Genomic DNA, 70022 nt, shown 5'->3' on the forward strand with positions numbered 1-70022 from the left:
GGACCCGTTTATGAGACTGGAAGGTTAGCATGCACCTGACTTCACTGTTTGCAGCAACATCCTGATAGTCATCCACATCCACTTCAAGGAAGGGCACTCTGGAATATTTATCAGAGAGGAGATGGAAGGAGGCTGATCTTTCTGCAAGGTCCACAGTACATGTTTGGGAAGTCCAACATCTCAGGCTTACTTCCTGCAGCATCCAGGGCCTCCTGAAAAGCTTCCATGCTCTTGATCAGCCTCATTATTTTGGCCATTGTGGGAAGGCACCTGATGAACTACTGAAGAAACAGGCCTGAGGCACCAGAGCATGCACTAAATTTAATATAATTTATTATTGTTGTGTGTGCACATGTCTGGATGTGTATGTGCATGTCCTTAGCACTTAGGTGTACAAGATGTCCTTGACTGTCAGTCAGCTGCTTCTCCCACACTCTAGGGTTCCATCAATAAGTGGAAGTAGCTTTGACAGCCAGAATGTAGCCTACCCACGACAGCATGGACTTCTATTATGGCGATGCCACTGCTGTGTGTCTAAGCGGCCGGCAGCAGAGGTCGCTGCTGAGCAACAATTCTTGTAGTGGGGAGGGTATCGGCCAGCTACCTGGAGACTGATTCTGTCAGATCTCTCCCTCAGATGATCGCTTTCCATACAAGAGTTAGGAGCCGAACTGCCCATGTGTCTGTTTCCCTCACCTCCAGTGTTTTTGCTGAAGCCAGGATCACAGTCACACAGACCACCCCATCTTTTACCAGTGTCCAATGACACCCCTGACTGGAGGAGGCATTTTACCGCAGGGCACAGAAGCAGGGGGCTCGCTGGGGGCTTCACCTCATCTGTCACCCAGCATCTGATGGGAGAGAGAAAGAGAGTGCTGGGGACGGTGACAGGGTCAGTTGGGGACAGTATTGTACAAGACTGGGTGTGATCTAGTGGCCAAATGTGCCATCCCATAATCAGAGCAATGGGGCAGGAGTCAAGGAGTGGAGATGGGGCGGTGGGGGGGTCTCTCACTTTCTTGGCACAGACTCTCTACAGGGGTCACTGTTCATTTGTTGTCCATTTCTGTTATCTTGGACTTGGGGTTCTGGAGCACCTCGATCTTTAGCAGTGGTTCCCCACCTTCCTGATGCTGAGACCCTTTAATACAGTTCCTCATGTTGTGGTGATCCCCAACCGTAAAATCATTTTCATTGATACTTCATAATTGTAATTTTGCTCCTGTTATGACTAATGTAAATATCGGTGTTTTCCGATGGTCTTAGGTTACCCCTATGGAAAGGTAGTTTGACTTCAAGGGGTTTGTGACCCACAGGTTGAGAACCACTGCTCTAGAGGGTGCAGAGGTTCTTCTGATGAAGTGGGTTAGACCTATCCCTGGCCATATGGACTCCTCAGGACCCGGGATCAATCTAAGAAGGGAACTACTACATAAGCCTGCGTGACAGATCCCAATTTTCATAGGGGAATTTTGTTAATGCTCCATAGGGGGCAAGAAGGGCTATGGTAAGAATACAGTATGTTAGTCCCAAGAATTGCCTTGCCCTACAATCCTGAATAATGGCCACCTTGTAAGGACTAGACTCAGATCCTTCAGGAGGGAAGCTTTGTTTCATCCACCTGGAAGTTTCCACAGCCCCTGACAATATCTAATTGTTCCTTCTGTTAAAAACTGTCCCATCCCCAATGATGGTCAGTGGTTTCTAGTGTCTGACTGAAAGTCACCCTGTTGGACCACAAGTCATCTTCATTCCAAGCAGCCATGTAAGAGCAGAACTGTTGTAGGTCACTGTCAGTCCTGCAGCGAGAATGGACTCCACAGGGACCTCCCTAATAGATGGACTCAGGTAAAGAACACATCCCACCTGAAGCATGGAGTAGGAAGGAGAAAGAGGGAACCAGGGCAGTAGGGAAGCAGCTATGTGGTCCCCCAGCAGAACTGCGGGTGGTGATGAAGTGAGACCCAGCCCCTCTTCGGTTCCTGATCCTGCTCCCTGAAGAAAATGGCGTATCTTTGAAGGTCTTGGAGCTGTCCATTTCTTCCACTCTCACAAGCATGCAGTGAACAGACTGTGACAATGCATCATGACGCCAGCCTCACGTGATCCCCACTCCCCGTGGGTGAGGGGCACTTGTCACTGGCTTCCAAACAAAGAACATGGCAGAGATGGTATTATTAGATCAATTACACTCTGTTAGGTTGGCTGGCCGGCCGACTCTCTATGTTGCTGGCTTTGAAGAAGCAAGTAGACCCCACAGTTCATGACCAAGGGAGCTAAGAAACAGATCTTTCCCTGATTGTGTCTCCAGATGAGACCCAGGCCTGGCTCCTTGATTTCAGCCAGTCAGACACTAAGTAGAAGTCTCTGCTTAACCTGTGTTCAGACTTAGGGCCTATGGAGCCTGTGGGATAATACTGACTGTGGAAATACATGATGTGACATAGAAAAATGTAATTCAGGGCTGGGTGACTGTAGTGCACGCCTTTAATCCCAGCACTAGAGAGTCAGAGGCAGGTGGATCTCTGAGTTCAAGGCCAGCCTGGCCGGGGGGGGGGGGGGGGAGGGAGAAAGAGAGAGAGAGAGAGAGAGAGAGAGAGAGAGAGAGAGAGAGAGGAAAAAGAAAAGAAAAATACAATTCAGGATTTTTTAAAGTGCTGTGTAAGAAAAAAAACTAAACTGTTGGTGCTGAGGAATGTATGGTAAAATTCATATCACTACATTATTTGTTGACATTATAACTTTAAATTATGAAAACTTTCAAATACACACAGAAATAGAAAGAAGAGTGTAATGAGTTCAAAACACATCTGAAGAATGGGGGGGTGGATTTCCCAGTGTCTCCCTCTCTGTCCTCTGGTTGTCTGTGAGCTTCTCCTCTTGACTGAAACTAGCCAGAGGCCGTGACAAAGGATGCCGGGAGTTTCTGGGTTAGGCCCTGCAGTGAATGTGCAGTCCCAGCTTCCCACCCTTGCTCCTCCCCCTGAGCTTCGCCAGCCTGCTGAGGGGTGAGAGAATGGGAAGGAGAGCCAAGGGGCCCATGTCTGCCATACCAACAGGGGCTCTGAAGCCCTCCCAGAGTACGATTGGGGCTACATAAAAAAAAACACAGCCCAAATGAGCTTACGATATATCTTCTCTTTCTTGACTGTTAAAATCACGCTAAAGACTGCATTGTAACAGAAAACTTTGGTGCTGAGTTGCATATATGGTAGTTGATGTTCTTTGACTCATTCTACAACACCTGTCACTTTTCAGCAGCAAAATGACATCTGCCTACTTCATTATCTGCTGACTCTTGTGCCCCTCCCCATCCCTGACAGAAAAAGTCTGTGAAGAGTGGAAACCTTTGTTCTTTCCATATGATGATGGGGGCTCAGTTACCTAGGGTGATACCTATGAGACATATGAGTTTGGGGAAAACGGCAGGAACTGGGGGGTTAATTGGGGGTGGGGGAGTGACTTTGACTCACTCCATGGCAGAACCGAGAACTGAGTGCTTCGTAAGTTCCAGTTGAATGGGTAAGGTGACAAAGGAAACAAACATCTTTCCACTTGACAAGGTTGCCTAAGGGGTGAGGTGGGGCATGACGCCAGCCCTTAGCAGACACGGGGCCCTCAAGAAAAGCTGGCTGCCCAGGTAAGAGGGAGCGGGTGGAGGAGGGCGGTGGGTAAGCCCACTGGACTGAGGTCTTATCCACACCAAAAGGAGGGTAGAAAAGCCGTCTCATTCATGACCAACCAGCATGGTGTGATAAGCAGGAGCCTGAAGCTGCAACCAGTCGGCCATGCTGCTTACTGGTTCTGCAGCCTATCAAATGACCAAACTCTCTGGGCCGGACTTAAAATGAAAGTAATAACAGTGCCTCTGTGAGTAGAATGAATTGTGCACTTGTGGATGCTTGGTGATGCTGGGTTCTGGGACTTCTCCAGACTCCCTGTCCTGGGTGCCCGAGCGTGACCGGAGCTGTCCACAGTGCTGAAGAACTCTCTTGCCTTCTCTCCCTCCCTCCTATTCTCAACTCTCCCTTCCTTTCTGAGGTGGCTCCCCAGAGCCCCGGGGTCTGAACAGATTTAATTTTCCAAATGGTTTCTCTGGGCTCCTAAGGGGGACAGAGAGGGAATGAGCCATATCTGAGGCACTGCCCAGGCAGGAGTCTCAGGAAACCATCAGACAACAAGAGCGGCAGCCAGGGCACCACACTGAAAACCGGAGGCCCCAGGTCCGAGAGTGTGGCCTCTGAGGACCCGGTGTGAGAAACTCAGTACTGACAATGATGCAGTGTCCACCCTAAAGGCCCACCATGGCAGGTGAGTATGCTGGGAGCATGCCCTGAAGAGAAGGCCGGGGGCGGGGGGGGGGGGGGCGGGGGCGGGGTGGTGGTGACCCTGGGCTGATAGGAATTCTCTGTCCATGTCCTGTAGGCTGCTGTCACTCTTTCTGGTTTGGTATCTTTATGTAGACAAAGGCTTCTCCATATCTGAGTTCCAGGGCTCTGATGGGAGCCTTTAACTCTGTGTGCTCGGCCTCATAAACCAAGCAGTGGTTAACCCTAAGGCCATCTCCAGTTCTAAAAAATGCAAATCCCATCCCCACTTCAGGTAGCCCTTGCAACTATTGTGGCCACTGCAGAGGGACCAAGGGAGCTTACACCCATGGGGGGAATATTTGGAGGAGAACACGGCTAAGTTCAGAGACAGAGATCCCCGTCTCTAGGTGTTCTACTAGCGCATGGAACATCATTGCTGATAGACGTTTAGAGACTTAAGATGCACACTGAGCTGCCTTTGCACAGTTGAGGAAACCAGGGTGCAGAAAGGTCTGGACTGTGTGCTGCAAGTCAGGGCCAGAGCTGTAGTGAAAAGCTGCCCTGCCATGTCCTACAACTGTGCTGCTAATGTCGTGAGCCCTGTGTGTCTTTTCAGGCCGTTGACTGCAGGATTCTGGAGGCACTGAGTATGACCAGCAGGATCTCAGGTCAGGGGTCCTACCAGTGTTTTTCAGGACCAATGTGCAGCCTCTTTTCTGAGCTTCAGTGTCCTTATCTGGACATAGAGGGGTCGAGTTAGGTATCTACATCCTTAAGGTGCTGATGCTCCATATGAGGTAGATAGATAGATGATAGATGAATAGCTAGATAGGTTAGATAGATGGAGAGGGATAGGGATAGGGAGAGAGAGAGAGAGAGAGAGAGAGAGAGAGAGAGAGAGAGAGAGAGAGAGAGAGAGAGAGAGATTGAGAGCAAATTCGAGCATGAGGATTTGGTTGGTATTGATTCTTTGACTGCGAAGTTGAAAGCTGAGTTCTGGTTCTGATTTGGTCCCACCTTTTGTGAGACCTTGGACAAGTCACTATCTATCTAGAATAAATGTCCTCCTCTAAAAATGAGAGTTAAGAGTCTCCTTGGAGGTCCCAGCAAACTCTGAGTCAGGGACGATTTGGGAAACAGACTGTGAGGGAAGTGACTGCCACTTTGACCAATGAAGGCACATGTTTTGGTTCTCATCTAAAGACAGGCAAAGACATTATATGGCCAGAGCTTATCCCATAGCCCCAAGGGTGAGTGGACCTCAGCTGGATGCTAAGAGGTCACTTTGAGCATCACAACAGGAGGCAGCTGGGCCCACAGGGCTCAAGGCAAACAGGAGAACAGCTTTCATCCTCCAGCCCTGAGCTGGAGGAGCAGAGTCATTGTAGGCTTCAATGGGCAGGGCAGAGTGTTGCCCCTACACCCTGGAAACTCCACAGATGGAGTGGCTGAGGCCTTACAGGAGCCTGAGACTCAGCCTCCTACCTCCTTCGAGCTCAGCTCTCTTTGCATCTTCTGCCTCCCTGCAAAGATCTGAAGATGGTGGGGTGGTAATGAGGAAGAGGAGAGGTGGCTCCATTAGCAAGTACAGAGCGCTCATCCCCACCATACACAGGACACAGTCTAGTTTCCACAGTCCACCAGGTAACGCTTTGCACCTTCATTTTGCAGGCTGGGAAACTGAGGCTCAAAGAACCCCAGTGTCTAGCCCAAGGTTAGGAGCTAGTAAGTGAGTCTTCTACATGGTTCCAAGGCTCTTCACTCTCAGCATCAAACATGATTTCTAAAGAGCTGCCCTATCCAGACCCTTTTTGATGTCATTCAAAGAAAATCTTCCCTTCTCTTGAGCTACGTCTCCAAGGGTAGGGTTAAAGTGAGCTCTGTCTGCTCTAGGAAGCCCTCACTGCCCCCTGCTCATCCACACTCATCCTCTGTCTATGGTCCAAACTCATAGCTAACTCTTCCCTTGGCTGAGATCTGCCTCCCTACTCACGTGGCTGTTTCCTGGGGGCCAGAACAGATCTTACTCCTTCCTGGGGTTCTCAATGTGACTATGTAAATGGTGTGGACAGGAAGATAGCTGGGCCCTGTGGATGGAGGAGAGGCTATATCAGGTTTCAGCAGAAGCCAAGAAGGGTTTCAGGGTGGTACCCAGAGCCTCTAACAGCAGATAGAGGGGAATGGCAAGGAATGTGAATCAGACACAGAGCTCGGGTGAAAGCCAGCCCTTCCCTTATTCTGAAGCTGACCTATTAGGCTCTGCAGCTCTCTGTGAGTTCCTGCAGGCCACTGGCTACAGAATTCTTGAGACACTGAGTCTGGCCAACAGGGCTTTATGTCGAGAAATCTTACTGATGCTTTCTAGGATAAGACAAGTGTACTTGGAGGGAAGTGCAAACATTCTGTTTGAGAAAGCCATGTTTGAGGTGGAAGAGGAGCTGAATGGACTTGGGTTACACCCCATATTTCCACTAACTCCATGCTAGTTCCTCCAGTTTCTTCCTCTATGCAGTAGGGTAGAGAAGCCATTTGGTCCAGGCAGGTCTGTGAAAAATGCCGGGAATGGAACACACATGTCTAGCGGGAACACTGTAGCCCCAGTTCTCTTGGACACATCCAGCACGTGAACTACAGCACTTGGCCCATGTGCTTTGCTCCCGGGGCCTTGGACCCAGCAGCCAGGACCTTTGGGTGGAGCTAGGCTTGTAGAGAACAGTGGCAGGGTGGGGAGAGCTTGATCCTCCTAAAGACGAGTGAAAGAAGAAACAGCCATCCCAGGGTAGAAGAGTAGGACACGGAGTCCCTGAGCACTGGCATTATGCCAAATGCTGTCCATGGTGCCATTTTGTCACCACAGTAAGACTTCTGAGCAGTTTTGCAGTTCATATTTTCAGAGGAGGAAGATGAGGCTCAGACAGCCTCGGAGGCTAGTCTGCAGGGGGAGGCAAGGAGTTGGGTCTCAATGCTATTTCTGTAGGCAATGTCCTGTTTGAGCTCCAGCCTGGGACTCAGCTTGGACATCACAGCTCTGGGCCAGTCCTAGGGAGTCCTTCAGATCATGGCTCCAAGTATCTTATGTACCAATATGAGAAATGGCAGAAAGGCTAGACAGGAAGGCTTATCCAAACTCCTCCCCAGGACTGCAGCAAGCCCTGCACCTTGAATGCCAGGACTGGACAGCACCACCCAGGAAGACCTGCCTGCCCTGCCAGAGCCCATGGGGCCTCAACGTCAGTCATCTGAGGACAGCCTCTTCCATATCCGCTCTCTCTGTGGTATTTTGGGGTGTCCTTCTGTGGGCTGACTCCCTTTCTCTGCCAGCATGGGCAAGAGAGACCTTCACCCTTGGGGTGCTGGGTCCCTGGGACTGTGACCCCATCTTTGCCCAGGCACTCCCCAGCATGGCTACTCAGTTAGCTGTAGATGGAGTCAACCAGGATGCCTCACTGCTGCTGGGCTCACAGCTGGATTTCAAGGTCCTCCCCACAGGCTGTGATACCCCTCATGCCCTGGCCACATTCGTGGCCCACAGGAACACAGTGGCTGCTTTTGTGGGTCCTGTCAATCCTGGATACTGCCCAGCAGCAGCCCTGCTGGCCCAAGGCTGGGGCAAGTCCCTCTTCTCCTGGGCCTGTGAGGCTCCAGAGGGAGGAGGTGAGTTGGTGCCCACGTTGCCTTCTGCTGCCCATGTGCTACTGTCTGTCATGAGGCACTTTGGCTGGGCTCGCGTGGCCATCGTGTCCTCTCACCAGGACATCTGGGTAGCCACAGCTCAGCAGCTGACCACAGCTTTCAGGGCCCATGGGCTGTCCATTGGACTGGTGACCTCTTTGGGACCCGGAGAGAAGGAGGCCATGGAGGTTTGCAAGCAGATCCACAGTGTGCATGATCTGAAAAGTAAGTATGTCTGGATCCCTCCCTGCTGTAGGCAGCTTGAACTTCACATGGCCACAAGGAAGCCCTGTCAATATCAACTGGGCTGAGCACTTGTCAAGTATCTGGATAACAACCCTGTAAGTTATCCTTGATGAAGGCTTCCTTTGGCAGCCCAGAGAGAGCAAGGAACTTGCTACACAGTAGTCAGTCAGATCCACAGGATCATAAGCTCTGCTTCAAATGCCCAGGGCATTCTTGGCGGTTTCCTTTGAAATGAAAGTTCCAGGAGTATAGCAAAGATTTAATCATGACTAGCATTATAAAACAAACAAACAAACAAACAAATAAATAAATAAATAAGTAGGGGAGAATAAAAAGGATAGAATTGAGAATGAAATAAAATAGAACAGCGTGTGTGCATGTGTGCACACAGGTATGTGTGTATATATGTAGCTCTTAGAGCTACTTTCATTATATCCCACAGGCTCTGATCTGTTGTATTTTCATTTTCACTTGATTCTAGAAATTTAAAAATTCACCCTCCAAGTTCTTTGATGATCCATTCATTGTTCAGTACTGTGTTGTCCAATCTCCATTTTTGTGCAGTTTCTTTTGCTACTGATTTATAGTTTTATTATATTGTTATCAGATAGTATAGGTTTATTTCAGGGTTTTTTTTTAATTTGTTAAGAGTTGCTTTGTGTCCCAAAATGCAGCAAATTAGTCATCCACTGTTACTGTGTTAAGATCAACCAGCGCCTTTACATCCAGTATGGTTTGTTTCATGAAACTGGGCGCACCAATGTTCGGTGCCTATTTGTTCATATTTGCAGTATCCATCTAATGGATCACCCTTTAACCAAATATACTGACTTTCTTTATCTTTTATGACTTTTTATAATTTGAAGTCTATTTAGCTAGGTGTTAGAATTGCTAACTTGCATGCTTTCCAGTTCTATTGACTTGGAATATCTTTTATTATCCTTTCACCAAAAGGCTGTCTTTGTCAGTGAGGGGTGTTTTTTTCTAGACAACACATAAGTGGGTCCCGTTTTTGTTCTTTTGTTGTTGTTGTTGTTGTTTTAAAATCTAATCGGTTACTCTATGTCTTTCAATTGAGGAATTGAAACTGTTAACATTCAGGATTTTTACTGAAATGTAGGCATTCAATTCTGTTACTTTGTTATTTTTGTAATATTTGGTGCTTTCCCAATCCTAAACTGTTTATGTATCTGTCTAGTGTAGTTTATTCTTTCTTGTGTTCTCATGGATGTGTTTATCTTTCTCATTTGTGTGTCATGCTAGCTAAGTGGTCATGAATGTCTTTACTTTTGTTTTACATAGAAGGATAATATGATAGCTTTGCTGGGTATAGTCATCTGTGTTCTCAGTTAATTTTCTTTCAGGGATTAAACTACTGTCCATAGCCTCTTAGCTTTTAGATTCTCTGTTGATAAATCTGCTATTATTACCATAGACCTGTTCTAGATGTGACTTGGTGCTTCTCTATTTCAGCTCTCAACATGCACTCTTTGCTCTGTATACTCAGTGTTTTAACTGTAATAGGATATGGGGATGTCTTGTCTGTCTGGCTAAATGTATCTGGATAGCCCACTAGATTTGGGAAATTTTCTGTTGTTCTTATTAAATGTATTTTCCATTCATTTAACTTGAAAGTCTCCTTTATGTCCATGACTCTCAGATCTGGTCCTTTGGTGGCACTGAATTGATATCACGTATCCTGTTCACACTTTTTTTTATTATTTTTACCACTGTCTGAATATTTGAATTCATGTACTTGGACTTCAAGACCTGATACTCTCTGTCTTAACTTGATTCATTCTGTTCTGAGGAGTTCCACTAAGTTTTTATTTGAGATATTGAACTATTCAGTTCCAATAGTTGAACTTGACCTTTTCAGTATTTCTTTTTAAATTAATAGTGGTGATGATGATGTGTATGATGTGACTATGTGGATGGTGGATGTCCATGTCATGGTACACATGTGTGTTCTGGGGACTGAGCACAGGCTGTCGGATCTGCATCATTGGGTGGCAAGCATATTTACCTGCTAAGTCACCTTACGCGCTATCCTTTCTCCAGTATTTCTTTGTATTGATCCCCTTTCATATCATGCGCTGACTTATTCCATTTGCTCTTTGCTTGTGTCCTCTTTTAGCTCATCCAGTAATTTCTTTGTAGCCTCTTTGATTCTTTTGAACATTCTTACAATCATGCTTTTGAACTCTTCATTTGGAATTTCATCTACTCTGTTCTCTTTGTGGGCCCTTCCTGTACTGATTTTCAAACAGTCACTTTGCCTTGGTTTTTCATGTTTCTTGTGTTTCAATGTTGGGACTTATGCATCAGATATTAGGTTGTTGGTTGGATTTTTTTCTACACCTATTATTTCAGTGGAAGCATCGGCAATGTTTAAGTGAGCCTGGATTGTAGCAGAACTGAGGTGCCGTTCCCTCTGTGTTTCAGTATTTGGACCTTCAGCCCATGTGCTCAGAGCACTGGCCCTGGTCCCCATATTTTTTCAACGTAGCTGATTCTGACAGCAGGTACATGAATTGTTACTAATAACCCAACAACTAAGATGCGTCTTCACTCTCCTCAGAAATCTCAAATCTGTCACGGTTAGTCTTTATGAGTGGTACCAAACATTCCACCTCTCCTTGCTGGAGATGCTTGACTTGACATTGGAATACTCAGTTTTGTGAAATGTGCCCTCTGGCTGAGCTCTGGGGACCTGGAAGCAACAGGCTAGGTCTCAGAGGCTAGAGCCTGAACAGAATCCAAAGGAGATGACCTGTTTGGATGTGAAGAGTGTTTCCCAGGGGATGTGACATTAGGGTGGGACCCAACAATGAATGGGAAGTCAACTGAAGAATAAACATGAGGGAGGAGCATCCTAGATAGAAGTGTCAGCTAGCGCAAGGAGTGCAGGGAACACACCTCATGGCCAAGGGAGATGAGGGACAGTTTGACTCCTCATGGCTGGAGCAGTGTGGGAGAAGCTAAGGAGCCCATGACACCATGCCTCAGCCCCTGTGGCAGGGAATTGAGTTCCAGCCATGATGCTGAGATTCATATGCCGAAGGCAGAATGGTGAGAGGCACTGTAGGAATTCCATGCTGGCCCTATTAATTGTGTGCCCCCTGGTAAGCCCCCCAAATGTGTCTGTGCTTTCAATGTTCTTTCTTTCCAATGTTGTGTGCTTTTCAATAGTTCTTTCAATGGCACGAGGCCGTTCATAGGGGAGGGAAGCGGAGATGGACATAGCCCGTCAAGAGAGGTGCCCTGCACTGGCTTTCCCCCTAGTTGTGTGGGTTTTAGCTCTCTTGTGGCCAGGTACAAAATCGTGCTTCCAAATCCCCCCTAAGAAAAAAGGCATGTCTGGGGGACAGCCCCCGATAGAACAGTGGCAAAGCATGTGGGATATGGCCACCGCTCTCTGGCTGCCTATCCCAGTGGGTCTTTCTTCAGGGGCTCCTCCAACTGTTTAGGTTTCAGACAACTCATGGCCACCAACCCAAACAACACAGCCCCTCAGGGTCTCAGCCAAGGAAAGCGCTCCACCCAGGCTCAGACCTCTGTGTGATGAGGGGCCTCGGGACCCACAGGGAGTCCTCCGTTCTTCTGTGGTCGCTCCATATTCCTGGGTTTTCTAGGGGAAAGGATGGCAGTAGGAACCTGGCTTCCTCCCAGCCAGTGGTGGCCTTCTCTGCCATGGCTGCAAGTCTGTCAGGAACCTGAAGTAGGAAGAGAGCGAAGGAGCAGAGGAGGTCTGTGTGGACCTTCACCCTGGGTAGGGTCCCCTCTGTCTTGTGCCTGGGGAGCCAACTGGACCCCTTGTTACTGAGGGCTGTAGTCGGCATTTCCTCACTGTGAAAAAAGTACCTGAGAGAAACAGCTCAGAAGGAGGGAGGCTTATTTTCAGTCACAGCTCCAGTTCAAGGTCAGCTGGGTCTCCTCGCTCTGGGCCTGAGGTGAGTCAGGGTATCATGGGGGTGAGAGCATGTGGTAGGGGTTGCTCACCTCATGGCACCAGGAACCAGAGTCAGAAAGGGTGAGGATAACCTCCAGAGGCATGGTCCCAGGGACCCACTCCCTCCAGCAAGGTCCCACTTCCCATCAACTCCCAACAATGCCACCAATTATAAACCCATGCATGGACTAGTGTAGATGAAGACAGAGCCCTCCTGACCCAATTGTCTCTCAGTGCTTAGACCTTTAAGTGCCACTGAAGGCCACAGTTAAGGTCACGGGCTGATTATGAATGAAGTAAAATGTGGTCAATCAGACAGTGGAATAGTATACACCATGCAAGTTATGCAGTACTGACACACGCCTTGACCAAGATGGACCTGGAGTGCTTTAAGTAAAAGAAGTCAGACATTAAGGATCCCATGTCAGATGAACCCCCTTAGAGGAAATACCCAGAAAAAGCAATCCATTGAGATGGCGATGGACTAGGAGGAAGGGCCGGATTGACAGTGGGAGTGATGAATATTCCCCAGATAAAGTAACAGTGATTATTTTCCCTACAATTTTCAAATGTACCCAAATTACCAAAGCATGCACATTTAAGGATTTATTTTCTAATATGGAAATAATCTTTTAAAAATAATTTACTTATTTTTATTTTATATGCATTGGTGTTTCTGCTTTCATGTATGTCTGAATTGAGTGTGCCAGATCCTCTGGAAGTGGAGTTACGGACAGCTGTGAGCTGCCATGTGGTTGCTGGGAATTAAACCCGGGTTCTCTGGAAGAGCAGTTAGTGCTCTTAACCTCTGAGCCATCTCTCCAGGCCCTGGAAATCATCTTAATTAAAAAAAAAAAAAAAAAGCATGTTGACATACACCTATAATCCCACACAGACTCAAGCAACCTGGAGTACATTGTAAGTTCATGGCTAGTGTGGACTATATGACAAGACTCTATTTTCATACACACACACACACACACACACACACACACACACACACACACACACACACACACACACACACCTAAGTCTTATAAACTGGTAATGAGTCCTGGGCTCCAGTCTCAGCTCTAGTACTAAGGTTCTTATACGTTCTAGAGAAACTCATACACCTCTCTGTTCCCAAATTTCCTCTCCTGAAAATTCAATAATGATAAACATACATCTTCACGCTACTACAACTCGTTCTTTGTCAGACAGGATGTTGCCATGTAAGCCCAGGCTGGCCTTAAACTCACAATCCTCCTGCCTTGCTGTCTCGGTGTTCCGAGTGCTGGCGTTACACATTACACATGCGTGCATATCACCACATGCAGTAGTGAGTGACTAAATGTAAGGGCACATGGGGACGGCCATAGAAAGCTGTTGATACATATCAGCCATTAATTATCAGGGCCTGAGGGGTGGGGTGGATGAGAAGCAGGTGCTGTGTGGCATGCTGGGGTGGAGGGTCGGAAGGGTCACCTTAATACAAAGGTATCCGCCATCAAGAGGATTTTTTTTTTTTTTTTTTTACCTATAATTGGTGGCCTCAGCCATAATGGCTATGGGGTCAGACTGAGGTCAAATCTCACTCGTACCCAGGATGCTTAGGGGCTGGGGTTAGCAGTGTGACCACAGATTTTAGGAGCTCTGAGGGCGTTAGGATTTGGGTTTCTGGCAAGGGCTGAAGTGCCAAGGTGACCCTGGCATGTTCACCCCCAGTTGTGGTGCTGTGCATGCACTCGGCACTGCTGGGGGGCCTGGAGCAGAGCACTCTGCTGCGCTGCGCTTGGAAGGAGGGCCTGACAGACGGGAGCCTGGTCTTCCTGCCCTACGACACGCTGCTCTTTGCTCTGCCCTACCGCAACCGCTCCTACCCGGCCCTGGATGACCATGGGCCCTTTCAGGAGGCCTACGATGCAGTACTCACTGTCAGCCTGGACTCTGGTCCTGAGAACCACACCTTCACTGCTACCAAGATGAGCGGAGGGGCTGCTTCCCACCTGGAGCCAGAGCAGGTGGGTGCTTCAGGTTCTCTTCAGCCTGGAAGGTGGGCCCCTGAGCCAGTATATGTGCACACTTCACCAGTCACAGGCCTTCCTAGCCTGGACTAGGGACCCACTAGGCTAGCCAGCCCCACCTCACTGTGGCCACATGACCTGTGTCTGTCTCCCTAGCCCATAGGTATTGGCTTGTGCCATCTATCTATCTATCTATCTATCTATCTATCTATCTATCTATCTATCTATCTATCTATCTATCTATCTATCTATCTATCCATCTAACTAATCTATCTCTGTCTCTCCATTCTTCCCTTCTGCTATGTTGTGACTTCCAGTGACAGTGTACTCAGTCCCCATAATTTTAATTTCCATCTGCTCTTTCTCTTGTGACACTCCACTTCTCCTGACTCAAACCTCTCTAGTGAGCTGTGGAGACTAAAGGAAGAAGGTGTTGGGAGAGGATTTTTCGAGGTCGCCACTGTGAATCTGAAAAGTGCTAGTGGCGGGATGTGGCTGCTGGCGTGGGTTTGGCTTAAGGGACTCAGCTGAACTCCAATGCCTGCTTCGTAACGAAGAAAAAGAGCAGTGGCTTGAGGTGGTGACAGGGATGCGGGTGCAGGTGACGGCCATTCATCTTTTAGAGATGGGAATTGAGTCTCTCATGTGCCACCAGTCAGTGTCAGGGACCTGGTGATAAAAAAGGCAGGCTTCATCCTACTGAGGAACACAAACAATAACCAAGAAAGGAGACAAACAGACTCAAACAGTGATGGTTCTGCCAAGAAAGCAGACAAGGATCAAGGCATGGAGCCAGGTGGGAATAGAGGAATGGACAATGGAGACAGGATGGATCTAAGAAGGCCTCCATGAGGAGGTGACTCCTGCGTGGAGCTCTGAGGGACCGGGAAGCATTCAGACAAGGACCTGAACAAAGAGCAATGAGGTAGAACCTGCTAGAACCCAGACTTTTGCTTTTGGAAGGTTTGAGATGCCTACGATACATCTGAGTTAGAGGCGGAACAGTAGTGGCGGCAATCATGGGGGCGGTGAGGCCGCTCAGTGGGGCTGGGGTAATGTGTGCCCCAAGAGTGGACTGTTGGGGAAGAGGACAGCAGTCTAAACAGTCCTGCAGGCCGCTGCGATGTCTAGGGTGACAGGATGGAGGGCCTTCTCTTCCACAGGTGTCCCCACTCTTTGGAACTATCTACGATGCTGTCGTCCTGCTGGCCCATGCCCTGAACCGCTCTGAGACCCATGGAGCAGGGCTCTTGGGAGCTCGCTTAGGGGACCACACAAGAGCTCTTGATGTGGCTGGCTTTAGCCAGAGGATCCGGATGGATGGCAGAGGCAGAAGGCTAGCCCAATATGTCATCCTGGACACAGATGGTGAGGGAAGCCAGTTGGCTCCCACCCACATTCTGGATACAGGCACGTGGCAGGTGCAGCCCCTGGGAAAGGCTATACACTTTCCTGGAGGGAACCCTCCAGCCCATGACGCCAGCTGCTGGTTCAACCCCAACACACTCTGCATAAGAGGTAATTTACTGTCCACCCACTAAGCTCTCATCTGTCTAGTTACCCATCTGTCCACCCATCCTTCCTTCCATCCATCCACATACCAATTCATCCATCCATCCATCCATCCATCCATCCATCCATCCATCCATCCACATACCAATTCATCCATCCATCCACATACCAATTCATCCATCCATCCATCCATCCATCCATCCATCCATCCATCCACATACCAATTCATCCATCCATCCACATACCAATTCATCCATCCATCCATCCATCCATCCATCCATCCATCCATCCATCCATCCACATACCAATTCATCCATCCATCCACATACCAATTCATCCATCCATCCATCCACATACCGATCCATCCATCCATCCATCCATCTATTCATCCATCCATCTTCTCACTGGCCTACCTATTCTTCCATCCATCTACCACTAACCCACCTATCCCCCATCTACCCACCCACACACCCATCCATCAGTCGACCTATCTTATCTTTCCATTTGTTTATTTACCCATTCTTCACTAAAACTCTTTATGTGGATAGTCCTACAAAGGGGGCAAGAGCAAATATAAAGAGGAGCTATGAGCTTTCATGGGAGGCCTGACCAGTATCTGAGAAGCACTAGGAGACCAGCAAGGCCTCCCCTGGATGATCAGGACTAGAGATGCCCCCTAGATCTCCTAAGTGTCCCACAGCCTTGTGAGTAAGCCACACACCCCCCAGACACCATTAAAGAACTGAAGTTCAGAAAGCCTTGGTGACTTGCCAGAGTCACACAAGAAGTCAGTGGCTGAGCTCATGCTGAACGCAAATCTGCTGACTCCAAGTACAGGATTCATTTTCCTTATGTCCACTGGGGAGTGTGGGACAAGAGGCCCACACAGTTCTGATTTCTGTCATTCATCCATTCTGGCCCTCATCCTTTGTGACGCATATGACTACGAACACAGAGAAGTGCACACACATGTGTACAGTTGCATATGTACAAGCACATTCCCTAATGCACACATGATCACTATGGCAGCAGTGACAGGCTGACCAGGCTTGTATAGGTCCCTGTCCTGCTTCAAACTTTCTCTGCCTCCTTTTGTCTGAGGCTCGGCCAACCCTGTTCTTCCAGCCCTAATCTCCAGACACAGCAACTCCTGCACCTTCCCAGACACGCACCACCCCAAGAGGCCTCCCTTGACAGGAATGCTTGTGTTCCTGACCCCAGTGCCACCTCAACTTGCTTGACCACATCTGCTCTGTAACCTGTGTCTTTCTAATCATAAGCAAGCACTCGAGCACTGAGCCACACCCCTTGCCTCCGTGATCCTTACACATCAGCTCTTCTGAGTACATGCTCATAGCAGCCTACCCAGCCAGGCAGGATCATCCACCTTCTAGACTGAATGTGAATACCAAGAAGCCTCCTGGGGAGGGAGGGGCTGAAGCCCTCATCTGCTCATCTGCCCCTCTTTTCTTCTACAAATAGTGAATCTGGCCTCCTGTTCCACTACTGCTCACTCTCAGGAGAAGGGGAGAACAGAACAAAGACCCTGTCCTCCCACTACAGTCTTGAAGACAAAGCCAGGCCAGGCCCTCCAGGGGTTTCAGCCTTGGACAGGCAGGGGTGGCTAGGGACCTCACAGGGATTTGAGAAGGCAGTAGCCAGGGCTGTGAGGGGACGGTCACTGCTTTAATGACTCCTGTCTTGCCCTGCACAGGTGTGCAGTCCCCGGGGGGCCTCCTGACTCTGACACTGGCCTGTGTCCTGGCACTGGTGGGTGGAATCCTTGCTTATCTCATCAGGTGAGGCTGGTGGGCCTGGCTCAGGCTTTCTGTGTCCGTCTTACGGGGGCCTCCACTGGCAAACTACAGGGGCTTTTTCCATCCTCACTTTCTGATCTCAGGGCCCCCTGCCTCCTTTCCCTCTCTTAGCTTCACCCAAGAAGAGCCAGGAGCCCTGGCTGTCTCCTGAGAGGTCTGTGTGAGGCTTGAGGAAGAAGCCTATGTGCTGGATGAGACTCCGCCTCCGAGCGTCAGGCTCCTGTTTGTACAGTGAGGGGCTAGTCAGGTCCATGCCAAGGATCCCTCACCTTTGCAGACATCTCCCCTCGTGTGCCTGAATTCAGATGCTCCAGAGCCTCAGCCATATCTGGAAGCCGTCCATTCTCACCTCTAGCAAGGCCTCAAGGAAACTGGTCTAGGCACCAGTAGGCCAATCAGGTCCTGGGAAGTTGCAGACCTGAGCCCAAGGCCAATAGGCTCTGTGTAGACAGTGCTTGGTGCCTGCCAGCCCTGAAACTGGCACTGAAGGAGATGTGGGAAGGACTGGGCGGTGGGTGCTGAGTCAGAGGCAGGGCCAAATCGCCTGACTGAGGCCCTACTGTCTCCCACTTCCAGGTTAGGCCTCCAGCAGCTGCAGCTGGTGCGGGGTCCCCATCGGATCCTGCTGACAGCGCAGGATCTCACCTTTCTCCAGCGGACCCCCAGCCGGCGGGTGGGTGGGCAGACCCGGGCAGGGTGGGCAGGTAGGCAGAGGGGCAGGCTGGGTCTGGCCTCTTGACCACCCCGGCACCTGTCCCAGAGGCTGCATGTGGACGGTGGAACTGAGTCAAGAATGGTGGTGGAAGGTGGGAGCCCAGGGTCGGTGATCCAGGGGTCAGCAAGGAGCCTACCAGCCCTCCTGGAGCATACCAATGTCGCCCTTTACCAGGTGAGGCTGTCATCACCCCACACCAGGCCTGGAAGGCTGTGACCAGTTTGGAAGAAGTCTATCAAAGACACAGTCTTTGGCTTCGGGGTCCCCATCTGTTGGGACTTTCCTGGTTCCCCTAGCACATGGACGGCAGCCCCAGAAAGGGGAACCAGGATACCTAGCTCCCACTGGCATGGTTCCTGGGCTGACCTTGGGAATCACAGCCTCAGCTACTTAGCTTTGGCTTTGGCCCAGATCCCCCACCTGATTAAGCAGTGAGCTCTCTAGTTCCTAAATCCCAGGGTGAAGGCAGTACCCAGCCACTGGCACCTCCAGGTAGAAGCTGGGCCTGGCACTGGGCACCTCCAGCCGACAGAAAATCTACGGAGTCAAAGGTCAGACAAGCAAGTTTATGGGTGCTGAGAACACAACCATTTTTCAGATGCTGTTACTCTCAAGTTCAACTACTTACTAATGTGTGGTTCTTTGCCTATGGCTGCCATGGCAACTGAGCTTGGCTAATTGTTTCCATAGGAAGCAGCATAAGGCTCTTGTTGCTTATTTTCCACCTTTTCGCCCGGGCCACCCCACCTTTTCCTTTTCCTACCAAAAGAAGGCTTTAATGACGCACAAAACACAATAGCCCACAGGCTGCAGGTGAGGCTGTGCCCAGGCAACCCGCCAGGGACCAGAGCAGAGGGCTGGGACCACACTGAGGGCTGGGTCTCGTCCTCTCCTGCACGTCCCTCACGTCTCTTCTGGAACCCCCAGTCACAGCTTGGGGATCCCAAGTCTGCTTACTGCTCCCGTCGACCAGGCTATGCCCAGCTCAGACCACAGAAGAGGGTGCATGTGTGGGGGAGACACTAAGCCCAAGGGGTGGTGGGATTGTCCTGTGATCACCCAGCTAGAGAGCTAAGGCCGGCAACGTTTGTTCCTTTTTGTTGCTGTTGTTTTTGAATGTTCATGTCATATTTGTTTGTTTGCTTGTTTGTTCATTTATTTATTTATTTATACTTTTTTTCACATCCGGACCATGGTTTCCCCCCTCCTCTCCTCCCAGTCTCCCCTCTTTCTCTCCCTCCACCAATCCACTCCTCCTCCTCCTCCTCCTCCTCTGTTTCTCTTCAGAAAAGTTTTTTGGTTTTGTGGGGTTTTGTTTGTTTGTTTGTTTTAGTCAGGGTTTCTCTGTGTAGCCCTGGCAATTCTGGAACACAGACTGTAGACCAGGCTGGCCTTGAACTCACAGAACTCTGCCTGCCTCTGCCTCCCCAGTGCTGGGATTAAAGGTGTATGCCGCCACCAGCTGACTCCAACTCTGTTTTGCTTCAACAGGGAGACTGGGTGTGGCTGAAGAAGTTTGAAGCAGGCGTGGCTCCTGAGCTGCGGCCAAGCAGCCTCAGCTTCCTGAGGAAGGTAGGACCATGGACGGAGAGGTGCAGGGGCCAGGGAGGCACGTGGTCAGGACACCCTCACTGGTCTGCATTGGTCCCTGCTCCCTGGACATGCTTCTGGCCTCAGAGAGTCAATGCTTTCACTGTTATCACTGCCTAGTGACAGCGTCTCATCAGTTAGCCATCAGCGTGGTCACCATCACACACACACCAGCATCCCTCAAGCCATGTCAACGTCCCAACACAAGCCTCTCCGTAACTGTGTGGCACAGCCCTTCCTCCCCCAGCAATGGACTCTGGGTACCACCAAGGGTCCTCAGCCTAGGTCTGCCTCCCTGTATCCATCTCTGCATCTGTTGTTTACTCATATGCAGGGCAGAGTTCTGGGCTTAGGAGAAGGGGTTCTGTTTCCTGAGGGAGCTTCAATCACCATCATGGACTACACAAGCACCTTCCCCCAAGAATATCACCATCAAAGAGGCACATGGGAGGGAGGGCAGAGCCCAGGAAGACCTCCTGGTGTCCTGCCTCCATGGAATACCTGGCTTCCCTGTAAGGCAGAGCCAATACTACCCAGCCCAGGAGAGTTGTGAGGAGGGCAGGTTATGTATAGAGCAACCTAGCAAGTGCCATGCCTTTGAGCCCGGGGGGGATCTGACTTCTTCCTTATACTCTAAAGGCTGTCTACTGGTCTCTCCAGACTCAGGGAGGGAGAACATGCAGGCATCCCTCCCCAGGAAGTTGAGCTCTGAGCCATCTTTGTGAAAGCCTTGCCAGACAAGGGTTTGATCTGCCCAGGCTGGGCCCTCCTTGGGGAGGTTGCTTTCCATCACTGCAAGCAAGAGCCCTTCCGCTCTCCATCCTCCTGCATCCTGTGGACTGCAGGGGAGGGAGAGGACCAATAGTGTTCAGATCAATGGCATCAGTCAGGCTGAGAAACAGATCCAGACCTGACTCTGTGGAGGTACCTACAGATCCTCCGTGCATCCGTCCACGATGCTGCCACTCATTGTTCATTCATTCACTCACTCTTCTACCCATCTATCCATTTATCCATCAGTGTGTCTATCTGCCCATCCATCCACCATCCAGTCCCTGAAGGTCTATATTCATCTACCCATCAGTCCATCCATTCAGTTATCCACTCACCTATTGACCCATCTATCTACCTACCCACTTATCCCCTTGTCCATCTGCCCATCCATCCACCTATCAGTTCACACTGTCCACACACCCCATTACTCATCTGTCTATCCCAGGGCCTTGATGAAGGGTCCCCAGGGGCCCCTAAGGTGCCTTTTGCCTCTGCAGATGCGGGAGATGCGGCATGAGAACGTTACAACCTTCCTGGGCCTTTTGGTAGGCCCTGAGTTCAGTGCGATGGTGCTGGAGCACTGTTCCCGCGGCAGCCTGGAGGACCTGCTGCGGAATGAGGCCCTGAGGCTGGACTGGACCTTCAAGGCCTCCCTGCTGTCTGATCTGATAAGAGTGAGAGCCACCCCAGGAGCTAAGAGTTAAGGGGAGGGGTGGGACATGGGACAGGCTCAGATTCCCCACAGCTTTCAAATCTGATAACGCTGGGCTGGAGAGATGGCTCAGCAGTTGAGTGCTGACTGCTCTTCCAGAGGACCCAGGTTCAATTCTAGTATCTACAAGGCAGCTAACAACTGTCTGTAACTCCAAGATCTAAAATCTGACAATGCAAAAAGTGAGTTGAGGCCAGAAGGCCTCTGGGTCCTGTGGACATTCCATGGTCCTTCTCACTCCTCAATGACCCCATATGTCTCCTCCCAGGGTATGCGGTATCTGCACCATCGGCATTTCCCCCACGGGCGCCTCAAGTCCAGGAACTGTGTGGTGGACAGTCGTTTTGTGCTCAAGATCACTGACCATGGTTATAAAGAGTTCCTGGAATCTCACTGTTCTTCCAGGCCGCAGCTAGCCCCAGAAGGTCGGCTTGGCGGCAGGGGCCCCCAGGAGGGTGTGATATATGGGTGTGTGTGGAGAAGGGGATGGGGAGGTCTCCAGTGCCCCACAGTGTCTATGTTGGGACCTGGAATTGGTGGGTTTTCTGATCTGGAAGAACCTGAGGCCCTTAACCTAGGTCCTCTCAGGGGCAGAGAAGGCACCAGGAGACCCTTTCCTGTGATTGCAGAGCTTCTGTGGACGGCCCCTGAGCTGCTGCGGGGCTCTGGGAAGGCCAGCTTCAAAGGTGATGTCTTCAGCCTGGGCATCATCCTGCAGGAGGTACTCACCCGAGGCCCACCCTACTGCTCCTGGGGACTCTCAGCAGAAGGTACATGTCCCCCTCGGTGAGGGCTCCCTGGACCTCAGACTGCTCCTGCAGTTGCGCCCCACCCCCACCGCACCCCCACCCCACCATGTCTGTCCAGCCCCAGAGATCTGTCCTATAGATTTTTCAGGGGACCTCAGTCAGAAAGGTGCGGCAGAGGCACAGCTGAGCTCTTAATGGATGGTCTTTAAATTCATAGAGGCCTGGCTTTCCCCTTCCTCCACCAAAGTCCTCCCCATTTCAGGCCTGGGTTTAAGGGGTCAGGGAAGGGTGAGGTAACAGACTCCAGGGGCTATTTGGTCTCCTGCCTCACATCTGCCTGCTGTGGAAAAGAACCACCCAGATGGGCTCCCATGTTTCCAGGTCAGGCCCTCCAGGTAGAGCATCAACCTTTGGGCGCAGGGATCATGGGCCTTCGGAGAGGGCTCAGTCCAAGCCTGCTGCTTCCTGGGATGTGCTTTCTCCAGCCTTGGAAAGTGCAGGATCCAGAGCTGAGCTTTGGGGACTAGGCCTAAAGCTGCTTCCACAACCATTGGCCCCACAGTTTTGAGTAAATCCCTTTTCGGGCTAAGCCTCTGTTTCCTTATCTGTAAAATGGGCACCAGGGGGCCTGCCTCACAAAGTCACTCTGTGTGCAGCTTTGCACTCTGGATCAAGGGTAGGGTAGGGTAGTTGCTCAGTAAAATCTGCCTGGGTGGTTTGGGGATGGGCTAATGGGAGTCTCACATCCTCTCCTGTATCCAACATATTGGAGGATGCCTGTGTGCACAAGGCCCTTTGAGAGTTCCAAGGCACCCACTCTCTGTCGTGCTCCATCTGATGCCCTGGGAGGTGACCGATGAGCCCTTTTCAAAGAGAAGATTTAGGTGATGCTCAAAGAAAGGCAGGGGCCTCTCAAGGAGAGGAGCGGGGTTTGGGGGGCGGTCTCCTCATCCAGCACGGCATTCTTAGGGACCAGGTGAGCAGCCTTCGACACAGAAGCCAGCACTGTTGAGAACAGAGATGTGGTGGATGTGAACAGTAGCCCTGGCACAGCAAGGGGACCCAGGGACCAGCCCAGGGCCATTGTTCTTGCTTGCATTGTTTATCCTAGAAGATTCTGAAACCCGGGTCTGGGAGGATGGCTCAGCCGGTAAAGTGCTCGCATGCAAGAGTTTGGATCCCCAGCACCCACATAAAAAGCTGGGTGCGGCGGCACAGCCCTAGGGAGGGAGAGACAGGAAGAGCCCTGGAGGTTGCTGGCCAGACAGTTTAGCCGATGGAGGTCGATTAAGGGAGACACTCAACATCGATCTCTGGCCTCTACATGTGTGCCATCCATGTACATGCACCCCCCAACACCGCCCCCCAACTCTCCCCCCCGCCCCCGTACACAGAATGCTGGAGCCTCCACACTGTCTTCAGCTTTTACTATCTGCTGACTGCAGAAACACCCGATGACAGACGCTATTCAGAAATCTGCGATGCTTTGAAATGGATTTACATTTCATTCATCACAATGCAGTCGGCATGCTTTTAAACACAGCTGTGCATGTGTGCGTGCTCCAGATCACTTCCATCTGCACACACTTCTTTGTAAGCTCACGGCCTCCCAGTGCCTGTGGTCTGAGGCCCTTGGAGTCTGAGGCCCGAGGCTGGGACCCTCTAGACAGGCTGAGTGGAAATCAAGCCTACTGTCGTGTCTGCTTTTTACTGGCCTGTATCGGTGCCCCCCTTCACCCTGTGAGCCTCAGCTTACCTGTTTGTAATGCTGGTCATTAATAGCCAGTGTGTGGTAGCACAGACCTGTAACTTCAGCATTCTGGAAGCAGAGACAAGAGGACAGCGAGCTTGAGTAGTCTGAGCTGCACTGTGAGTTTCAGACAAGCCATGGACTGCCCCGTATCAAAACCACCGACAATCAAGGCTAGGGATGTAGCTCAGGATGTAGCACTCAGTAGAGTGCTAGCTTCCCATGAACAAGGCCCTGGGTTTGAACCTCAGCATCGTATCACCAGGTATGGGGGCACATGCCTGTAGACTTGGGATGCATGAGGATCAGAAATTTAAGATCATCTTGGGCTATGTAATAAGTTTGAGGCCAGCCTGGGAGAGACCCTGTTACAAACAAACAAACAAACACCTACCCAAAACCATAAAGGGACAGTGATCTCTCGCTATCCCCAACAAAGTGGCCAACCTATGGTGGGGAGTAGGGGACTGTAGAGGAAGAGGCCTCTCCTCACAGGCTCCATGAGGGGAGGGTCCCAGGCCTTCTGGGAGGTTACCCTGCTACGGCCCAACCTGTACAGAACGTACATGGATGACGGAAGTCCCACGTTGATCTGAGGCTCGGACCCTGAGCGAGGAGCCCGGCCTCTCTTCTTCTCAGACTTGATGAACTCTTGGCTTTGCCAGAGACGCTTGTCTGGGGTGGGGTGGGGGACTGAGGTATAGGGCGGTAGAACCAGAGAGCTAGAGCACTGGACTCTGTGGCCTCGATGTGTGGGCCTCACCCGGTGGAGCAGGAATGTCCAGGGTGATGAAGGCTGTATTCTCATCACTCTTGTGAGGAGTGGTGTAGTCTCTGGGTGTTGAGATGGGTATGGAGAGCTGTGCTGTCAGGTTTCAACCACAAGGGTGGGAATCGCCAGTGACAGAACAACAGCCTTGGGGAGAGCCTGCCAGGTGCCAGCCATGACCTTCCCCACCTTCTCCCTCAGCACCTCTCAAGAGGAGGCCCTCTGACCCCATTTCACAGATGAGGAGACTGAGGCTGAAGGGATTAATTACCGTCTTCTCCGCCAATCCATAGAGAGTGGTAGCAGATTTGGAACTGAAACCCAGCTCTCTTGGCCCAAGTCTGAGACCCTTCCTCTGGCCACAGCTTAAGGCAGATCCAGGAGAATAGCAAGGCTGTGTGCACTCCAGCTGTGCAGGAGACATGGAAAGTCCTGGGAGCATTCCTCAGGCCCAATTCCCCCTTCCCTGCCCTACCACAAGACCCCTCCCATAATCCCCCAGGGCATCTTGACCCAAGGTACCCATGGGGTTTGCTGCAGAGATCGTCCGGAAGGTGGCATCGCCCCCTCCTCTGTGCCGGCCACTGGTGTCCCCTGACCAGGGCCCCCGTGAGTGCATCCAGCTGATGCAGCAGTGCTGGGAGGAAGCTCCGGATGACCGGCCAAGCTTGGACCAGATCCACACGCAGGTCAGTGCTCCCCAGAGGCGCAGCCACTTCTAAGCGCTCCTGTCCACAGGCCTGGCTTGGCCCAGTGCCGGCCTCATGCCTTTGCAGGGCCCAGGAAGGATGGGTAGTCATGGCACACAGGCCAGCAGCTCCACTCTGAGGAGGGCCGTCGTAGAGAGAGTGCCGTGATTGCCAGCGCTATCCTGAGTGTCCAGACTTTTCTCAGTCACTCCATCTTCAAGGCAACCCTCTGAAGCACACTGCCACGGTCTTGGCAGAGATGAGTTCCCAAGGGACCTGACCAGCTGACCTGGCTGTGTGTCTGAAGAGCTGTTGGGGAGCCTCACTCGGGACCCAGGCCTCCTAGCACCTGGGCAGAGGCGCCTTTAGTGACTATGGAGACAACCTTGGTTCCCAAGTCAGTGAGGAGGAGATTAGATGGGCTCTGGGGTCCCCCAAGCCTGATCTGGAGCTGCAGTGGGAGGGCTGAGACAAGCCTGCACACGTCCTCAGGGCTGTGTGGGCCTGACGGAGCAGGGTAGCGCTCCTCCAGGGCCAACCCAGCAAACCCAGGGGCACAGCTCTGCATCCTGTCCTGGTCTCATAGTCCCCAGCCACAGCACTGTGAGTTACCAAGGTGAAGTTCAACAGGTCCGAGGGGCAGATGAGGAGGGACAGAAGCGGCAAGGTAGACAGAGACAACACACAGGGCTCCTTGGGACACTGGCGCATACCCCCATGCACACTGTAGCATCATGGGTAGCGCCCACTTCACAGATGACCATCTGGAGCTCAGGGTTAACAAGCTCCAGGGCTCACAATGATGGGGGGAGGGGGTACACGAGTTAGAATGAGCCACAGGTGCCTAAAGCACCAGGCTGCCATCTTCCTGGGGAGGACAGAAGTCATCCTAGCTAGAAAGCCGGGGGAGGAGGCACTGGCCCTGAGTCAAGGGCGACTGTGAGAAAGGCCCATGGCGGAGAAGGCTGCGTGGACGCGCACCGTGCTTGGCGTGATGAAGGTGGGATTGTGCCACACATCAGGGAGGGCGGGGGCAGAGGGCTCAACCAGCTGTGCCTGCTTGCACCTGCTGTTTCAGATAACTGACCTCCCCTGTTCTCTTAGCCTCCTGCTGTGAGGGCTAGGAAGAGGTGCCAGTTGTGGCCACAGTGGCCGAAAGAGGCTCTGTCTGCTGGGCAGTGGCGGTAGCTGTGTGTCTTTAGAACAATGGGTTTAGGCCTCCGTTGTCTGCCTGGGCGTTGGTGGATTGTGTGATCTATGTTTCCATTTTGGTTTCGTTGCTAAGAAGCTTGTCTCTAAATAATGATCAATTTCTACACAGAAACCTCACTCCTGGATTTGACCTTTTTTCCCCTTAATCTTTAGTTTTCTTTGGTCCTAATGCCCTCAGATATTTGGAGAGGTAGAATAAAATGGAATTTTATATATTCTACTTATCCATTTGTCCATCCTTCCATCCATCCGTCTGTCCATTCATCACTTACTCATCACTCATCAGTCCATCCACTCATCATGTCCCCATTCATCCATTCACCCATCCATAATGACTCTATCTATCCATCCATCTGCCTTTGAGAGGAACACAGAGGATCCTGCCTACAAAGTCACTATGAGACCACATGTAATCTAGCTGTATGATTGTCGATGGTAATGCTTGTCTGGACACAAACTCCTCTGCTAAGCTTCTGTTCCTACTTACCTACCCCATCCAGAGGTTCCCCCACATCCCTCTGAGCCCCTGTGTCCTGCTGATTCACATATCTACCTCCACTTCAACCCATCTCCCCAGGCAGAGTTCTGTCTGGCTCACTCCCCAGCTGTGGGCAGGAGGCACTGATCCTTATGAGTAAAACCGAGACCTTGTTCTCTCTCTAGTTCAAAAGCATCAACCAAGGCAAGAAGACAAGTGTTGCTGACTCCATGCTGAGGATGCTGGAGAAGTATTCCCAGAACCTGGAGTGCCTGGTCCAGGAGCGGACTGAGGAGCTGGAACTGGAGAGGCGGAAGACAGAAAGGCTGCTCTCACAAATGCTCCCTGCGTGAGTGGCCCGGGGATGCGAGTGTGCTTCTACTCTCCTCTGGGACGTGCTCAGAGAACCTGGCCTCCAATTCATTCCTACTTACTATGTGAGCACACACACACACACACACACACACACACACACACACACACACACACACACAAGTGCCTGGGGGCACAAAGGTCTTTGCGCTCACAGACATGCACTAGGTTCTTATCCTTTCTAAGGCCATGACCCTTTAATTTCTTCACATTGTGGTGACCCCCAACCATAAGATTATTTTTGTTGCTACTTCAAGTCTGTAATTTTGCAACTGTTATGAATCAGAATATCTGTGTTTTCCCATGGTATTAGGTGACCCCTGTGAAATGAAATGTCATTTGACCCTGCAAAGGGTCACAACCCACATGCTAAGAACCATTGCACTAGAGGAACCTCAAATGTTAAACACACAGGGTTGTTCCTTCAAGGAAAAGAAAACAAGACCCATTTTCCACCCAGAAGGCTAGAACAGACATGCTTTCTAGCCTGGTGACCTTTGTACCAGAGCTGGTACCTGACCTCCCCGAGACCCTTCTCATAGAATTGTCTTCCTCGGTCACTCTATAGAACCCAACTTTATGGAAGGTGTCACATGCACTTTACAAAGAGTTTCAAATAGTCAGGTCTCATGTGTACTTAGCTTATTTTGTTCCTCAAGGAGATTTAGGCATGCTTTGTTGTGCATGTGGGATTGAGTTAATCATCAAAAGAACAGTTCTTCACCAGATTGTGCTGTGCTTAAATATGCCTGAAGTGAACAACTCGGAGTCAGACTCCTGAAGTTTGAACCAACGCTGGCTACTGAGTGATATTGCACCAAACTGCCTTCTTGTCTCTAGGGGTTCTTCCTAGACCCCCGCTGCCCACAAAGGTCCCAGAAACTCTCTCAACAGATGCCCAACATGTGAGGCTTGACCCTCAGAGAAAAAGAAGACTTTTTTCTTTAAATAGAAGCGGAGGATAGGCGTTTGATCCTCTCACCTGAGGAGTCCCGGCGGTAAAGGAGAGAGAAATAGCATGGATTCTTCTCAGTCCTCTAAGGCAGAGCATTTTATATGATTATTGAGGTGTCTGTTAAAAATCCAAAGGAGCAAAATACCCGAAGCAGCAGCTCTGCAGCTTTGTGCAGGTGACTATAAAATTCAATCCTTGGTTTCCTGACTAAGGAACAAGGGGCACAAAATCCCTGTCAGTTATTGCGATCTGGACTGCAGGAATGTATCTCTTGGACCCTCTTTAAGAGGACTGTAATAAAGAGGAGGATCCTCCAGTCACATTTCGGCAAGGGCGAGGCTTGCTGAGGGCCGAGGGGCTCCCACCCTTGCTCCAGCGGTGGCAGTGTCCTAAGGAGCTGCCCCTGAGGCTGTCCCTGGCCCCCTCATGCCCAGCCCGAGGCTCCAAGCTCCAACCACGCCCCAGACCCCTTGCCTTTTCCCAAGATGCAAAAAGGGAAAACACTGAGGTAAGAAATAGTGATCCAGAACTTACAAGGATGGCAAACCTTTAGACTCCCAGGGGCAACCCCCAGCCCCAGAATCAAGGGAGAAATTGACCCAGTATGGATTTGCCAGTATGGCTTGACCTTTCATGGGGAAAAATTAAAACAGGCCCATCTTCTAGTTCAGGAACAGTTACAATTAGGACATATAGAACCTCCAGTCAGTCCTTGGAATTCCCTTCTTTCTGTAATTCACAACAAAAAACAACAAAGAATAATTTTTGACTGTTACATGATCTCAGGAGCATAAATGCTATTATGAAAACAGTGGGGGGCCTCCAGCCAGGGCTCCCACTCCTACTGTGGTTCCTCAAGGACATTAGATTCTCACAGTTGACTTAAAAGACTGCTTGTTCTATATTCCTTTACAGCCTGATGATAAGGAATATTTTTTGCATTCTCTGTTTCCACTTTATTCAGTCAACAGCCAAGGACCCAATGTCAGTGGAAAATTTTACCACCAGAGATGAAACATAGCCCCACATGGGGCAACAGTTGTGGGGGGTCTCTGTGACCTTTTCAAGCATCAGAGTGACCAGCCACTGGAGGCAAGAAGGCAGTTTGGGGCAACACCATTCAGTAGCCAGCATTGGTTCAAACTTCGGGAGTCTGACTCCGAGTTGTTCACTTCAGGCATATTTAAGCACAACAAAGTGAAGAACTATTCTTTTGATGATTAACTCAATCCTGCATGCACAACAAAGCATGCCTAAATCTCCTTGAGGAACAAAATAAGCTAAGTACACATGAGACCTGACTATTTGAAACTCTTCGTAAAGAGCATGTGACACCTTCCGTAAAGTTGGGTTCTATAGAGCGACTGAGGAAGACAATTCTATGAGAAGGTCTGGGGAAGGTCAGGTATCAGTCTGGCCAAATAGATTGCACAAAGGTCACCAGGCTAGAAAGCATGTCTGTTCCAGCCTTCTGGGTGGAAAACAGGTTTTGTATTCTTTTCCTTGAGGGAACAACCCTGTGTGCCTAACATTCTAGGTTCCCCTAGTGAATGTCTGTAAGCACAAACAGCCTCACGCCCCCTACTCATTTTGGCACTTGAGTGCACACATATGAGCACAGAGGTCAACATCAAGTATCATGTCTTAGAATACCGTCCATGTTGGTTTTTTGAGATAGAATTTCTCTTCATGGTCTGCAGTTTGGCTGGGCTGACAAGCGATCCCAGAGGCCTTCCGGGCTCTGCCTCCTCAGTGCTGGAATTACAAGCACGCATACCACCCTGGACTTTTATGTGTGTTCTGGGAATCAAACTCAGGTCCTCACTCCTGCACAGCACCTTTGCTAACTAAACTATCTCCTCCCCTCCCCAGCCTCATTTCTTCTCATTTATCTAACTTATTTTTCTAGCCTTTCCCCATGCCCTGGGCACTGAGCTAGGTAGACAAGTGTTGAGCTCCTACTGCCCGCACCTTGGGAGCAAGGAGTGGCCACAGAGCTCCTAGATCACTGCCAAGAAAGTTAGGACAGGTCCGTACAGCACAGCTGGCACATTGGTGTAATTGGAGGCTTTTCTCCACCCCACCACATTCTGCAGTCAATTCCCAAATTATCACTCAGAGGCTTATATTAATTATAAATGTTTGGCTGATGGCTCAGGCTTATTACTAGCTAGCTCTTACATTTAAATTAACCCATATTTCTTATCTATGCCTTGCCACATGATTCGTGGCTTGTTACCTCATTTTTTACAGGTCTTGCTTCCTTGGTGGCTGGGTGGTGGTTCCCCGACTTCTCCCTTCTTCTCCCTGTATCTCTGTTTGGCGTTCCCACCCAGCCTTATTATGCCTGGCCGTAGGCCAAAACAACTTTGTTATCAACCAATGAGAGAAACACATATTCACAGCATACAGATGGACATCCCACAGCACACCGGCCAACCAGGAACAGCCTCCCAACTGTAAAAACAGGGTCCTCACCCGGCCCCTCCCATCCTTCCAGGTCTGTTGCCAATGCTCTAAAGATGGGGACAACTGTGGAGCCAGAGTACTTTGACCAGGTCACCATCTATTTCAGTGACATCGTGGGCTTCACCACCATCTCAGCCTTGAGCGAGCCCATTGAGGTGGTGGGTTTCCTCAATGACCTCTACACGCTGTTTGATGCTGTTCTGGACAGCCATGACGTGTATAAGGTGAGGACAACCAGAGACTCGCCCTCTCTTCCTCCCTCTGCAGCTGCACGCCGCAAATTTGTTTCCATCCACATACCTGTGCATTTGTGTCCATTAACTGTTGCTGTGTAATGAATAATCTCAAAGTCCAGTAGCGTACAATGAAACCATTGGTTACAAGCTTCATTATGAGCTGGAAGACACTCCTGGACTCACACACGTCTCTGGCTAGCTGCGGCCAAGGTGGGCATCTTTGTACTCTTAGCTTGGTTTTCTGCATCTCTGGAACCTTGACTTGAGGGGTTCGGCTCTGGCCCATAGTCTCTCTGAGATGGTTCCCCTGCACGGAACACGGCTGGGTTCTGAGGGAGGCCAGAAGCATGCTGCCTTCTTGAGCTCTAGCCTGGGATTCGCACACTGCTTTCCTTGACAAATTCTGTTGGCCAAGGAAGACAGTATGGCAACACTAGATGTGGATGGGAGCTGTTGTAGCCACATTGCAGGGATGTGGATCCAAGGAGAGATGGACAGTGTGTCATTCGAGTTTATTTCTTCACAGTGTCCCCATGTCCATGGTCTGTCTGCTTATCCTTTAACATTTTCATGGGCAGGCCCTTTTGTGCTTGGCACATGGGTATAGAGACAAGCCAGCTCTGGTCCCCACCTTATGGGGATACAGGCACTAGGGGTCTTGGCAGAGGCACCAAGACCTTCTATGACCTGTTTCTGATGTCTCTAGATCCTGGGTTTGGTTCCAGCATGGCCAAATGTGTTGCTTTGGCCAAATATCTTCCCCTCTCTGGGTCTGTTTCCTCATCTGTGGATCAGACAACCTCCATCCTGGCCGTTCACGGAGGGCATAGAAGCGTGTGTCAGCTGCAATGGGAGAGCAAGTCGCTCACTGATTCCTCCGCAGCTCTGCTGTGCTGTAGAGACCCTCCTGCAACCCAGCCTCCCACACCCCTGCCTCCTGCAACCCTGCCTCCCACACCCCTGCCTCCCACACCCCTGCCTCCTGCAATCCTGCCTCCTGCAACCCTGCCTCCCACACCCCTGCCTCCCACACACCTGCCTCCCACACCCCTGCCTCCCACACACCTGCCTCCCACACCCCTGCCTCCCACACCCCTGCCTCCCACACCCCTGCCTCCCGCACCCCTGCCTCCCGCACCCCTGCCTCCCGCACCCCTGCCTCCCACACCCCTGCCTCCCACACCCCTGCCTCCCACACCCCTGCCTCCCACACCCCTGCCTCCCACACACCTGCCTCCCACACCCCTGCCTCCCTCACCCCTGCCTCCCATACCCCTGCCTCCCACACACCTGCCTCTTATGTCGGTCTAGGAGCTGGTGCCCCAGGGCAGCTCCAGATGTGACAGAGAAAGTGGGGACAGGGGTCCAGGTGTCATCCCACTCAAGCCCTGTTGGCTTTTATCCTGCGTGTGGCTTTTATCCTGCGTGTGGTTCAGCAACTCCTTGGAGCCATAGCCCTTGGGGGATAGGGCAGGGGTAGAAGCCTGAAGGAGTCAGGGGATGGAGCAGGCATTTGTAGTGTCTGTCCCAGCACTTATGGAACACCTACTGTATACAGGATGCTGTGTTAAGGGCTTTGTGTGCGTGAGGCTTTGTGAGAGAAGTGCTGGCCCCTCTGACTTACAGATGGCTTATGTGAACCTGAGATTTGAACCTGCACTTGGGTCCTCAGCCCCTTGTAGACGTCACCCTCTTCATGACGTAGATTCTCCTGGGATAAGGTGGCAGGTCACGAAGGCCCCCACAAGCCCTCTGGAGTTGACCCACCTCTTCTCTGAGTGCCTTTGCTGCCGCTCCTTTTCTGTGGACCTCCACGTTTCTCTGAGAGTTCGAGTCTCACCACCAGACCTTCTCACTTGCTCCTTCCTCTTTCTGGTTCACCCACCTCTTTCCTCTCTGCCTGCCCCCCCAGTTAGCCGTCCTTCCAGTCTCCCATTTGCTTGCTCGCCTCCGGACCTGGTGAGGTGCTCTGGTTGGCACCCTCAAAATCCCCCCTGACGGCACTTGGCGACTTAATCCTGAGGCCCAGAGAGGGAGGAGGCCTGCCCGGGGCAGAAAGACAGAAGCAGAGCCAGCAGGAACCAGAGCGTGCACAGGCTGCCATGGGCACTAGCCCCTGCAGACAGTACAGTGGGTGACCCACAGAGGCCTTTGCCACCGCCACTGGAGACCTTAGACGCCCCTCCCCCTCTGCCGCCGGGGAGTGGGGCGGTACTCCACGGCTCCAAGTGGTGTCTGGCAGCCTCCTGTGGGCCCCACAGGTGTCTCCCCGAGCCCCCGAGCTTTGATCCGCCCTGAGTCACCCTGGCCTGTCTCTCCTGCCTCTGCTAATCTTTCCTCACACATGTGTCCCTCCCAGCTCTGAATCACGCCTTGGCTGTGCTCTGAACTCTGGCCAAGAGGCCTGCATCTTCCCAGCAGAGGGAAATGAAATCAAACAAGGCCTGCACAGCCCTCCAGATGTGGGGAACAGCAGGCCCAGTCCCTGTGATGTGTGATGCGTCTCTCATCACTCCCACCATCTGCCTTGGTTTCCCCCCCATCAGCAGCAGGATCTAGTTACAGCTTTGAATCTTTTCTGGTCTGAAAAGCAGCCATTCAAACAAACACTTGCTGCATGTGTGGGGATGGGGGGGGAGGGTGTGATGGTGGGGTGGGGGGAGGGTTAGGAGGAGGGGTGGGGTGGGGGTGAAAAGACCACCCCAGCATCACCATCGCTAAGTAAGCACGTTTCTGTATGTAGCGTGGAATTGAGTGCTGGGGCTCAGGGCCTCGGACAAGGCGTGGGGCCGGACATAGGAGGACAAGGGTGTGACTACCCAGCTTGGCTTGGGGTGTGGAGGTGTGAGGCAGGCCCTGGCCATCTAAGCTCTCAAACAGCGTGAACTTGCCCACCCTCCGAGCCTGAAGCTCCTGTTAGTGACGCAGGGCTGAAGGGCCTGTGGTTCAGGACTAGTCTGATGACTAGGAGAGAAAGTGCTGTCTTTCACCCAGTCACGACATAATGCCAGCACTGGCTGACCGCCGGCCCTTCCCGACTCCCAGGCTTCCCTTCCCGACTCCCAGGCTTCCGCTGGAAACCTGGAAGGAAGAAGTATGCATGCCGAGCAAGTACCTTAGGAGGGGAAGCTTGGCCTGAAGGTCTTCACGGCACGCCTCGCTTAGCCCTTGGTAGGATGATTTAGCCCTTAACACACGTGAGGCTCAGAGAGGGCAAGATCCCCGCCTGAGGTTACACAGTGAGCCAGTGGCACAGTGAGACCCCACTAGCACGCTCACTAGATTTCAGACCCGAGTCTGCCTCTCTGCTGTAACCGCCCTGCCCTCAACCACCTCTGAAGGAAGCAGCACATACCTTACAGGCAGTCACAGCCTTGCTTTGCAGGTGGCTGCCCGTCACCAGGCATCTCTGGGCACATCACCTCTATGAGGGCCAGTGTGGGGCTGGGCTGAGCTCAGAAGTACTGGGCTGTGGGAGGGCCAGCTGGTGAGAGCCAGGGGTACATGGCTGAGGTGGGGTGCGGCAGGGGGATGTCCCAAGAAACAAACAACTCTGACGGTGGAGGGGTGCCGTGGAGGGGCATCACACCAACCTCGGGTCCTGAGGTTGGCAGGGGCTCTGTGAGGCAGGGTTACAGCTGGCTTTGTCAACTCATTGCACTCACGGCTCACAGAGAGGAAGCTGTAGCTGCAAGGGAAGCCCTCTGCCTGTGCCAGCGGCAAAGTTGGGGCGGACCCAATGGTCTGTCTGGTTCCGGAACTTTCTTTCCTTTACCCTCCTCCTCCTTTTTAGTGTGTGTGTGTGTGTGTGTGTGTGTGTGTGTGTGTGTGTGTGTGTGTGTTTAAGGAAGAAACAAACACATAGTGGGTATGTGTTTGTGCACATGTGTGTGGAGAGCAGAGGACAAGATGTGGGGATCAGTTCTCTCCTTCCACCATGAGGGTTTAGGGGATCAACTCAAGTCGCCAAGCTCAGCTACATGCACCCTTATCCACCGAGTCATTTCAAGCCTCCCCCAACCCCTTCTTCTTTTGAGTCAGGTCTTACTAGATAGCCCAAGGATTGCTCGCCTCAAACTTGCAGCAATCCTCCTGCCTCAGCCTCATGAGTGCAAGGATCACAGACCGCTCTAGGCTGCCCTAGAACCCACTTTCTTCCCAGTATCCATGGAAGCCAATAGAGTCGGGACACCAGACTGTCCCTGATAGGTGCCCTCTTCAGATGAAGCCCTAGCTGGCTGCTGTGTCCTCGAGCACACTGCTTCCTGGGTCTGCTATCAGAGACAGACAGACCTGCCATCTGCCTTATAGACAGAGGCCACCTGAAACTCACGGCTCAGTGCTGAGTGCCTGGGCCTGGAAGTCTAGCAGAGGCTGTGGAGTGCGTGAGGTCTGGGGCTGGAGGCCTCCTGATCGGTGGCATGTAGGTTTGGTTGTGGGACAGGCTGTTTCAACAGGCGATTGTCGTTTGCAGGTAGAGACCATCGGAGATGCCTACATGGTGGCATCTGGGCTCCCTCGGCGCAATGGGAGTCGGCACGCGGCTGAGATCGCCAACATGGCCCTGGACATACTTAGCTATGCGGGCAACTTCCGCATGAGGCATGCACCCGATGTGCCCATCCGCGTCAGGGCCGGTTTGCACTCAGGTAGGCAGAGGGCTGGAGGCCAGGGTCAGTCAGGCCTCTCAGAACTCCCAGGGTGGTGGGTGAACCCCAGGTGCTGCATCTGAGCCTCTGGCATCCAGACACTGCCAGAAAGGCTTTGTGACCTTTGGCTACCTTTTGCCAAAGGATCTGGGCACTCGGATTCACAGACTTTACTTGGTTCGTGATGGTCTGCCCTTAGCATCTGGTTGAGGGCATCTGATTCCACATGGAGAAGCCGTTGATCTGATAGAAGAGGCAGAAATCTCCTATAGATATGGGGACAACTAAATGTCTGCTGACCTGGATGTGGGCAGGGTCTCTATGGCTCCTCCCCTCTGTGGCTCCCTCCTGCAGGATCAAGTGCAGAGTGGAGGCCCCCCCTGTAGCCCCAAAGCCCTCACTGACCTCTCCAGCCTCCCTGCTGTGGCTCCCTGCCAGCTCCTCACCCACACTTAGCTGTGGTTTCCCAGGCCTTCAAACCTGCCGTCTCCTGCCCGTCCATCTTCCTTTCAAGACATAAGTCAGCTATCACGCCTCTGGGTTGCTTCCCTCACCCCAGGACTGGGTACTGTCTCCCTGTGGCCCACATGGCTGGGTCTAGAATATGTACCACCCCTTTGGTGTTGCCATTGACTCCAGACAGCACGCTCCTCAGCTGGGGACACACAAAAGGTGGTGTGGTGGCTGGGGGAGGCTGATGCCGGGACCTCTGTCGGGCCTCCTGGAGCTCCCTGGGCACATTTGGATTTCAGGGCCCTGCGTGGCAGGTGTTGTGGGTCTCACCATGCCTAGGTACTGCCTCTTTGGGGACACTGTCAACACTGCCTCCCGGATGGAATCCACGGGGCTGCGTGAGTATCCTCAACTTCTACCCTGCCCCCGGGGGAAGTCTTTCTCAGTAAACCCAAACTGGCCATGGGAAGCAGTACTCAGTCAGCATGTCCCCACCTGGTGGGAGCATACCGTAGGTGACAGCAAGGTCACAGTAGGAGAGGATTTGTGTTCTCTAACTTTCCCTGGAGTTTTTTATGATGATCTCATGGGAGAATTAGCAGAGAAGACCGTGATTCAAGAGGCAGGAAAGCTGAGTCCTCACCCTAGCTCTGCAACTGACTTGTCCAGTGTCCTTGAGCAGGCTCTGCCTGAAAGGCCTCGGTGTCCTCCTTTTACAGTGAGGTGACCGGTTTCCAGTTTGGGATTTTATTTGGCTGCATGCCAATCCTGTTATGCAAGGTCAGCTCCAACACCACCATGACATCTCCAACATGTCAGGCCCTTACTTGGGGAGGACCTGCTCTGATGGCTTGGAGACGGCCACCCCAAACTGCCAGGTCTTAGGACCTTTGCCTCTGTGTGTGTAGAGGGTTCTGTATCGTCCTAAGGTAGCTCTGTGCGCACACTGTGTAACTGGGTGTGGTAGCCCCACAGGTAAACACTGTGTTCCAGGGACCTCCCCTTCTAACGTTTCATCAACGTGATTTGTTTTTTCTTGGGGGCTCTTTTGCTGACCAGCTGTCTACGAGAGTGAGAGGTTTGGGAGAAAGAATCATGCTCATCATAGTTGTGTTGTGAGACTGACTGGGCCTAGAGTCGTGGCTCTTAGAGAGGTGGGTGCCACCAGGGACTGGTGGCTTGCTTTCTGCCTTTCTTCCCAGCATACAGAATCCACATCAGCCGAAGCACCGTCCAGACCCTGCTCAGCCTCGATGAAGGCTACATGATCGATGTCAGAGGCCAGACTGAACTGAAGGTGAGCGACTGCCCTGGGGACCGTTTCAGCCGGCCAGTTCGTGTGAGCTGGGCATAGAGGAGATCCTCTCTGCTCCCTAAATTTAGAATCAAGAAAGGTTTCTTCAGGGGCAGGGCAGAGAAGTGGTGGCTACTAGCAATCCACCTGTGTAGTGCTCTGGTGCCCAACACACATAACACATATAACACACATAGCACATATAACACACATAGCACATATAACACACGTAGCACATATAACACATGTAACACATATAACACACATAGCACATATAACACACATAACACATATAACACACGTAACACATGTAACACATATAACACACGTAACACACATAACACATAACAATATAACACAACACATGTAACACATATAACACACATAGCACATATAACATACGTAGCACATATAACACATGTAACACATATAACACATGTAACACATAGCACATATAACACACGTAACACATATAACACACATAACACGTATAACACACATAACACATATAACACACATAGCACATATAACACATATAGCACATATAACACACACAGCCCTCAGAGCAGTTGTGAAATGAACAAATTACCCTTGCATCACATAGTTGAGGAGATTCAATTAGAAAAGCAAAGACTAGCACATGACCCAGTCTGGTGAAGGCTCCCAGCTCGTTGCCATCTCTATAACACTCTTGGGCTTCTGAGCATCCCTCAGAACCCAGTTCAGACGTCACCTCTCACTATACCCACCCTGGCCCAAGAACATCCCCACTTTCTCCAGTGGCTGTCATAACTTCTCTGTGCGCCCGTGAACAGCTCTCCACAGTGTGACCCTGGGCTGAGCTTGCCCGTGAGATCCTCCAAGGCACAGGAAAGTCTTGAATGCTGGCATTTCCTTCCTTCCTTCCTTCCTTCCTTCCTTCCTTCCTTCCTTCCTTCCTTCCTTCCTTCCTTCTTTCCTTTCTTCCTTTCCTCCCTCCCTCCTTCCCTCCCTCCCTCCCTTCTCTCTTTTTTTATGTAATGCTGGATGAAGGCAGTGACTTCTCCTACCTCCCCCTTTTCTGTTCCCCTACCCCCAGTTCCTCTGCTAGGGGCAGGCCTGACTAGGAGGCAGGGGCTGCCTAGTTTAAAGGCCACGCCCCTCCCTGGCTATGACTGGACCTCAGAATCAGGCATTCTCTGTGATTCACCTCATGACACTGTGGGATGATGCCACAGCACGAGGTGCCGCAGCAGGAGGCACCCGCCGAGGGCATGGTCCTCAAGCTCCTGAGGGCCAATATCTGTCTGTGTCACCCTGGGCTTGACAGGGCTGAGGCAGGGGGAAAGCGTGGATGGGATGAGCCCAGGGCAGGACTGTTTGACTTGGGGACATGAGCATAGCGTGGTGCGTGCTGAGAAACAGAGGACTGGGTCACAGAGGAACTCAGACGGGTGGGCTAGCATAGGACCTCAGTGTCCTACAGCTCCCGCCCACATAATCCCAGGGGAGACTGCAGTCTTCCGAGGGAAGGCTGGAAGGAATTCTACAGGGTGCATGCCTCAGGTTTTAGCACTCCGGGCCTGCCTTCATCTCTTTAGCTGGTGGGTATTGTATTATTCAGTCCTCACCATAGCTTTAGGAGATAACAGGAAGCACAGAGAGCTGAAGTAAGTTGGCCGAAGTCCTGCAGCTGTCAAGAGGCAGAGCCAGACTTCTTGCCTGGAAAGTTCCTTCTGGGCCAGGGCCTCTCACCTCTTCTCTTTCTTCCAGGGGAAGGGTTTGGAGGAGACCTACTGGCTGACAGGGAAGGTGGGATTCTGTCGGCCCCTCCCTACACCTCTGTCAATCAGACCTGGGTGAGTGGGGAGGGAGTCCCCAAAGCCAGAACATGTCCCCATTAGAGATGATCGTCATTTTAGATTCGCAGAGACCTGATAAGACCTGAAAACCACATCACTGGCCCTGTGCTAACTAAGCACTGTCTGCACTGGTGGATGGGAGCTGTGTCTGCTGCACAGCCAGGCTGTTTGGGGTGCAACTGGGGGGCTCCACGATGCTCAGTTAGCCTGCACGAGAGCTTCCTGTATCCCCACAAAATCTTCACAAACAGACCATCTGTGGGGACACCACACAGGGGCCTGCCTGTGCACCCAGCACAGAGGGTCTTTCTAGTCTGAGCTGAGCATCTCTGACCTTATTACCATCTTCCACAGTCGTGGGACTCATATTAAAAAAACACCAAAAGGCTGCACGAGGGAGACTGTCAGTGCTTGGGCCTCTGACAGCATACTCTGGCCTGCATCCTTGGGGACACCATGTCCTTCACTGGGGGCCATGTGGAACAGTAGCAGGTTGCTCCAACAGGCTGTCCCTCCCTCCCTCCCCCCCTCCCTCCCTCCCCTGTCTGCACAAGAGCCTCCACGAGCAAAGGCAACAGGTATAGGTGTTGTCAAAGAACAGAAGGTCCTGGGACCATGATGGCCAAGGGGTTCTGTCCACCAGGGGAGGTTGAGCTGGAAATGCATTGGGCCCCTCCCAGATGACCCCACATTGGGTTAAAATTCTCCCTTCACCAGAGCCTCTAACTCAGCGGTTCTCAATCTGTGGGTTACGACGCGTTTGGGGCTCACATATCAGATATTGACATTAAGATTCATAACAGTAGCAAAATTACAGCTATGAAGTAGCAACGAAATAATTTTCTGGTTGGGGGTCAGCACACCGTGAGGGACTGTACTAAAGGGTCTCAGCATTAGGAAGGCTGAGAACCTCGGCTCTAACTGGTTGCTCTTAGCCACTGCCTGGTCTGCCCTACCCAGCACTTGCTCTGCTGTTCCCGGCAGCTGGACACCTGCTCTTGGGCTTCTGAGCTGCCTCCCAAAGCACACCTCAAGTCTCCCCTCCAGGGCCTTTGCTCTTGAGGTGCTATCCCTTAAAATGCCCTGCTACTCTCGAATTATTTATTTATTTATTTATTTATTTATTTATTTATTTATTTATTTATTTATGTCATTAAGTGTTTTTGTGGGAGTAGCACTGGGACCCCCCTCCTCCATTGACCCCCAGCAGCCCCGCCCCTTCCTACACTTCAGGCCTCAGGTCACAAGCTCCCTCTAAGCACCCAACCTGGTCACACCCTGATAAAGCCCCAGTCACCTCCTGCTGGGTCCCCAGCCAGGCTCTGTCCATGTCCACATTCAGGAAAGCCCTGTCTGCCCCTGACTACCCTGTCCTAGGACTGGGGACCTGCAGGCGTGGCTGCCATTTATCAACCGGAGCTCCCGCAGCTGATGGCTTTTCCATTCTTAGACAGAAACTTTAGAAAGTGCCAGAAACATTTTCATCTTCTGGCTCAGGGAGGGAGGAAACTGGAGATTAGCTTCAAGGAGCATTGCCTGACCCAGAGCCTCAGGCAGGTAGGGGAGGGTCTGTGTTCAGAGTGCACGAACACACACACACACACACACACATGCACACGCACACTCACACACACACACACACACACACGCACACGCACACGCACACGCACATGCACACGCATGCACGCATGCACACGTACTCAACCACACACACAGGCACTCATGCACACACAAAGCATCTGCTTATACACACAATTTCCATCAAAAGCCAGGCAAAGATCAGGGACAGAAACCCTACCCCGACCATGCCGTGACATAGCCACCGACCAGGGCAGCAGAACTCAGAGGGTCCTGCCCCATCACACCTCGGAGAGATTCCCCACACAGCTCCGTTTCTCTTCCCTCTGACCTTCCCGAACACCATCAAAAGTATCCCTGCGGGCTGGGAGTGTGGTTCAGTGGCAGAATGCTTACCTAGTATGTGTGAAGCCTTGGGTTTTACCCCCCAGTGTCAACAAACGTCCCCTGTGGATTGCTGTGAAGTCTTGGCTGTCCCTCAGACGCCTGCCTCGTTCTCTTGATCAAAGCAATGCCCCGGGTTGGCCAGATCCAGGCACTACGGGGAGAGCATGGGAAGTGAGCGTGTATGAGGGGTGTCCAGGGAACCCCTTGTCCCAATGCCTCCTAGAGTCATATCCCAAGTAGGCACAGAGGGGTGGGTGGCCGGCCACACAGGCAGATGAGGAGTCACTGTGTGGCCATGGAGAAGACATCACGTGTTTGATTGAGCATTGCTCCCACAGTGCCAAAGGTGGGGAAGATCAAGCTGGTGTGCCCAGGGTGCCCAGGGTGCCCAGGGCGGCCTGCTGGGTGTCAGTAGACACAGAGTGGAAGGCATGTCTGCCACTTTTAAAAGCCACCTATCACTATTGTTCCAGCACTTGTTTCTGATCCTCATCTTTCCTTTCTCCTCAGAGACCCATGGCAGGACCGCATAAACCAAGAAATCCGGACCGGCTTTGCCAAAGCGCGCCAGGGTCTGGCTGAGCCCAGGAGGTCAGGGGAGGCTGAGCCAGGTCCCTGATAGGAAGTTAGTGGGTGGACCCAAGGCAGCCAAGATGCCCCCCACCACCACCCCCTACGAGGAATGCCTAGTCAGCTCCCTGGTGATCTGCCACCCATGAGTGGCACGAGCTGCTGTCTTCCCTAGTGACTCCCAGGGTGTCCTTACGTCCTGCCAGGGACACAATAAAAGTAGAAATACTCCCTTCCGCCCCGCAGTTCTTTACTCTGAGTTGGACAAGGCATTTTGATGCAGAGAGAGCGCTGTTTCCAAGCCCCTGGCTCCTATGGAGGACCCTGTCCCCACCACATGGCTAAGGGGCAAGGCAGAGTAAGGAGGGCTGGGCACAGCTCTTCTGGGGGAAGTAAAAGCCAGGCAGGTGAGGGCTCCTCAGACGGGGACGGCGCCACGCCCCTCCCCCACCACGCCCCTCCCCCACCACAGCACACAGAACCTGTGTGTTATCCTCTCTAAGAGCATCGGAGGATTCTCAGAGTGCTGAGAGTATATCCTTGGTCCCTCAGGAAGCTCCCAGCCCTGCCTACTCCCCTGCCTCATCAGAACCAGCCCACAACTTCAGCAGCTGGGAGCACTGTGCTGAGAGTCCAGTGTGTGCTCCCAGAATCTCAGGATGGGGGGCAGGGGAGGGGCTGCAAATTCCTCGGCTGTCAGGAAAAGGGGAGTTCTATCATTCAGAAGAAGAAAGAACAAAGCCCAACTCATTAAACTACGGCACATCAAAGAATGCTCCCCAAATCCCTGTGGGTGATTTCAGAGGCGGCGAAATCAGGCACACATGTAACTCATTTCCCCACTGAGGGGAGAAGCCTGGGGCAGGGGCGGGGTGTGGGGGGGAGGGGAGCCACTAAACAAACTCTCCTTCAGAAGATCCCTTGGGAGGGGGAGCTGCAGGACTTTGTCCCGAGGGTTCTGGGAAAACCTGTCTAGGGTCACTGTGTCCAGAGTCCCTCTACCTGGCCTTCCCTACCTGTGTAACTTTGGGTCTTTTTAAGCAAGGACAATGAAGATGTTCTGTCCCACCCAGGGTGCTGTTGCTGGAGGGCTTCTCTCCAGGTTCCACTAAGCCCCGCAGTCCTACAATCCACTTATAAAATAATTACTCAGACGCTTATATTACTTATAAACTGTATGGCCGTGGCAGGCTTCTTGCTAACTGTTCTTATATCTTAACCCATTTCTATAAATCTATACCTTGCCACGTCGCTTGTGGCTTACCGGCGTCTTTACATGCAGCTTGTCCTGGCAGTGGCTACAGTGTCTTCCCTTCTTCTTCTTCCTGTTTCCCCAATTCTCCTCTCTCTTTGTCCCGCCTATACTTCCTGCCTGGTCACTGGCCATCAGTGTTTTATTTATATAGAGTGATATCCACAGCAGGGGGTTCCTGCTGCTGTCTACCTAAATGACCTTTGCCCTTTCCAACACCCAGTAAACCCCTACACACCCGTCAAAACCCACCTGAAAAGCCCCTTTCTCCTCCTCTTGCTACAGCCCCCTCCCCAGCCCTCCTCTGAATGACTTGGCAGTTGCTATGGCTGTCATCACGGGGCAGCAGCCTTACTCAGCTCATTCCTTTTCCCTAATGTCTCCGTAGACGCAGTCAAGAGGGACTGAATTGGTGAATGGACAGACATGTGACAAAGCTAAGAAGCCCATGGGCTTCTTATGACAATCCTTCCCCGGGTTCTTGGACTCACGCTCACCCAGGGCCCAGCGGTTTAGGCTCGGCCGCATGTCAGTTGGCCTTAGCATCTCTTGCCCAGCCCCTGTTCACAACCCCTCGGCTCCTCCAGCCCTGGGCCAGCCTGGGAGTTCCTTCCCAGACCCTGGTTTCCACCCCTCCTGACAGATTCCTCCTCTTCTTTCAGGTCTCTGCTCTCCGCCACTTCCTACAGGAAGCCTCCCCTGAGGCCTTCACCTTCCCCTGAGTGCTATGCAATGGGCGTCTTTCCTGACTCCTCATCCCAGCCATTCTGGCTATACCAACCTCTCTGCGTACGCCTCTACGGCAAACCCGAGGCTTCCTGAGCAGTGCTGGGTCTACACCTTGCGTTTGTGACTCTGGTGTCTGGTCAATAGAGAAGGAACTTAGGGGGGCAGCAGAGATAGAGGTGGCTACCGCAGTCAGGTGAACATCCGGGTAATGTTACTAATGTATGTACTGATGAGTGAACACAGCCCAAAAGGGAGAGGCTACATTCTAGGGGATGCTGTTAAATGTAGCAGATCAAGGGCACAGGTATTGGTCATCTGCTATACACAGTCTCTGGCCAGCCTCGAGGTCCTGGGGAGAGGGCCAGCAGCTCCTTAATGAGAAGCCAAGGTCCCCAAGCCAATCCTGGCTCCCTTCCAAGGGTAGACCCTCTTTCCAGACCCTCCTCACACGTTCAAGGCTCCAGTCTCAGCAGGATGGGTCTCAAGACATCCACTAGGGGGCAGGCAAGGCATTCCAGAAACTTGGCTTTTTCAGCCACGGGCTGCTGGCTCACTCAGCTGCAGCAACTTGCCTGGGGACCCCACCTGCCCACTGAAGGGCAGCAAGAGATGACAATGTCCTGTGCCGGGCAGAAGGCCTGGGGGCACTGAGAGGCCGTGTCAAAGGGTTTACTGGCTTCATTAGTCATACTTCCTACCAAGTGACAAGCAGGTGCCGCTCGTTTTCAGCACTTTCCCTGGCTCATGTGGCTTATTGTATTGTACCCTCTCCTGGGAGGCAAGCCAGATTGTCCCATTCACAGACAGCCAGGCACTCAGTGGCAGGCCCTACCACTGATGGCTTTGGCCTGCCTTCTGGGCCCCAGACCACAGACACCTCCTTGAGGAGTCCCAGGTCTCCCGACTGTGCCAGACGGGTGGTGTCCCTGTCCTCATCCTGGGTCCCCCTTCTCTCCACCGCACACCAGTCACCCACCCAGTCAATCCACCACAGTGGACTCCACCCTTCAGCTTTTGGGGGGTGGGATGGGGATGGAACCCGGGCCTGGGCACATGCAATCCTCCCATCTAGATTTCGACATTGTCCTAACCTCCAGAGTCCAGTTGTTGTGAGGGCAGTGGCCTCCGTCAGCCCACTCGCCTCCATCTTGTTCCAGTGTACCGGCAATTCAGACTTCACGTGTGTGTCGCTTTTCTGTTTAGCCCCACTGCTGGTGGCCACGAATCTTCACCAAAACACTCCTGCCAGCAGCCCCCTCCCCCTGCCTGTCAGTCCTCCCCATCTTTGTGGCTCTCTCATCCCTTAGTCAGCTAATTCCAACTAGAAGGTTGAAACTGCAAAAAGAATTCCTGCCAATAGGCTCTGGAGACTGTCCCCAGTCCCCGCTGAGTCAGGTGTGGGGTGCTTCTAGCTTGAGAGCATCACCATACCCACCCAAACCTTCTCGGGGTTGTCATGCTTGGAGTGAAGGGGGGCTGGCACCAGGCAGAGAATGTTCTCTGTCGCCTTCCTCTGTGTCTGCTCTGAAACCGGATCCAACTTCCCAGTGGTTCCCCTGAGAAATAGGGAGCCTTTGAAGATCTCTGGGTGCCCTAGAAGAAGGCCATCACCAGTCACCACACAGCCAAGCCTGGCAGACTCCTGCCCACGTCAGGGCTCACCGGAGCTTCTCCTTGGCAGTACTTTTCCCCTCTGCAGCCTCTCACCAGCAGCTGGTCACCAACTCCTCTGTGGACCAGTGCCTGGCCTCAGCCTCCTGCATCTTCCTGGTTACTAGGGATCACTGCGGGACTGGCCACAGAGGCCCAGCAACTCTGTGTGTGTGTGTGTGTGTGTGTGTGTGTGTGTGTGTGCAGGTGTATACATGTGGGTACAGGTGTGTGTGTGTGTGTGTGTGTGTGTGTGTGTGTGTGTGTGTGTGGTGTGTGTGTAGGCAGAGGTTGATGCTGATGTCTTCCTTGACCTCTCTCTATCTTAGTTTTTGAGACAGGGTCCCCCACTGCACCCAGAGTTTACTGATCAGGCTAGACTGCCCGGCCAATGAGCTCCAGTCTCAGGCTCCCTATTGCTAGGATCAAAGGTGCCTACTGCCACATCCATCCTTGTATGGGGGTGCTGGGGATCAGAACTCAGGTCTTTGTGCTTGCATGGGAAGCACATTACTGACTTAGCCATTCTCCCAGCCCTAAGGCCTGGACTCCTTAAAGGCCTGGCATTCTCCTGGACTGGGCACACTGTGAGGCTCTCATGGACAGCCCATAGAACGTCTTTCATGTCACCCAAATCAGGAGAACATGGATGGGGTGTGTGGAACTCCATCTTCTCCATAGTCCCATGAGGTAAGCAGGGGTCATCTTTTTAGATGAAGGCATTCAAGCTGGGTTCAAGGTCACCCAGCCACCCCATGGCAGAACTGAACCTCAACTCCAAAGCCACCTGGTAACTTCACAAGCTACAGAGTAATGAAGTGACATGGACAGCTTCACCCCGCCCCAACAGGAAGATAGAGTGGGGACCCAGTGGTGAAATGGGAACATTCTGGAATGAAGGCAAAGGAGGAACCAGTTAGGCCTACACAGATGTCTGCTTGGTGGATAAAGGATCTAAGGAGAGCACTGGGGACAGAGGTCAAGGTCAAGCCAATAGTGTGAGTGTCAGGCTGTGGGGGAGCAAAGGGAAGGCCAGAGACCCAGGACGATTTGGGCTTCTGTCCCTGTGTGCACCAGCAGCCTCCACAGTCTCTCTCATCCCTCCCACAGTGCCCTTTCCTGGCTCCTGAGCCCAAGAAATACAGACACAAGGCACCCTTTGGGCCCCTTTTGCACAGTCAGCATGGAGCCCCTGGGTAGTTCCTCCAGCCCTTGCCTCTGGAATTTTCCATGAGAGAGAGGAGGTGGGGAGGAGGGGAGCAGAGAGGGGGGAGCTGGAGAGGAAAGAGAGAGGGGGACTGGGAAGGGCTTTTGGTGGAGATAACTGGGCAGGCTGGGGAGAGCAGGAAGGAGAGAGGGGACAGAGGAGGACATGTGTGGGTGTGTGATTTGGAAGGTGGTGTGAGCAGTCCAAGAGACAGGAAAATGGGAAGGGTGGTGTGAGCCGTACCCCCAAGTGCTATCACAGGTCTTCACTCAGGAGAGTGGCCTGGTCCATGGCTGCCACAGGGACATAGGAACAGGAAGGGGACCTGGGACTAGAAAGCCGTCCTGGGGAAAGGTTCCAGCTTCAGAGGGGGAGGTGGGAAGTAAGAGAAGACAGAAGGGAGGGATGCAGACCAGTGGCTGAGGAACTAGGCACAGAGTCCGGGCATGGTAGCCCTGGCCTGGGGGCACTGAGGAGCTGGAGGCGGCAGTGGGAAGCAGGAAGACAGGAGAGCAGCGGGCTCTCTTCTAGGTCTGGCTGGGAAAGAGGGCTCTGTCCCTACGGACGGAAAAATACACAGGGAGAGCCGCTGTCTAGAATGTTCCTCCCTCAGGACCTGTGTCTGCCAGCAGGCAGCACAGCCAGACTACCAGGAGGCTGGGCAGACCTGTGAGACCCACTTGGACAAGGTCAAGTTTGTTCTGGGGAATAGAATTGAGACCTCGAAGCCCAGTGTCCTGCCTGCCTGGCACACACAGGAGTGACAGTCAGCAGGCAGGAGCCACATAGCCTGGAAGAGGCCAGAGTGCAGAAGTCCTGCAGCCCCCAAACCACATCCAAGCTTCCTGAGCTGGAGAGGAATGGCCTTGGGAGGTCAAGCATCCATTGACGCAGTCCAACCTCCTTGCATCTGTCTAAATGAACCACAGGATCCCCAAGACTGCTGCAGTCTGACTGGTGCCCAAACATGTCTTCTCCCCTCATTCCCTTAGGTACCCCAGGAATCAGCCCTCATAAAAGATAACTTGGTTATGTGTGGTCTAACACTGAGAGAATCTGCTCATGGGCCCTGAAGATGGCTGCCCAGTTCCTGTGAACTGTGTACACTGTGTGTCTGAGTATGTGCGTGCTTGTACATGCAGACAAGAGGCTTTTCTCCACATCTCTGGTATATGAACCAGGGGTTTGGAAAGCTGGGACATTTTGTCTCTCTGTACACATAAGATGTGAGCCATGGTTTGCATTCTGTATCTAGTGTATGAGTGTGCATTATGTGTGTTCAGTGTACGTCGGCGGTGTGTTCTGCACGAGTAATGTATGTTTGTATTGGATTTGTGCAGGGTGTGTATCTCTGTGTGGTGACTATGTGACTTGACTTCTGTGTGTGTGCATGTGATGTATATATATGTATATGTTCATGTTTGTGCAGGTGCACACACATGCTTGTATGTGTGTGTGAATGCCAAAGGTCAAAGTTGGGTGCCTTCCCTGGCCACTCCTCACCTTACTTATTTGTTCATTTTTGAGACAAGGTCTCTTACTGAGCATGGATCCAGCTAGACTAGCTAGCCAGTGAGCTCCAGAGATTATCTTGTCAACCTCCTCCATTCCCCAACTCCCATCCCCCAGCCCAACCCAGCACCGAGATGTATGCCACCACACCCAACTTCGGTTCTGGGCACCCAAGCTCATGCCCTCACCCTTGATCAGCAAGCACTTTAACAACTGAACAGTCTCCCCAACCCTGAGATGGCTTTTCAGGGCATCCCCATGAGCTTGAGAGGTTGGTGATGCTGCATGCCTATGTGACATTTTGTGTGAGGTGGCAGGATTTGTTTCTATGGAATCGTTCCTGAGGTCTCTGGCTGTCTCTGCGGCTGTGTGTGGAAGGCACATGTGTGCAGGGGTTGTTTGCTGACACACAGGGCTGGGTCACACGAATGCGTGACTCTTGTGAAGGACTGTCATGGGGTTGGGGAGATTAGTGATGTAGCACAGGAAGCTGAATCTGCTTGCTATCTCCTGGCTCTGTGGTCTTTAGCTGGTCACTTATCACCAGCAAACTGTCACCTTCAAAATGGAGATGATGCAATGATGATGATGATGATGATGATGATGATGATGATGATGATAATGATGATGATTGAAAAACCCACCTCATTAGGTGTAGTAGGGCTTGACTGAGCTATAACTCAAACGCTGCCTGGCCTAGCCTCCCCTTCCCAGTTTGAAACCACTTCTGGCAAGGAAGACTCGTGATCCTGTAAGCAGACCCCCCTTACACTCCCATCCCTTCCTTGAGTCGCCTCTGCCTCACAGGTCAAGGCTGCCTGGCTGTAAGAATCGTAAGAATAAGGGACGGGATACTTGCAGCATCTCCCCATTGTCCTTTTGCCCCACAGCCCACTGTCCCCCATCACATAACTCCATGCCCGGAGCCATCCTAGACTAGGTGCCTCTCAGAGGGAGGTCCGTGGACCAGCAGCCTCAACACCATCAGCCTCCTTTGGAGATGTAGATTCCGGGGCCCACTCCAGCCTGCTGAACCACACTCCCTGGTGGGGGGGGGGGCGGGCAGCAATCGACTTGAACAGGACTCAAGAACTCTCGTGTTTATGAAATGTGGGAGCAGGACTCCACCTTCTCTGAAGAGGCTTCTGTGTGAGCCCCCGGGGGCCCCACATCCAGTGTGAAGCATGTCAAAGAGAGAGAGCCGGGTTGAGAGAACTGGACTCTCCCCGGGTGGCCACAGGCTCTGGTCACCTCACTGACCTAGAAGGCGAGGAGGCAGGTGGCCTTCTCTGAAGTGTGGGAAGGTGCCCCCTACCTGTGGTGATCAGCCTGGCTTGTGGGAGCCAGAGTCCAGAGGCTCTGCCAGGTGTGGGACTTCTAGCCGTCTGAGGAGGATGGGGCCTGAAGACGACTGCAGACAGCCCAGCCAGGAACCTGGCGTCTGGTCTCCATCTCGGCAAGGAGCCTCAGGGAACTTCCAGGACAAGGTGCCCAGCGTGAGAGCTTTGCCAGGCCACAGCCCCACTCCCAGCTGCTGGGTGCTTGAAGCCTGGGGGGCAAGGCCTCTCAGCTATAGTTCCCTCCAAATCAGGTCTCCCGGGTCCTTCCTCCATGCTGGGACTCTTCTTCCTGTCACCCACAGAACTCAGGCTTTCCCACGAGGAAGCTGACACCACCAGCCAGACCAACCCAACCCTCCGCCATCAGCTTTCCTTAATGCCATCAGCTCCCCACCGTCCTTGAAATTGGGCTCCCTTCTACAGAAGATGATCTTGAGTCTCCAGTGAGGATGCTGAGCTGAGGATGCCCCATTCCCCTGCCCTCCCTATGGAGCCAAGTTCCCATCACTGCCAACGCTAGTGCTGCCTCATGGACCATGGATAAAGCCATGCTGTGCTACCATTAAGATGGAGCAAGGCCTCATGGGATCTGACCTTCAAATAGTTAACCGGGAAGCCTGTGAGCTGGGTCCCCCCAGTTCCCAGCAGTCCCCGGCCGCAGTATTGTGGTTTCACGGTCCACAGCTCAGCACAGACGCCCTGTGAAGACATGTGTAGTTTCATGTTTGTCTTAAAAGTTTTCACTTGGCGTCTTGCCACTCCCTGGGGGCCTGGGGAGCCTCAGGGGGCCTCAGTCAAGGTGCTCACTGCCTGGAGGTACTCACTGCGGGGACTCAGAACCTGGAGGCCTCTGCATGGATGACTCTGACTGCCACATGTTCCCTCTGGGGTCAGCCAGGCTCAGTGGCCTTCAGGCTTCAAGACGACCTGCCCTGCCTGTTGTATGGTTAAGGCCAGAATCCCTAAGCCTGTCCCTAAGAGGGGCCATGATGCCCAGCCAAGAGGGGAGCTCCAGGAAGGCCCCTCCCCCGACCCCATCCCACCGCCCTCTTCCCTCCACTAAAGATTCCAGTACAAACGACACACCTAGTCCCTCTGTGGGTTTGTTTCCCTGGCATTCCCCAGCATTGGCCTTTGGCTTCAAACTCCCTCCTCTGTACAGTTGACCCCCGGCTGCAATGATTGTACTTTTTTTCGTCCCTCCAAGAGACATGGTCAGAGCCGTGACCCTCAGCAGGCACCCTTAGTGCCCTCTGTTTAAGGGAAAGCAAACGGGGGAAGAACTGGGGGAGCCAGCGTTCTGCTCCAGCAGTCAGGGCCCTAATATCAGCTGATGGGGAACTCCCTGACTCCCAGGAGCCCCCATGGGTGCTAGGCAGGGGCACGGAATGAAGACAGCCAAAGCTGAGCACTAGCCTCTGGGGCAGGAAGGAAACCGGTGATCAGTTGCTGACCCCCAAGCTGTGTGACCTGAGACAGTTTACTTAACCTCTCTAAGCCTCGCTTACTAGTAAATGAGAATAAAGACACAGGACTGGAGCGCTGTTGGCGGCCATCTTTACTCTGGTATACCAAATAAGAAGGACTGGCCCAGAGGTGATCGGCAAAGAGCAATGGAAACATCAGGGATCCATGTTGTCATGATCCTTCTCATTCTGATCTTTAGGTAAAGAAGGACAGGAAGTCAGGGAGGTTTAGCAACTTGCTCAGAGTCACACGGGATATGTACAGCATTGGCTTTCTGGGTCACTGGCTCCTACATGTGTCCTCAATGTCAGCCTGCCTGAGCAAAATCCTCCTAAGGAGTCTTGAGCAAGGCTTAGTGTCTGAGAACCACATTCTCAGAGGGTGAGCGATAAGGGCCCAGGATGAGATGGACCTTCTGTCCAGATGGAAGCATTTCCATAGAATCACCGAGGCTGGTGTCTGACCCGCCACCTGAGAACCACACTGAAAACACCCAGTTTCTGGGGGATGCAGGCAGTACCAGAAGGAAACAATGGAGAGCTGCCCTCCACAGCCTTAGAATAAAATACCCCCCCCATACTGCCTTGTAATCAGACCCTGCTTAGATTCTGGCCTCTCTCCCCTGCAGGCTCGAGCTCTGGACCAGTCACTGTCCTTGGTCTCCCTCCTCAGCCTCACATCTGCCCACAAGAGAGGATGCTGAACAATTCTATTTCCTAGCCTCCCAGGGCCCACCAGGGATGGGGGGTTGGGAAGTGGTGTGTGTGTGTGTGTGTGTGTGTGTGTGTGTGTGTGTGTGTGGCTCCTCACTCAGTTCTTAACCAAGGCTGTTTTATGCCGTCTCCCTGCCAGCCGAACCATAGGTTTACCATTTGTTTCGCTCTACAGAAACAAGGGGAAGTCAGAACAATCAAGCCACCTTCCCGAGGTCACACAATATGACAGCTCAGGGACAGAGCTGCAGGAGGTGGGGGAAGAAGAGTCCCAGCTTGGTCTTTGGGCCCAAGGGACCACTATAGCGGTGGGCATGCTTGGCTGCCCCTGTATCTCTTACCTCTTGGGGAGCCCCATCCGGGCACTGAACAAGATAAGACAGAACCCCATGTGCTTCCTAAGCACAACCGCAGCCTCTGGCCGCTGATCCTGTAGCTATGGCACCAGCTTTGCCCTGCCCTCACCGTAAGCCAAGCTCTAGGGCAGCTCTGATAGAATAAGACAGCATGGGGCCCTAATGGGAGCGTAGACAGGGAGAGCCCCAGTCTGCCTGGATCTCTGTGTTCATGTTCTGCTCATGCTGCAGAGTAGCCATGCAGCCCCTTCATGAGCCCCTCGACATGAACCTGAAAAAGGTCTCCACCTAATTAATGCTGCAGACGAGGAGCGTTCGCTCAAGACCCCTGGGTGCCAGCCCCAGTCTACATCGGTTCATCCTGTCCCGTTCCTCCCACTTTGCAGAGGGGAGCTGAAGTTCAGTCTGAACAGATGCTACAGAGGAGTGCTGAGGGATGAACCGGGACTCTGGGGGCTCCTGGGGTGGCTGTGGGCAAGCAGGAAGCTTGCCAACTCCGACCTTGCTGCATCCCTCACCTGCAACCGGAACTGACTCCGCTCCTCATAGCAACAAGGGCTGCCTCATAGCAACAGGGGCTGCCTCCTTATGAGTCTGACCTCGGGCCAGGTCAGGGCCCTGGACACTGGCCCAGGGACTGTCCTCTCTGGGCTGTCTGTCCTCACTGCCCAGGACCATTCCATGGTGGACTAGATGGGAGGAGAAGGCCAGCTTCCAGCCCAGCTCCATTCCTGCTCACCACAAAGCTTGGTTAGGATGGGGTGGATGGCCCTGCTCCCAGAGCTGTGACCATCAGGGAGAACATCGTGACTGAGGAACCAGGCCTGGAGGACAGTGGCAACACTCTACTCCCGGGAACGCCTGTCTTTCCAGTCACACGGTGCCAAGGACCGAGAAGGGCCAAGTATCCTGGAAAAAAGAGCAGCTTTGGGTAAGTCGTGAGACTCTCAATATGCAATTTAACCTTCCCAAGCCTCAGGTCCCCAAACTGCACACGGGGACCTGACCAGTCTCAGCCAGTTGGTTTTTTCCATGTATTTTCAGTCAACCCGCACCCAACCCCTGGCCTCAGTTTCTCCATCAGTTAGCTGGGAACTTTGACAGGCTTGGAGTTGCCTTGAAGACAGGATAACCAAGGTACGGGGAACCCCCTCAGGGCCGTCCCAGGGCCAAAGAAGGGTCACTTCCTTCCGAGCTGTCGGTCGTCAGTCACCTCTGGGTGGCCTCTGCCCGAGTGCGGCGGCGCCAGGATTTCCTCCGCGGACTTGTGATTCCCTGCACCCCAGGCCTCGCGGGCCCACGGCTGCACGTGCGGCGGCCCGGGCCTAGCTTCTTTCGTGATCCTTCCCTCTCTCTTTCTCTCTCGGGGTTTTTTGGCCCAGCGATTTTTGGGCAGAGGGGATGGAGGCTCCGTCCCCAGATGTTTCACCGCTGGAAGGGCGGCGGTAGGACCCCGCGGCTCGTAGTCCCCCCAAGGGGCGTGGCCGGGCGGACAGTGCTATTTAAAGGGCGGGCGCCGCCCCCTCGCGGCCGGCAGGCAGGAGCGGCGCTGCAGCGCGGGCCTCGGCGGGCTGGACCCCGCCGGCTGCGCGAACGATGTGCTGCGGAGGAGCCCGGCGGCGGCGGCCGCGGCGCTGAGCCAGGTAGGGGCGGCAGATAGCAGCAGTGCCTCCGGAGCTGGGGTTGGATCCTCCCTCGGTCCCCAGGTCTTCGTCCGTCTCCCTCAGGAAGGGCTGAGATGGGTGTTCCCATTTGACAGCTGGGAAAATAGAGGCAGGAAGTCCCGGACGTGCCTAAGAGCACACAGCCAAGCAAGCAGACCAGGGTTTGAATTCAGGTCTCCCCGAGGCAGACATGGACTTTCCACTGCGCCGCTGTTGTCTTTGGAGGGGATACCCCAGCTCTCTTTGGAGAGACTTGAAGCCGACCTTCTTCACGGGTGGTAGATGGGAGGGACCCCTGCTCCACCTCCACCCCGACATTCTGCATCAAAACCACATTCCTTCGGGTTAAGGTCTGATTCCCCTGAGATGTGGGATGTCTCCAGAACGGGCTGCCTTAGTGATTCACTGCCCTGTGAGTCTCGAAGCTGCTCTCCCAGGCCCCCCTTGCCAGTACGTCAGAGCACACTGAGAGCACTACCCGCCCAGTGTGCTCCTGGGCAACTTAGGAGGGAAGTCTTGGCAGTTGCTTTGGAGACAGAGGGGCTGGATTCTGATCCTGACTCTTCTATTTACTGTACAAGTGACTTTGGGTAAGTCATTTCTCTGAATCCCGTGTCCTGGGAGAGAATCCTACAGGGGGCCAGTGGGGTCTGCGCAGTCTGCGCAGCACTAAGGGTCTGAGGACCTGCACGAGCCCCGGAACCAGAACATCTAGGGGCCGGGGGCAGGCACTTCACCTTCCTGAGCCTCAGTCTTCTGGTTTCTAAATAGGAATTACAGTAATCACCACACTTGGTGGCGGTGAGAATTTAAAAGACCTGAGATCAGTCAAGTCCTTAGAAAAATGTGTAACCTCCTTGCATAGTGGGGCCAGTCTGCTTTTGATGATAGGATTGCCCCTCTTTTCTGTCTGCCCTCTCTCTGTCACACACACGCACACACACACACACACACACACACACACACACACACACACACACACAAGCACATACACAGATAGGCTTTGACATTTCTCCATGTCAGAATCCAGCCACTTGCCTGCAGACCCAGGACCTCTGTCCTAGCACACCTCACCTGGGATGCTCAGCGCTATTGGTTCCTGTACCTACTGGGAAGGGCCCTGTAGTGTCCCGGTACCTTGCTGGCCGTGCTCCACCTGATCATCCCCACGGCTCAGGGGGGACAGTGGTGGAATGGGAAGTGGCGTGTGCCGCAGATGGCAGATGGGTCACCCAGATGGAAGAGGTAAACGAGCTTGCTCTGGAGACCCAGAAGAGCTAGTGGTGGGGCTTGACTGTAAGCCTGGTTCTAATGCCCCGTCCTCCCTGTGAGGTCCTCCCCGTGAGAGACTGAAGTCCTCGGATGCTGGGGAGGAGGCACGGCAGGGGGCTTCTTTCTACCATAATTCTGTGGTGCATATGCAGAAGCCTCGTGCTGGGGTAGAACAGGACAAGGGAGCGATAGAGCCCCTGGGCATCTCCACCTTAACTAACCCCGGGTCCTAACATCCTTACTGCCGCAGAACGTCTGCCCTCGCTCAGGCACTTGTTCCTTGAGAGAAGGTTAGTGAGCATCTACCTAAGGAATGGAACGAGCAATAAATGGGTCTGCAAATGGGTGTCGGGGAAATGCAACACATTGGAGCCTGCGCAAGGGCATTCTGGGTAGAGGGAGCAGCAAGGCAGAGAGAAGCCCCAGGCAGGCCGAAAGTTCCTGGGGTGTGACCCAGGAGTTTGCTGAGGAGAAGACGGTGGTAGAAGATGCTGATGGGATAGAGTGTGAAGCCTGGACGCTACTGGAGATTTCAGAGTGACTCGTGTAAGATCTGGCATGTGATTTTGAAACGTCACCGACTGCCATGTATGGGACGGATTGTCCAGTCCTGGAGGGAATCGAGGACGCAGGGAGTGGAGTCAGCTGCTGCAGTGAAGGTGGGCAGCTTTGAACCTGGACGGACAGGGAAGTAAAGGGGCAAGGAGACAGAGGGAGGTGGAGGACCTCCCCTCACCTGCATTCCGCATCGGAGACTCAGACGCAGGTGTGCCATCTGGCTGCCCCGTGTCATGAGGTCGTCCCCAGGGGTACTTTCCTTTCAAGGGGGGGGAAGTATAGTGGGGTGCGCTCTGTGTTCCACCCCGGGCCACCCAAGGCTCAGCAACTGTGAGACTCTGACGAACCCAGACCAGCCATGGGGAACCTGAAAAGGCTTCCTGGAGGACATGGCATCCAAGCCACGCTCCACGAGGTGGGGAGGTATTCAGCCGCAGGGGCAGCAAAGAAAGGGAAGGCTCAGGCAATGAAAGGTACCCAGAGGGCCAAAGGAAATACATGTGTTCAGGACCCAGAGTGGGGGGGATGATGAGAAGCCAGGTGGGAGACAAGCGCTGGCCCAGAGAGGGCCGGCTCCCCCAGGGCCCCGGAGATGAAGGCCAGGGGTTTTCATTTAGCTCTGAGTATGCTAATGTCAAGCAGGTGGGGACTGCTTTTGAACCCAAAGAACAAAATTTCCTGTGAACTCACAGCCTGCAGTGAGAGGAGAGTGCTGTGGGGCAGGGTTGGGCTCTGGGGGAGCCAGGAAGGAGAGTTGAAAGGGCCACACTGGCCACTGCGCTGCGTGTCTCAGCAAGATAACAGCAGAGCAGCCACTGCGTTGAGATTCATTGCCAGTGGGCTCTGACCGTCAAAAGAGCCGGCAAAGGTGCAGACCTGTCTGTCCCAAGGCCACCTTCAGAGTGGCAGCTCTTAGTCTTTACTGAGCACCCGCTGAGGGAGACCTTCAACTGCAGAAGGGTCCAGACCCACGAGTCTCAGCCTGCCACCTCGCTGTGTCGTCTTAGCTGTGTGTGTGTGTGTGTGTGTGTGTGTGTGTGTGTGTGTGTGTGTGTGTGTTGCTTAACCTCTCTGAGCCTGGTTTGGGTTTGGTTTGGGTTTTGCATTTGTTTGTTTTTTTTTTTCCCCTTCTATAAAATGAGAAGTGTAAGAAAGTGGAACTGAGTCCTCGTGAGGATCCAAAGAGTTAGTAATTGTCAGGCATGATCATGGAGGGGTGATATGCGGTGACATTTTCTTAGAAGATGTCCTCATTTATCCTCAGCCAAACTTGGCATGGTGGTCATTTACCTCCGGAAACAAGGTCAGGGAGATAGTGTGGCCCGTGTAAGATCACACCGAAGGCACCTAGTGGAGAGGAGGGAGCTGCCGGGTGTTTCGGCTCTGACTCCTGTGGTCCTCCATGTGAGCACTCGGCGTCCAGGCTGGGATCTCTTCGGCCCCACTGTCTCATCGCTATTTCCCAGCACAGAGCTGGATGTGAGATGACATTCAGTACGGGAGTAACTGGATTCATTCATTCGTTAATTAATTAAGTGAACAAGCCGATCTGTCTCCTCGGCACACGGCTCCAGTCCACAGGGATTCACCCCTGCTAAAGGCCTCTGGGGTCCTCACAGGCCCCCACCCTGGCTGCTTACACTGCAATGGACCCGTGGCCTTGGGCGGCCATCGCCTTCAGTGAAAGTAGAGGGCTGGCAGCCTGCTGGGGTGGGGCTTCCTGTCGGTGCCCTGGCCAGCCCCGAACAATGACAAGAGAATTCCAACCAAAAGAAAAATGTCAAGATGAAGGAGAGTGAGACATTCCATGTGGGGCCTGTGGACCTGGGATGGGGGCTGCCTGGGGCCTGAGGGGAATGGGGTTTGAGGCCTGTCTCCCTCCAGCCAACCTTGCCCTAGGGTCCCTTTGCCTCCTGAGTACCCCTAATTTTAGCACCCCTAATTTTTTAAAAATTACATTTTATTGATTTGAAGGGAGAGGGTGTATGTAGAGAGGGTAGTGAAGTCCAGGAGTCAGTTTTCTCCTTCCACCATATGGGTCCCAAGATCAAGATCAAGCCATTAGGCTTGATGACAAGGGTCTTTACCCCAGAGCTATGGCAATGGCCTTGGGCGGGCCTTAGGTAAACCCAAAGCAGACAGGTCATGCTTTGCTTTAAAAGTCTTGCTTCCCCTGAGTAATGACTAAGCTTGGCCTCAGAGTCGCAATCCCTGGCCTCCTACCTCGGTGGCCTCTGAAGTCCTAAGACACCACTCCTTTCAGCTTCCCTGAGTGGTGGAGCCCACATGCCTCCTGCTTTCAGTTCTGGCCCAGAGTCCTGGGGGAGGGCAAGCGGGTGCTGCCGGCAGTGCAGGGAGCGGCGGCCTCACAATTCCTCTTTCCTCTACACCCTAGGCAGAGCCATGAGCCACCAGATCCTGCTCCTCCTGGCCATGCTGACACCGGGCCTGGCTATCTCTCAGCACCGAGAACAAGTGCCCTGTAGGACGGTAAGACGCCTCGCAGGCAGAGTAAGGGGTGCCTGTCCCATCCTTGCTGGGAGGGGGTGTCCCACAGCCCAGCACAGGAGCAAAGGTTAGGGGACCCAGAAAAGGTTAGCGTTGTACCTTGGTATTTGTTGAGCATACACTAGACTGTTCAGAAACGTGCTTACCCAACAGTCTTGTTCTCTTTTTATAGAAGGAAAACTGAGGTTTGGGGAGGCTAGGTGACCTAACCAAGATCATTCAGCTAGGGACAGTGGGACCCACTGGCTCTCTATTCCCCAAGCTGCCTCTGTGATAGGCAATGGGTCTTGTGGGAGCTACTTCGGGAAAGGAGCTGGGAAAGAGGCAAGCTGGGAAAGGCTCCTCTGCACTGATCCTCCTGGGCACTGACCCCCTCCCGGCTGGGCTCCTGGACTTGGCCTGCCTGCTAGAATGCCCCTCACTCATTACAGCCAGGTCCAGTGCCACCTTGTCCAGGAAGCCTCCCTGTGACATTGCTGACTGGCTCCTTCAGCCCAAGGCTATCTTACCTGGCAGACCAAGAGCTCCTTGGGGACAGAGAACAGGCTTGACTTGTGTTCTTTTCCTATTCCAAGGCAGGCAGAGGCTAAATGTAGTGACCCTGTGGGGTGCAGGGGAACGACCCTTTAGGTCAGTGCTTCTCAACCTGTGGGCCATGACCCCCACAGGGGTCACATACTGGATATTTAATTATGATTCATAATGGTCATAAAATTACAGTTATGAAGTAGCAACAAAAAATAATATTATGGTTGGGGGGTCACCACAGCATGAGGGGCTGTATTAAAGGGTCACAGCATTAGGAAGGTTGAGGACCACTGCTTTAGGACACTTGTGAAGCAGGGTTAGGGACGGGACAGCGCCCCCCCCCCCAAGAAGGGACAGCTGCTTAAAGAGGACAGGAACACTAGCAGCCACCTGCCAGCAGCCCTGTCCTGGGGTCTGTGTGCTCTGCTGTGGCCCCCACTTCTTCCTTGGAGGCCTCCTGAGCGTCTCATAACCCAGAATAATGGGAGGAAAGGCTTCGGACATCACCACATGCCCAGAGACTGGGAGGACTGAGGCCCTACAAGGTGAAGAAGGGCTTTGACCCCAGCAGACAGAGGGCATAGGGCAAGGGCGCCCCGAGAAGCCGAATATGACAGACAGGAAAGGACTTTCTGAACCATCAGGAAAAGACACATGACCCCGAGGGCCCCAAGGATGGAAGGGACCGAGTCAGGACCGAACCCAGCCAGCTCCCCCATGCTGCTTCCTGCCAGTGCCATCCTTACTCAGGCTTCTCTGTGTGGAAGGAGTTGGATGGCATGGCCTTTCCCCCATGAGGAAGAAAGCAGAGCAGTGGCTGACACCGCAGAGTGAGGAGGGATGCTGAACCATCGCCGATGCCCATCCTCTATCATCTCGGCACCAGAGACTCCTGGCAGTCAGTCGGAGCTTGGAGTTCAGGGGAGAGAGGGGAGAGGTAGAGTTGAGGGGACCTCCTGCCCTCACGCTCCTTCTGAAGTCTGGGCTGGATTGGAGATGTGGGTACCAGGTGCTTCCCTGGACCCCTGCAGTATCTGATAGACAGTCTCAGGCTCCGCCGGCTCCTGTCATGGTTCCTCTGGAGCTGGTGTCCTGGAGAGCTTTTGCTCATCCAGAGGGGAGGGGACATGGGTGTGGGTTTGCATGGGGGTGTGTGGCTTGTGCATTGCAAATGAAGGGTAAATAGGGCCGGCCAGCCTGGGTCCCTGGGTGCTGAAGGCTCAGCTTACACAAAAAGGAAACCATGCTAGCATCGTGGGTCATCTTGCTGCTGTTTGCAGCAGGGTGGTCCTGAGCACTAGGTGGCAAATAGGTATCTAATTTCTGTGGGTGGCAGTGGGGGGGGGGTGTTGTTGGGTCTCCTAGAGCCTTAGTTGGCAACTTTTCCTGGAGGTATAGGGCTATTCAAGGTACGTTATGCAGAAGGTATCCACACCAGTGCCCATGGCCAGACAGTGCCCTGCCTTGCCCCTCACCTTGGGGTCCTCAGGAGGAGCCTCAGAGCAAGGCCAGGCAGGGATGGCAGGCTTGTGTTTCTTCCTCACTACTTTAGCTACTGGGTTCCTGTGGCCCAGGCAAGTCATTGCCAGGGCAGGCCTTGACTTCAGCATATGGATAGCAGGTGGGCTGGCCTCTGGTTTTAATCTGAATATCCAGATTAGCTCTTTTCCTTCCGGCATTGATTGGATCAAGGCCTCAGCCCTTGCCTTAAGCACAGATGTCTGCAACTCATTCATAAAAGACACTCCCAGAGCACTTTCTGTGGGCCAGGCCCAAGACATCCATGTCAATCATGCTCCAAGCTCACTGACTGCAGGTCCCCACTCGGTCTTTGTTCAGGGGCACCAGAACATAGTAGGAAGGAAAGTTAGGGAGGGCCTTGGTGGAAGAGGTGTTGGGTTCTTGATGGGGAAGTCTCATGCAGGTCTGATACACACGTGTCCAGAGATGGGCGTGGAAGAGTATGGGAGTGGGGGCAAGGCATGATCACTGCATGCAAACTGGATTGAGGTGAGCGGACAGGTTGGGCAGAGCCACAGACAGTCTTGATGGATTCTGCTGTATGTTAAGGCCAAGGGCACCATAGGCAAAGTGGGTTTTGAGCAGTCTCTGGGCATTTAGCAGGTGGGTGGTTCAGTGGTGCTGGGGGGGTCGATGGAGACAGGCTGGGGGCAGGGGCAAAACTAAGCTGGCTGGTTGTAGATGTCACACTATTTGCTGAGGAGGACTGGGGGACCTGGGGATGACCAAATGGAGATGTGCATTTGCATATGACCCTTAAAGACATGTTTTATGGAAGGACAAGAGTTGCTGAAAGACCCATGTTCAAATCCCAGCTCCCTCTATACCATCTGGGTGATCCTGAAGTCTCCTTTACCCTCTCCGACCTGGACTTTGATAAAAATATGTAATTACATCAGATCACCCCTATACTGGGGCTGTTGTTGATCTGACAGGGTCACCAGTCTAAAAGTCCTGATATATAAAGTAGGTGTAGGGAACGACAAGTTAATTTTTGGGTAAGGAACTGGAGTGTTGATGTGACTTGCTAGTGGTCACTCAGTTAAATTGTCATCCCTTCCCCTGCTCACTCCCCTCACTCCTACTACCTTTAGGGCCTCATACTGGGGCCAGGCCACCAGGAGTGGGCCACCAGTATGGGGGTAGATAGCAGCTGCAGAAAGGATTGTGTCCAGAGCCTACCCCACGTCACAAAAGGAATGAGATCTGAGGCTGGGCAGACCAAGTCAAAGTGGCTGGCAGGGCACACTGCTGCTTGCCCTGTTGCAAACATCTTTTCCCAATGAAGCTCCCAGCCTAATGCTGGGACTTTATCTGGGATGTGGCAAGGACCTAGATGTGGCCCTGGAAGCTGTGGCCATGTTGCTCCTTGGCTCTGGATCACTCTGAGTGAAACATAGCTTAGTTTTCCTTGTAACAGGACAATAATCAGCACATATTTATTCTTAGATCTGTCTACTATTTCTCTGTCTATTGCCTCCCTCCTGCCCAGCACCCACCAGGCTGCCAGAGGCAGGGCCAGAGAGAAGCATGGGGTCATCAGCTGGGTGAGGAAAGGCCCTAGCATCCTGGGAGTCTGTGGGGAAGCCCCCTGTCTTTCTTAGGGTTTCCATTGCTGTGGAGAGACACCATGACCATGGAAACTCTTATAAAGGAAAACATTTAATTGGGGTGGCTTGCTTACAGTTCAGAGTTTCAGTCTATTGTCATTATGGTGGACAGCAAGGCAGTATACAAGAGGCATGGTGCTGGAGAAGGAGCTGAGGAGTTCTTACATCTTGACTCAAAGACAACAGGAAGTGGTCTGAGACACTGGGCATGACTTGAGCATATGAGACCTCAAAGCCCACCTCCTCAGTGACACACTTCCTCCAACAAAGCTACACCCTCTAATAGTGCCACCCCCCATATGCTTATGGGGGCCAATTACATTCAGACTACCACGCTTCCCCAAGCTTGGGGAGAGTTAGTCATCTTTCCTAGAGAACCCTGTCCTGTTCTCCTGTCTTGTCCCTATTAATGCCAGCTTCTCTGCCACCCTTGCTCTCTCTAGGTGAACAAGGAGGCCTTGTGCCAAGGCCTTGGCCTTCTTCAGGTCCCCTCAGTGCTCCCGTTGGACATCCGAGCTCTCTACTTGTCTAGGAACAGGCTGCAGAGCATCCTGGCCTCCCCATTGGGCTCCTACACAGCACTTCGTCACCTGGACTTAAGTGTCAACGAGATCAGCTTCCTCCAGCCGGGAGTCTTCCAGGCCCTGCCCCACTTGGAACATCTCAACCTAGCCCACAACCGGCTCGCCGTGGGCATGGCACTGAAGAGTGGTGGTCTGGGCCGCCTGCCCCTTGTGGCCTCACTGGACCTGTCTGGGAACAGCCTGTACGGCAGCCTGGTGGAGCGGCTGTTGGGTGAGGCCCCGAGTCTGCATACTCTCTCACTGGCCGAGAATAGCCTCACTCGCCTGGCACGCCACACCTTCTGGGGCATGCCGGCGCTGGAGCAGCTGGACCTCCACAGCAACATACTGATGGACATTGAGGATGGTGCCTTCGAGACCCTGCCCCACCTGACCCACCTCAACCTCTCCAGGAACTCCCTCACCTGCATCTCGGACTTCAGCCTCCAGCAGCTGCAGGTACTTGACCTGAGCTGCAACAGCATTGAGGCCTTCCAGACGGCCCCAGAACCCCAGGTCCAGTTCCAGCTGGCCTGGCTCGACCTCCGGGAGAACAAGCTGCTGCACTTCCCTGACCTGGCCGCATTCCCAAGACTCATCTACCTGAACGTATCCAACAACCTCATCCGGCTGCCTGCGGGGGTGCCCCAGGACAGTGAGGACCTCCATGCACCCTCGGAGGGCTGGTCAGCCTCTCTACTGTCCAACCCCAGCCGGAACGCCAGCACCAATCCCCTCTCCCAGCTCCTGAGCCTGGATTTGAGTTACAATGAGATTAAGCAGGTCCCTGCCAGCTTTCTTGAACCTCTGACCTCCCTGCGCTTCCTCAACCTCAGCCGAAACTGCCTGCAATCCTTCGAGGCCCGGCGTGTGGGCTCCCTTCCCTGCCTGGTGCTTTTGGACTTGAGCCACAATGCGCTGGAAGCATTGGAACTGGGCACCAAAGTCCTGGGGTCCCTGAAGACATTGCTCCTGCAGGACAATGCCCTGCAAGAACTGCCACCCTATACCTTTGCCAGCTTGGCTAGCCTGCAGAGCCTCAACCTATGGGGAAACCAGATCAGTCCCTGTGGGGGGCCAGCAGAGCCAGGTCCACCAGGCTGTGTGGACTTCTCTGGGATCCCCACCCTCCATGTTCTGAACATGGCAGGGAACTCGATGGAGATGCTCAGGGCAGGCAGCTTCCTCCACACCCCGCTTACTGAACTGGACCTCTCTGACAATCCTGGTCTGGAGGTGGCCACAGGAGCCTTGGTAGGCCTGGAGGCATCCTTGGAGGTACTGAAACTTCAAGGCAATGGGCTGATGGTCTTGAACGTGGACTTGCCATGCTTCCGCCGTCTCAAGCTCCTTAACCTTTCCGAGAACCGCCTCAGCCACCTGCCTGCCTGGACACAGGCTGTGTCCCTGGAGGTGCTGGATCTGCGGAACAACAGCTTCAGCCTCTTGCCAGGCAATGCCATGGGTGGCCTGGAGACTAGCCTCCGGCGCCTGTACTTGCAAGGAAATCCACTCAGCTGCTGCGGCAATGGCTGGCTGGCGGCCCAGTTGCACCAGGGCCGAGTGGCTGTGGACGCTACTCAGGACCTGATCTGCCGCTTCGGCTCTCAGGAGGAGGTGTCCCTGAGCCACGTGCGTCCAGAGGATTGTGAGAAGGGAGGGCTCAAGAACATCAACCTCATCATCATCCTCACCTTCACACTGGCCTCTGCCATCATCCTCACCACGCTGGCCACCTGCTGCTTCCTCCGTAGGCAGAAGTTCAGCCAACAATACAAAGCCTAGGGGATCCTCTTCCCACTCAGTGTGGAAGCCAGAGGGGCAGAGAAGCTGGGGTCTAGCTCAGGTTACACAGTGGCCAGGGGTTCAGCATCCTGCATCCTGCCACATGGACAGGTAGTTGCTTTCTGAGCTGCACATGTGATCCAGTTGTGGACCCCAAAGTGGGGCAGTGTACTGAACAGAGGATACCAACAGATCTCCACTGAGCATCTGTTTCAGGCCAGACCCCTCTCTGGGCACTAGTAAATGAAACATGTGCCTGCCCTCTGGCAAGAGAGGCTGTCACAGAACCAGCGACCATGGAGTGTGATAGGCTTGAGGTGGGGAGGCCCTGGGCCCCCAGACCCGCAGTCCTCAGCTGGTCATGGAGAGTCCACCCTGGCTGGCTGTGTTTGGGCAAGGGAGGGCAAAGCCTGAGAGATGATTTGTCTGAGCCGTTCCCACACAGAGCTCTGTCGCATCTGCTGATAATGACTTTCAGCCTCTCTGGAAACGAAGAACTTGTGACCAGAAGAGAGAGCCAGGATCTCCCCCAAAGGTCTTGAATCTGGTCTCCTAGGCCAGATTCTGAAGTTCCGGCTGAGCCAGCGTAAAGTGTGGTCACTTGGACTTCCAGCCAGGCCCAGGACAGTCTGTGTCCTGCCCTGGACAGGCACTTCCCCCTCAGTGAACTCTCCTGTTACACACACTGACCCCAGTGCTGCCTGGATTGCCAGCCCCCTGCTCGGGCCTCCTTCCCTCCCGGCCCCACCCTAGCTTTTGAGCCAAGAGGGAGAGCCTCGGCTATCTGGTTTTGTTTTGCACTCGGCTTAGCAGCTGCAGAGGTGAATCCAAGCCAACTCTTAGAGGTTTCTATGTTATCTGTGTTATACACAAGAAGAAAAGAAGGTTCCTTACATTTCCTTTGAGAGCCTCAGGCCTGAGAGAGATGCCAAAGCCAAAAATGAGTCAAACCCGTGTCCTCCCGTCTCCAGGACCTAAGCCTTGCCGGGGCAGGGCAGGCTGTCCAGTGGACAGGAAGTGGTCCTACCCTAACCAGGCTCCAAGCATCCTTGCTGCACGCACCCACTCCCTCCTCCTAGACAGGCACCCACAGACCCTCTGCGTCTGCCTCGGTGCCCCTCACTCATCTGCAGACCAGTATGAATTCTCCCTCTCTCATCTTGCTCCCACAGGCTCATCCTTCCTCCATGAAGCGGAGCTGGGAGTTTGACTCCATGGAGTGTCATTTTCCCCATTGATCAAATAAGGAAAGCCAGGTGGAGGGGCTTGCTCAGGGTCACACCAGCCAATGGCAGAGACCGTGGGGGAAACGGGAGAACACCAGTTTGCTTTTCGTGCTCAAGGCCCGGAGCTGTGTGCTCAGCAGGCGGTCTCAGCACAAGACAGTGCCAGCTCTCACGCCTGTCCTCACCAGGAAAACAAGAAGGAAGACACTCCCACCCCCGAGTCTCTCCACTCATTCTCCAGACCTGTGGGCTACAGGGAGAAAGGGGAGCCCTGGGCCCAGTCACAGAACCTGCTTCATCAGCGCCCCTGTGCCTGGCCCCCGGTCTGCCAGGACACTCGGTAGCGAACGAGGAGACAAAACCACCATTCACTCTGCCCAGTTTTGCAGATGAGGAAACTGGGGCCCAGAGTAGGTTAAAGGCTCAGAGAACCAATGGGCAGATCCGGGGCTAGAACCCTCACCGGGTCAGCTAGTAGGGTCTAGGTGCTACTGCACACAGCACTCTGTCTCGGCCCGGAGGCCCACCCCGTGGCCGCTGTGCCAGAGCTCTGAAAACACTATATCATGCTGCTGTCCCCTCCCAGCTGGCCACTGCCGGGCCCTGGGACCAGCTCTTTGTATAACTCACTGAATGTATTAAAGTATAATTTTGGAGAAGCTGCGGCCTGCCAGCCTGCTTACTTTGGGTTACCCCATACCGTTGCATGCACTGGAATCCTGACCCTTTCTTCTCCCATCCGGGGCTTTCGCTCCTCATGAGGCACCTCAGGGGACACGGAAGCTGTTAGCCAGCCCCATCCTGGGCTTTGGGCCTCAGCCTCTTTCGTAGCCTCGTCACACCCCGCATCACCTCTGCCCCACCCCAACCCTCAGAAACTGGTGGCTGTGGCCCCTTCCCACCCGTCTGCAGTGATGTGTCGGGCCCCCTGCTTTTGTTTTAAGGTGGGAAATGGCGGGCACAGAGAAAGGCTCGCCCTCCCCATCTTAAACCCAGTGAAAAATCCTTGTACTGCTCTCCCATCCTCCCTTCTCCGGCTCTCCGCGGCAGATCCCCTCCCCTCCTCCCCTCCTCCCCCTCCCTCCCTCCTCCCCTCCTCCCCTCCTCCCCTCCTCCCCTCCTCCCCTCCTCCCCTCCTCCCCTCCTCCCCTCCTCCCCTCCTCCCCCTCCCTCCCTCCTCCCCTCCTCCCAACTGCTCCCATGGAGGCATCCAGAGGCATCCCCAGCCAGAGGGTCACGTGTCTCCTAGGGGGCTAGAGAACCCAGGGAGAATTTAGTAAGAAGTCAAGATTCAGATTGAACTTGAGAGAGACAGAGACAGAGACAGAGACAGAGACAGAGACAGAGACAGAGAGAGACAGACAGAGAGAGAGAGAGAAAGAGAGAGAGAGAGAGAGAATTGATGGAAAGAGGAGCTGCCTCCTCACTGAGAGAGACTGAAGTGAGAAGCAGGGACAGACTCTGGAGGTGGGCAGCGATGCCTGTCTTGGTCCTTCTGCTTGGCTCACAGCAGCCCTTTAGCTGGTCTCTCGTGGCCCAGCTCAGTACACCACCACCCAGGCGCTGGCCTCTGCGGGTAGCAGCCTCCCTTTCCGCCTGCCTCTCTTCCAGCCCAGCCTTTCCCTGCCCTCTAAGCACTCTGGAGGCATCTCCACAGCTGAAGTGGCCCTGGGCCCTTCCTTGAATGGGCAGCTTTGCCTTCTCCCAAAGATTCCTTCAAATAACTTCTCTGCCTCCAGCCTCTCACCCGAATTCCGGCTCCCCGCTCTCCCACTCCTGGGGAGCACTGAACTTGCTGTTTCAAGGGTCAGTGCTGGGCTTGGAAGGCACACAGTAGAGGCTCCGTGAAAGCCGAGTTGGACCAGGCCATTGCATGGGCTGGGCTCAGCCCAGGACCTGCGGGCCTCCCCTCCAACAGGATCCCACCAGGCCCCTGACCCCCTTTCCTGGCAAACAGGGGAGCCTATTCACCTGGCCAAGACCCCCAGTAGGGCAGAAATTCCTGTTTTCAGTGCAACGCGGACAGCTGCCAACTAGGTCATCAGAACATCCGGTTTACTGAGCTTTCAGCCAGTTCTAGGAGAGGGGGCCCCTCCTGCTCTGTGTCACAGGCCACCTGGAGTGTCATGCTGAACTCATCTAGTTCAGTAGGCTCTTAGGGTGTCCCACTCCTTAAGGGACCCTGTGCCCCCCACCCCCAGCTGCCTCAGCATCTCAGGCCACCAGACCCAGGGGCCTGGCCAGCTGCCCGATACAAACACCCTGCCCTCCAGACAGCCTGCACGATGACCCTGGTGGGAGTCATCTGCCGCGCTGGCAGCTCCTCTCTGCTGTCCCCCACCATTTGTGACCATTCCTAAGTCCAAGCTGAGGAGTTGACGGGCCTTATTCCTACAGCGTTTGGAGAGATTTCTGTTGTATCTTGATAGTCTAGGGCTGAGACCCAAACCCAGGTTCATCCCTCTCCGAAGCCAGTGAGTTTTTTCTTGTTGTTTTGTCTTCTTTTCATTATGTTTTATTTAATTGCATCCGTGCCCACGTGCACGGAGATCAGAGTACGACTTGTGGGAACCGGTTCTCTCCTTCCACCACTGTAAATATCGGGGCTGGAACGCAGACTCTCAGGCGTGGCAGCCGATGCTTCTGCCCGGTGAGCCGTCTCGCCTCATTCTTGTTCTTTGGTTTTTTGAGTCATGGCATCCTGTGGTCCAGGTTGGCCACTATGCAGCTGAGAAGGGCCTTGAGCGCCTCATCATCCTGACTTCTCCTCTCACGAACTGGGGTGACAGGTGTGTGCGACCACGCCCAGCAATGAGCCGATGACCTCGACCTTTGGCAGCTGCTCCAGCATCTGACCCTCACAGGCCCAGGCTCTCTCCTTCCCTACCGGGCACGTCCCACCCACCCCAACACACCCACACACTCCTGCCACCGCTGTCTGACTGGACCACCTCCTCTGTGGAGACGGCCTGGGTCGCTTCCTCCTGATGCCTGTATCCCCATGGAACCCCAGGACTCTAGCATTGGATATCTATCTGGTCCACCATCAGATCAAGAGCCCTGGGGAAAAAAAAATTCCTACCCAGAGTCCCCTGTTTGTCCCCTGGGACTGTGAGCTCAGAAAAGATTTCCCGAATTAATGAACCCTGCCCTCCAGGACTTATGAACTCTTGGGCTCAAAACCCAGCCTTCAGACAGACCCAGGGGATCCAGAGAGGGCAGAGGGCAGCAGGGCGTGGCTGTCCAGGGGAAGCAAGAGCACTTAAGCGTGCTCTCTGGCTGCTTTCTGCTGTCCTCGGTCCCCCCTCGCCCCGAGGATTCTGTCTTATCTCGGTCCTCCCCATCTTCTCATCCTGTCTCCCACCACCACCACCACTTCTGTCTCCCTAGAAACAGTCATGCTGAGAACAGGAGGGCAAGAGGGAAGGGGGGGGCGAGCTGTTTATAGGAGCTGGAGTGGCTCCATCCATCAGCTCTGTTTGGAGTACAGACCAAGCATAATAAACAGATTGGCTCCTCCTCAGCTGTGCTTTCCCTGAACTTGACCCTCCCAACTTCAAGTCTCTCCAGCCAGCTGGTTCTCAGGACCCAGCTCCCACCCGACTCCACTCCGCTCCCACCTCCAACCTCCCAGCAGGCTGGCCTGGAGAGAGCTCTGTCTGTGAAATCAAACAATGTCCGGGGCCACTCTTGCTCTTAGGGGCACCTTTGCTCCAGAAGTGAGGGCAAATTGCACTGTTGTGTCTCCATTTCTCCATCTGTATAATGGGCTCATAAACACGCTTAATGCCGGAGTGCTTGAGCATCCCCAAGGTTCTGGGTCCTAGGTCTGTGGGAAACCTGGGGACAGTTAGATAAAACCTCTGCTAAGGGAGGAGGGGAGACTCGGGCTGTAGCTCAAGCCAGGAAGCTGTCAGTGGTGAGGGAGGTTTTGTGCTCTGCGAGTTTGTTTGCAGCTGGTCACAGGCCTCACAGCTGGAGGAGTGAGTGGGCTTGGAAGGCATCTGAGCTGCCTACAGGGACAGCAGGATTTCAGCGTGAAGTAGAGAGGGCAAAGGGAGAGCCAAGCTCCGGCTCACCCTGGCTGCAGGAGAGCCAGAGCGCTTCGGGATCTCCCCCTTGAGCTCCCGGGTCCTTCAGCATCGCCCAGCATTCTGGAACCTTCTCTTCTCAGCTGGAGAGCTTTCCATTTGCCCAGCTCCACATTTCCAAGTTGGGGATTCCTTTCCAGAATTTTGGTTCCAAGTCCAACCCTTCTCCCCCTAAGACCCCATACAAAGTAGAAGACGCAGATAGTGAAAACCCGATGACCCCCAGCAGTGTGTCATGTGTCCTTTCAGAGGGAATTCGAGAACAAATGAAAGATTAAATAAAAGTGTGAATCAAAGAAAAGGAGACCAAGTGGGCGATAAATCACCGGAAGTGTCCTAGGCCCTTCCCATTAAGGAAATAAATAATCTCTCTCTCTCTCTCTCTCTCTCTCTCTCTCTCTCTCTCTCTCTCTCTCTCTCTCTCTCTCTCTCTCTCTCCATATACACACACACACACACACATTAAAAACAAAGACAAATAGTGATGAGAGCTTTGAGGAGAGTCAGGGAGATAGAGCTGGGACAGGGTGGGACCCAGGGGAATCCTCTCTGAGGGCCTGAGGTGGCTGAGATGGAGGTTATAAACTGAGAGACCCTCAATGATACCCCCTCACACTTACTAAACACCTTCAGAGAGCCGAAGCTGAGCTTCTGACCCCGAGGCCGGGGCTCCCCACTGAAGGCAGTGGCCTCTGAGACTCTCCCCGCCCTGC

The 70022-nt window shown here is 53.2% G+C and overlaps 2 protein-coding genes across 5 annotated transcripts; both read left to right on the forward strand.

Annotated features, from left to right (window-relative positions):
• The first annotated feature begins 7402 nt into the window (after window positions 1-7402).
• Window positions 7403-42135, forward strand: LOC102906219 (guanylate cyclase D). The gene is made up of 18 exons (XM_076559147.1): window positions 7403-8207; window positions 13888-14183; window positions 15350-15704; window positions 17413-17497; window positions 18092-18188; window positions 18276-18404; window positions 19722-19802; window positions 21092-21268; window positions 21575-21731; window positions 21936-22076; window positions 25115-25263; window positions 27139-27302; window positions 30781-30973; window positions 35460-35634; window positions 36387-36485; window positions 37290-37384; window positions 39134-39219; window positions 41698-42135. The coding sequence occupies exons 1-18, from the start codon at window positions 7403-7405 to the stop codon at window positions 41804-41806; spliced, it is 3393 nt and encodes a 1130-aa protein (XP_076415262.1). The 3' UTR covers window positions 41807-42135.
• An 11368-nt stretch (window positions 42136-53503) lies between these two features.
• Lrrc32 (leucine rich repeat containing 32) lies at window positions 53504-65877 on the forward strand. Of its 4 annotated transcripts, none has more exons than XM_006982173.4 (3): window positions 53504-53626; window positions 57873-57967; window positions 62088-65877. In XM_006982173.4, the coding sequence occupies exons 2-3, from the start codon at window positions 57881-57883 to the stop codon at window positions 63990-63992; spliced, it is 1992 nt and encodes a 663-aa protein (XP_006982235.3). In that variant the 5' UTR covers window positions 53504-53626; window positions 57873-57880; the 3' UTR covers window positions 63993-65877. The 4 variants fall into 4 exon arrangements, with proteins under 4 accessions (XP_006982235.3, XP_015856235.3, XP_042136010.2 ...); XM_016000749.3 differs by lacking the exon at window positions 53504-53626 and adding an exon at window positions 53644-54237; XM_042280076.2 differs by lacking the exon at window positions 53504-53626 and adding an exon at window positions 54311-55578.
• The last annotated feature ends 4145 nt before the right edge of the window (window positions 65878-70022 follow it).

This window comes from Peromyscus maniculatus, chromosome 1 (assembly GCF_049852395.1).
Source record: "Peromyscus maniculatus bairdii isolate BWxNUB_F1_BW_parent chromosome 1, HU_Pman_BW_mat_3.1, whole genome shotgun sequence".
NCBI classification, from domain to species: domain Eukaryota; kingdom Metazoa; phylum Chordata; class Mammalia; order Rodentia; family Cricetidae; genus Peromyscus; species Peromyscus maniculatus.

What these genes read in the sequence shown, in the direction of transcription:
- LOC102906219 (XM_076559147.1), top strand. Translation starts at nt 7,403, where the DNA reads ATGGCAGAAAGGCTAGACAGGAAGGCTTATCCAAACTCCTCCCCAGGA. An exon ending in CAGTGTGCATGATCTGAAAA is followed by an intron (nt 8,208 to 13,887) that starts GTAAGTATGTCT and finishes GTTCACCCCCAG; the next exon opens with TTGTGGTGCTGTGCATGCAC. An exon ending in ATCCTTGCTTATCTCATCAG is followed by an intron (nt 17,498 to 18,091) that starts GTGAGGCTGGTG and finishes TCCCACTTCCAG; the next exon opens with GTTAGGCCTCCAGCAGCTGC.
- Lrrc32 (XM_042280076.2), top strand. Translation starts at nt 55,506, where the DNA reads ATGTATGGGACGGATTGTCCAGTCCTGGAGGGAATCGAGGACGCAGGG. An exon ending in AGTCAGCTGCTGCAGTGAAG is followed by an intron (nt 55,579 to 57,872) that starts GTGGGCAGCTTT and finishes TCTACACCCTAG; the next exon opens with GCAGAGCCATGAGCCACCAG. An exon ending in AACAAGTGCCCTGTAGGACG is followed by an intron (nt 57,968 to 62,087) that starts GTAAGACGCCTC and finishes TGCTCTCTCTAG; the next exon opens with GTGAACAAGGAGGCCTTGTG.